At 40.7% G+C, this 72,089-nt stretch overlaps 3 protein-coding genes across 5 annotated transcripts in view; all 3 read right to left on the bottom strand.

Moving 5' to 3' along the window:
* Positions 1-36,585, bottom strand: part of myo16 (myosin XVI) — a 66,953-nt gene extending 30,368 nt beyond the window's left edge. The window contains exons 1-19 of one of the 2 annotated variants that reach the window (XM_072444639.1): positions 36,199-36,585; positions 32,408-32,677; positions 22,235-22,305; positions 21,587-21,730; positions 16,905-17,013; positions 15,064-15,188; positions 14,849-14,974; positions 12,190-12,265; positions 10,212-10,362; positions 9,972-10,122; positions 9,788-9,898; positions 8,074-8,139; positions 7,011-7,138; positions 5,410-5,515; positions 4,858-4,975; positions 4,286-4,433; positions 3,180-3,297; positions 1,849-1,966; positions 434-505 (exon numbers count right to left, since the gene is read on the bottom strand). In XM_072444639.1, the coding sequence (XP_072300740.1) occupies positions 434-505; positions 1,849-1,966; positions 3,180-3,297; positions 4,286-4,433; positions 4,858-4,975; positions 5,410-5,515; positions 7,011-7,138; positions 8,074-8,139; positions 9,788-9,898; positions 9,972-10,122; positions 10,212-10,362; positions 12,190-12,265; positions 14,849-14,974; positions 15,064-15,188; positions 16,905-17,013; positions 21,587-21,730; positions 22,235-22,305; positions 32,408-32,677; positions 36,199-36,226 (2,236 nt within the window). In that variant the 5' untranslated portion in view covers positions 36,227-36,585. The remainder of the gene's footprint in view (positions 1-433; positions 506-1,848; positions 1,967-3,179; positions 3,298-4,285; positions 4,434-4,857; positions 4,976-5,409; positions 5,516-7,010; positions 7,139-8,073; positions 8,140-9,787; positions 9,899-9,971; positions 10,123-10,211; positions 10,363-12,189; positions 12,266-14,848; positions 14,975-15,063; positions 15,189-16,904; positions 17,014-21,586; positions 21,731-22,234; positions 22,306-32,407; positions 32,678-36,198) is intronic. The other variant, XM_072444641.1, reaches the window with a different exon arrangement.
* Positions 36,586-57,522: 20,937 nt separating this feature from the next.
* tnfsf13b (TNF superfamily member 13b) lies at positions 57,523-59,607 on the bottom strand. Of its 2 annotated transcripts, none has more exons than XM_072444036.1 (6): positions 59,249-59,607; positions 58,913-59,027; positions 58,353-58,409; positions 58,123-58,247; positions 57,810-57,966; positions 57,523-57,652 (listed from the first exon to the last, which is right to left on the bottom strand). In XM_072444036.1, exons 1-6 carry the CDS (start codon positions 59,468-59,470, stop codon positions 57,540-57,542), a joined length of 789 nt encoding a protein of 262 aa, XP_072300137.1. In that variant the 5' UTR covers positions 59,471-59,607; the 3' UTR covers positions 57,523-57,539. The 2 variants fall into 2 exon arrangements, with proteins under 2 accessions (XP_072300137.1, XP_072300138.1); XM_072444037.1 differs by having other exon boundaries at positions 57,810-57,960; positions 59,249-59,603.
* A 487-nt stretch (positions 59,608-60,094) lies between these two features.
* abhd13 (abhydrolase domain containing 13) lies at positions 60,095-63,631 on the bottom strand. Its single transcript, XM_072444638.1, has 2 exons — positions 63,417-63,631; positions 60,095-63,066 (listed from the first exon to the last, which is right to left on the bottom strand). Exon 2 carries the CDS (start codon positions 63,030-63,032, stop codon positions 61,986-61,988), a length of 1,047 nt encoding a protein of 348 aa, XP_072300739.1. The 5' UTR covers positions 63,033-63,066; positions 63,417-63,631; the 3' UTR covers positions 60,095-61,985.
* Positions 63,632-72,089: the final 8,458 nt, after the last annotated feature.

Here is a 72,089-nt window from a genome sequence, read left to right as displayed (position 1 = left end):
TAGCGTCTATAAGGCAGGTTGAAATAAATATGAACATTGACAAAATATTAAATAAAAAACAATGGTGTTGTTTTCATGTTGCTTGTGGTTTACACACTACATTATGTGCTTCATATGCAAATATCTTTGTGAATGTTGAAAGATGTTCCAATTACCTTGTAATAAACTGCCAATAGACTGTAAACAACCTTTCACAATGAGACAGATCATGTTGTAATGCTCTAGTTCAAAGGGGACCTAGATTCAAAGCAGGTTAGGGTTTTCTACAATAGCTAATAATATACTAATACTATAATAACCTAGTAGTATCATCTTCATTTCATTGTCAGATAATGAATAGTGATGGAAAGCATTTCATAGCAAACAAATCAAAACAAGTGTTATGAGTGGGTGGCACCCATGGCCTTGTTACAACATGGCCACGGGAACATACCTTTGAAGTACTGAACATCAGAGGTGAGGGCTGTACTCAAGTCACTGGAGCACACCTGCAGCATTCCAGCAACTGCCACAACAACAGGTACAGTTATTACCCAAACCAAAAAGTACATTCTGAAATAAAGAACACTCTATGACCAATTTATTACTCATACTTTCCCAGCTCTTCCTAATAAACCAGGTGTTAGTGTGACTTCTGTGTCACGGACTTGTCTACTTCAAAGTCTACTTCAAAGTCGTTCAGAGGTGGTGTTTAGCAAACCAAGGTAGCGAAAAACACAGTTAACACATTTCTTTTCTGTTGAGGGGACGTGTAGGGCTAAAATACTACTTCAATGTGACTTCAATGTGATTCCATGATGCGCACATTATAGTGGATAAGCTGTTGTGACTGGGTTCAATGTTTTGGCGGACATCATTATTTCACTCTATGTCATATTGACGCTTGTTTATCAAATTGACCACTTGACAGCCCTTTCAGAAAAACAGGTTAAGCTCCTGTACACATTGTTAAAAATGGATTGATTGAAGATGGTGACTCATGGCTCCCTTTCTGAGCAGAACGCTGCACACAAACAGGTGACAGAGGCCCAGAAAAGCACTGCTGACATCACCAGCCGTGACACGGCTCTGACAATGACCATCGCTTTCCCATTCAGCCGCTGATGTCATTTGTTTACTGCCTTCCAAAGGTCAGAGGTCAGAGGGAGCACATGTAGCAAGTTGCATAATGAAGGCGAGAGAGAAAGAGAGCGAGAGAGAGAAAATTACATTGAGGGTAACGGCTGGGAAAGAGCGTGTTCCCCTCAGTGAGCTCCCGTCACCATGGTTACGTTTTCTGGGAAATATGGCTCGGTGACCAGGTGACTGTCTGGACTGAGATGTGGGCTGGCCAACTGCCCAGTCTACAGTGGAATAACAATAACAGATACAGAGGAGGCACAGTGAACCTCCGTACAACCAGACACTATTTAAACGTGTCTCTGGCTTTTGAAAACGATAACTACGTCTAAAATAATCAAAGGGTATTTTAGTCCGCACAATGACAGCAATGCAACGTTACTTTCCAATTTGAACTGTAGCGAGCAGCTGTTGAACGCCCACAATCTAATTTTAGTCATAGGCTTGTCAGTAACAGAAAAATTCTAACATTTACTGTCAATATTGGTTAAAAATACAAGGTGAATATGACAATGTGCCTTGATTCTTGTAAATTGATTGATTAGTAGTTAATTTATACTAAATTAACTACTACTAATACTACTCCTCTAAACATGAAACACACAATGCATTAAAATGTGGTTAAATGAAAGAAGAAGATGCAATATCCAGGGTGAGTCTAACGATCACAAGCCCCGTGACCAGAGCACATCAGAGGACAGAGGAGCTAATGGTGACAGCAACACTGACCCCTGTCCAGCAGCTGCAGGTCCGAAGGGAGCACTGTATCAGCGTCTGTCACAGCGCTGAAGTGCAGGTCCCCAATGTGCAGCACGGCAGACAGCAGCGAGAACACGGACTCCAGCTCCTGAGCACATGACCACGACACAACAGTTTGAATTTAAACAAACGATCATAAAGACAACATGCTAAAATAATAAATCAAATCAAGTTCTGCAAGGCTCTGTGATGGCCTCTGTTCAATTCCTGGCTTTCCATTCTTCACCCAAACTGCCATGCGCACAGGTCCAAAAAAAGTCATTATCAAATGTAAAGACTTTGTACATTAACAACATATTGTGTAACATGTTTTTACATTACACTTGCACACACATCATATCAAATCTGAAGTGCCAATACGCCCTTAACTCTGCTTTTAAACTATACTTTAATGAAATGAAAAGCTTTAAGCAAACATTTTTTCTACAATGATAACACACCTCAGCACTTTCATTCACATAATTCTCCTTACTTATCCGTCTCTTCCTTCCTGTGCCCTTGAGCAGAGGACGCCTAATGGAGTACCCTATTACACACGGCTCTGAGGGGGAGGTTCCTGGTGCGTGTGCTGGTGTGTGCGTCCCTGTGTTTGTGTGAATATGCACTTTCTCCAGGAGTGATGCTGAAGCTGATATCTGAGAGATAAACACTTGCAATAGTCTCTGTCTGACACCATCTACAGTCAGAGCTCTACCGGGCTGTGGGAATAGCGGGAAAAAGGAAACTCGGTGATAGGGGTGTTAATGAAGATTGACCTCTGGGTCTGGGCTGTGAGTCTGCTGCTGATGAGAGCTTAGACACAAACCAATGGGTGGTCTATCACTTACACTCCTCTAACATCTACACTCTTGTTCATCACTGGACTGTTAGAGGACACTAGAGCCCTCTGATCAAACCTTTATCCCTGTGTGCTTTTGCCACAGCTGGCTCCCCACATCGACTGTTGGATTAAAAGGTGAGATGATGGTCATTTACTGCTGACAGATGCCTACTGGTTATCTAAGAATAGAAAGTGATAATGGGCTGGGAACACAGCTGATGAAGTACAGGACATGCTGTGCCATTGTACACTACAGACACACAGCGTGTGGAGTGTCACCCTCAGGAAGTTAGAAGAGTCTTTACATTCATATTCAAATCATGTAATAGCAAGGTGAAGGTTAATACTGTATGAGCTACAATTAATAAAAAATGAATGGACAATATTTGATATGCTCAGCTAGACAGTGATCTATTTAAAAAGAGATTTCAGATAATTATGACCAGCATTTAAGATCCATGCACTCTACACAGTATAGTACCTGCTTGTTGAGACCTAGTGTTCGTAGGGCTTGCTTTACAGCCGAAAGACGTTCTTTGCTTTGTGTTGAGGCTAAAGCAACTGGAGGGTTTTCCCCATGTACAAATCCACTAAGATACCTGCAATTAAATCAGAAATAGTACAAACATAAGCAAGTCGGATTCAAACATAAATCACACTTCCTAGTCAAATTATTAAAACTAAAATGTGTCTTCACTTGCAAAAAAGGCAATAAGAGCAATCACAATTTGAAGTTATAAACAGTATTATTTATAAACCTTCAAACATTGAAGTTCCATGATTTGGTCGAGCTCTACACACGAAAATCATGTTTAAGATAAATAACAATCTTCTGTCAAATTGATTACAGAACAGAGATAGCCAATATGAACTTAGAAGAACAGAGATGTTTAGAAAGAAATAGAATAAATACTATGAAATATTGTCTGTTAACGGGGGGAGATCTCTGAAAGAGTTGCACAGATGAACTTAAATCATGTCCCAATCTCTTTCACTTAAAATGTATAACTCTCTGTAGATGCATGAATTCTGTGTCTTAGTTTGTAACACTAATGTACTTTGCATCTGTTATAATACGGTTTCCTTTTGCTTTTTGTAATTGTTATTACAGTGAGGTATAAATGATAAGCTTCAGCCCGCACCTTTTCAGTCTTTCTACATGTTAAGTGTTAATGTCTTTGGAATAATGTCCTGTGACCAAAGTAAACCAATAAACTAACTAACAAAATGCTTTATTATAAGACATTATTTTAATTTATAATCCAGACGCACACACTGTGCAGCAATGAGGCAACATTCAAATGTAAAGTATATTATCACTAGACCAGACCATCAATATATGGTATAATGGTATAATCAGTACATATAGACTGTAGCCAAACCTAGATAGGAGCCTATTGTACACAGAGTTTGCACCACCTCGAGCCAATGGCAGATATGGTTGAACAATACCACTACAAGGACAGGATTTATTCAGAAACCAAACAGTGGGTGCAAATGTCAAGGAGCAAAAATAAGACTGGTATGTTAGAGACTACAATGAATAGCTGAAATCACAAAACATGGCCATATTTACACAAACTGTACCTGTGAGCCAGAACGTTATTGAGGTAAAGTGAACTCTTCTCCTCAGCTGAAAGGCCCTCAGCCATCAGATGGAAAATAGTGAAATTGTGTTGTTGAGGAGGCAGATGGACCAGACGAGACTTCTCCAGCATATAAAGAAGCACCCGCGCTGTGAACACATGAGCCCATTTCAAATACTCAGGAAACAGAACCTTTAATAGAACATAATATTGTTCCTATAACAGAAAACATCTAATCCAGGGTCTGTGATTAATGAACTGCTTTCAAAGAACTCAAACGTAGAGAAGGTGAAGTAAGAGGGGAACTATAAATGATCTTTTACTGTCCTCTGCTGGTTCAGTCATGTTCTGCATCGGTGTCTTCAGTTAAGGACATTTTGAAGGTGAAGTAAGGTGAGCAGAGGGAAACGATACATGATCTTTTACTTACTAACTTATGGGGTGTGTTTTTAATGTTTTGTTTAGCTGTGCATATGACAGAAAGGAGCACAAATACCATTTTACCATTTCAATACTGCTCATTTACTTTGGAAGAAACCAAAACTAAAGTGTAATATACTGACTAATGCATACCTCTGATTATTGTCCTACTCTTTTCACAGAATTGAATGTTTAAAAGCTTAATGAAGCGACTGGAGTTGTTGTTTTGCTGTGTTTTAGCGTGACCAAAAGCTTCCAGCACTGAGTTGACCTGAAAATAGATAATAGATAAGATTAATATTTCATGATGTACATTATACATACTGTTTTTCAACAGTATGTATAAATTCATACTGTCAGATTTTAAACCAAGAAAATAATTGTTTTTACATTTCTATCCACTAGAGGTCAGTGTGTGTATATGTTTTACTATAAAACTCCTCTGAGGAATGCAGAGCAGGCTGACCTAGATATTGACTCATATTGATGACTTCATCAGAATATCATAGCGCTTACATTCACTGCTTGAGAGGAGGAATACATCTATGGCCATAGTAGCGTGTACTGTATAAAGTATGAAGATGCCATTTTTACCACCTGCCATTCAACTCTTTCACATCCATTAAGCCGTCTACGCCACACCCAGTGCCAAAGTCAACTTCTCACTTGAATGCTTCACTGGAAAGACTTTTAGCTCAGACTTACATGTTTCATCCGTGAGTCCAGTGCAAAAGCCTTGGCGCTGGAGCGAGAGCTCAGGTGTCTCACAATGTGCTTACAAACTTCTGTCTTCCCAGATCCGCTTTCTCCACTGCATTGTCAGAGCGATAAAGAGAAATTAATACTTTTTTAATCTTAAAACTGAGTCTCAACAAAGTATTTACACAAAAAAAGTGTTTATCACCTATGTCAGGAGATGATAAACACTATTCTAGCTATTCTAATGCACATATCTACAAATACAAATCTAAACCAGCAGTTTTGACATTAGGGTTATTTGACCCCAGGAGCCTGTTTTACATTCATCACAGGGTCGGTATTAATCAGACATATGGTGCCTCTGTACCAGCTAATTCACATGCACATCCCTATACACTGACCAGGGACTTGTGTACTTACAGCAAACAGATGGCTTGAGAAGGTCACAGCTTTTAGTAATAGCCGCAGTGAGAGGCGCTGCTTGTCCTGTGTATGTGCTGCTAACAGCTCCACAGAGTCAAAGGCCTCAGCTTTCAGGGAATCTCAAGGGCCTTTTGCAGTAATTCTTGATACCAATTTCAAAACCAAGATGAGAATTAAATAATGCTCTTATTTACTCTATTTAACAATAGACTGACATTTTCAACATTGAATAATAGTACTTTGTGTCTGGTCTGCTAAGCTCAAGATCATTCTGTTCTGGAAAGGGCAAATATTGTTCTCTTTATGATTATTTTTATATTTGTTTGTATTGAGGGTATTATAGGGAGGCTGAGGTTGCTGATTGCTTAAGTGTGTGGTGTGTTGATGAGAAGAGCATTTGACAGGTTGGACTACTTTTTTCACTAGACATATTTTACATCATTTTATTTATATTTTGGTGACATAATTTTGATACTTGGTCATGGTGCTCATTTATTACATACTGTAAAATGATTTTGTGAAATGAATGTTTAAACTGCCACAAAAGAATTAAACTCAATTTCATGCATGTAACTCCATTCCTTTTTCACAAACTGTAACTTGACAGGTGAAAAACTATGACGAATGCATTATCTACTTCTGTAATATATCACCAAAATAAGCAATACTTAGAAAAACCTAAAACTTCTGTATGTATTAAATGTAGCTGTTGAGTAGTGCACTGTGAACAAGAGCGCACTAAGACATTGCACACTGTGTTGTTCCTGTATCTGGTCTGACCATGTGCATTGTTGTGTGTGATTGAGTTGGAGAACAGCCTGTGGTTGAGGCACATTAAGTTGCCAGATTGGTTACAACTCAGCATGAATGTCAGGAGAGCTGGAACGGGATTTAATTGCAAACAGGGAGCAGCTCTGTCAAAGAGAGGCACAAAGACCATGACGCTGCGACGCTCAAAGCAAAACCTCCATGTTTTTGTGGACCTAAACTGTCCCGTCTCTTGACCCTCTGGTGTCCTCAGGTGAAAGCAGCAGGTGGACAACAGAGGGGTGCGACCAAACCAGGTGGCTACTGCGTATTTCAATGTTACTACTGCGATAATAACTTGTTTTTGACCTTCTTTTGACCAACCCGAGGCGGTGTGTGCTTTCTGTGGAAGTGGAAATGGGAGAACAGTAGTGTACCTCAAGATAAAACACTGAGGACGCCTCTCCTGCAGCATCATGTGATACGCTCTCTCTGCCGAGGAGAAGATGTGCGGAGGTAAAGAGGAGCACAGGCGCCCCGTCGAGCTCCGATACAGCTGACTCACCTGAAAGAAAAAGATAAATAGTCAACAATCTGAATATAGAGTTAGAATAATGTTATCTTTTTAAATGCAGTGAGTTTTTCAGTAGTTTTGTTTAAGAAGACAAACAGAGACAGCTGAAAGTATATAATATTACTCACATTTGTTCATTTACAATATTGATCAGATATTTATTTCTTTAAAAGGCCATTTGCAGTATATTCATTCGAAACACTCACTTGGTCTAAACTTTGAAATTATATTAAGATAATGCAATATAGACACTGTGATATAAACCAATACCAACAAAAAAAAACAACTTTCTAAAAATACAAACCCAGACACCAGACACAAACAAGCAAATTATGAAAAAGTAATATGAACTCGTCTGCCTCGGTGCTTAGGGACGAGCCACAACATAATGGAACAATAATATCATGCCGAATTCCCGAGATGTCGTGTTACATACAGTATAGACAACCTTTTCATGGTTTGATCGTTCTGCTGTGATGCTGTATTTCCGAGATGCGGCCTGGCTGCAGACCACCAGATCAGAGGGGGTGTCAGACAGTTGGAAGATGCGCGTGTTGTGACATATGTCCGCATTATATTGGCTTCACTACACTCTCAGTTTGATATGGCGCCTGGAGTGATTCCAGCGCTGGGCGGGACAGTCACATGTGTCTGGCTTTGCTGTTCATGAATGAAAACTGTCACGTGTATCACACAATCGCATGTTCTAGATTTGTATGTGTTTATTAAGGGAATTGGAAGTGTTTTTTGTATTGTAGTAAATCTAACATAAATTTGTTTTGTTCAGAGCTGAAAAGCTATCCTTGGTTGAACTTGCACAGTCAGCTTTTTGCTTTGCATCGCTGTCAGGAAGATTATATTATTTATCGCAGTCCGCATTGAATCTCTAAAGCAACTGTTACATTACCATTTGATACAATACTTACCAAAGTGGAATAAATAGGCAATTCTTTATTCGGGTTCACCAGTAGAAGAATGTGTCCAATATATGTCTAGAATGAAACAAAAAAACATCTTTATAATGATGCTTTCTGCTGACTATGTATGAATGGATATGTAACAGCGTGATCGATTTGCCCCACTGTCACAATAACCTTTCCCAGTCAACACAACACACACATCCGTCTCTCCAGAGTTCATTTGTCCAGACTCAGTGATAAAAATAACACTCTCAATTTCCTTCTGAATTTCTAACCCTATATTTCAGCCTGAGTCCCAGAGGTAAACAGTTAACTCTCCCTACAATGAGATAACGCAGGCGTCGCTGATATTCACCAACATGCTCTGTCCTGAGGCTGTGGCTCAAGGTTAATGACTTACACCAACCAGGCCTTCAGGAAGTCCACAAAATGCACATAGTCCATTTGAATAATTTACATCTGTGAATTAGATAATGATAAATTAGGGGCTTGCCATGTTAGAAAAAGCACACAATTAGGTTTTACTATGTTGTAAAGTGTGATTACAATTAGGGCTGCACAATGTCACAATCACTCAAGTATCAATATGAAGCAATGAATCCTGCAACTAAATATATAGCAAATACACACCAATACCAAGGTCGTCCAACTGACAGAAATGTACTGTTTTTATAAATGTGAAATGTTGAAAAATGCAGATTTTCATTCCTTCTCTCATTGATTCTTATTTAATCCCAATTAGCCTTTTTTAATCTCAGTTTTGGATGATGTTTTTAAGTAGAAGACAAAACTAATCCTAACACAAATCCGCCAATTAAATCTGATTGGATCAATAGTTCAAGACTGGGGAAGCGCACATGTTTTAATGTGCAGTTAATCTGTGCGATATTCTGTACGTAATCAAATTTAGTATAGTGGCAGTACAATCAATATCATTTCTTTTCTGCTTTTTACTGGGGAAGTGGTCTTGCGTTTCTGGCATTCGGCTCTGAAAGAAGGGACAGCGCAACCATCAAAGCCCCCCGTCCCACTCCCCCCCGCTGAGAGCATATGGCCCATTCACAGCTTTTGGCCACTCCAAGTCCACTGTGTCCTTCAAACGCTTCACTCCCATTAATATCTATTGACAATCCTTCCATAAACCACCGCTAGCATTCCATAATCCTAGCCGGAAGAACTCTGGAATTGTCAGTTTCATTTCCATCTCTCCCATTATTATCCTGCATACCCTGCTGTGGCCCTCCCTTCTGCCTGTGGCCCTCCTGGTTTCCATAATAACACACTATTACCCACAGTCCTTCATTGATCTGACTCCAGCCGTTGCACGGGATATTCCCAACAGAGACAAAGAGGCAACGCTTTAAAGAAAAGATGGAAATTACAGAAATAGAATGGGCAAACCTGTTGGGAGATGAATGGATCTTACTATTGAGTATGGTTGTGGCAGTCGATCTCATTGCTATCGATTTGGCCTTTTTCACCAGTGGAATTACACGGCTGAGCGCCACGACATTCGCCAGAGCTAAATTGAAATATTAAGTTATGACCTCAAAACGACACGGTAACACTAGCGCGAGGAAAAAGAAGGTGCTTACTAAAGGGAAAAGGTTGAATATGATATGTGATGTTATCCAGGGAGCAGCGTGTCTACTTGTTCTAATAAATATTTGATGTTGTGCATGACTTTCTGAAATGTGAAACAAGGGCAGTAAAAGCGTACATAGATTTGGTCGTTCCCGAAGCGTTTCTGCATCTCGTAGAGGAGGCTGCTGTCGGTGAGCTCACTCAGCGACGCCAGGTCATCGTTCGGGGCCGGCGGCGTCAACTTGACCTGAAAAGACATTTGGAGAATACACGTGGGGTGAAGGGTTAAAAACAAACTCGCACGCGTTGTGTGTTTGCACCTGTTCAAGTTTGCTTGTTCCGGAGCTGAACGGACTGTCGAGACCATTGTCCTGAGAGGGCTGTCGGGTCATGCCTCCGCCGGCCTCCCGGAACATGGCACACTTCTCCAGGAAACTGTCCCGCTTAGAGATGGACACGCCAAAAGGATTCCTGTAAAAACGTTAGAGCAGAAGGTGTTTATACTTAAAAGATTGAAGATGACTGGTATATATACTCCAGTTAAGCGTGCCAACACTCACAAGTTCTTAACGGGGGTGTTGAGGTCCTGCTGGGCACTTTCACACTGTTGGTCAGTTGAGGGCAGAGGAGCTGATGGGTCTTTTAGTCTCTGTAACCAGTTTTCCTCTGCATTCAGCAACATTTCCGCTATGTGCTGAGCTGCAGCAATATCTGAACAAAACAGTGAAAGTACAGATACAAGTGTTCATGTAAAAGTAGCACATGTAAAAATCTACTTATGTAAATGTTTTGAAGTACCGATTTAAAATGTACGTCATAAGTAAGTAAAAGTAGTTCACAAATTAGTGATAAAGAGTTATACATTTCTTTATTTTTCTAATTTTCTGTATATATTTTGTTCACTCAGACTTAATTAAAAATCTTTAGGCAGGAAGTCACCATGAATGTGCTAATAATAATAATAACCCCTAAAACCATATGAAAACCTGCTCTCAAATGCAGTGAAGTGAAAGTAAAAAGTAACCACAGTGAAAATGTAAAATTATAGCTATCTGTACTTTACTTCTGTGCAGTACTTTTACATATGTACTTCATTACTATCCACCACTGAAAATACAAATCGATACATTATTAGATACACAATTGACTAAATTAATATATTTAAATCCAACAAAGGTAAAGAATCTATTAAAACGTAACAGTTTCCTCTTTTATTGAATAAAGTTTTTGTTAAAGTCTTAATACTATCTTTACAAGACACGATTTCACAAGTTTCACAGGTTTACAATAGTTCTTTGCCCTCCTCCTCCTTCAGCTCCTCGAGGACGCCTGAGCACCATTGCAGCATGTGAACGCCACGGTGGATCATCCATCGGTGCTTAAGATAAGAGCGGAGCGTGGGTTCCCCCCGTCCCCCGTCTGTAATGAGCTCTAACAGGGCACAGGGGAGAGCAATGGCTTCGACCCATCTTCTTACTTCAGCCTGACTGACATCTCCCTGGACTCCCGTCTCCGGCTCGGCGTCTCTGTCGTCATGTGGCTACTAACGGTGGCATCGGGGCGTTCCAGATGAAAAAAGGGGGTTGATTGTGTGGGTCTCAGAGGGCTTGTCTCACGTCCACTCTGGGCCGACACGCTCCGAGAGAGTATTGATTAACGCCCCAGTGAGATGCGATAAAGCCGTGAGATTGACTGGTGCGAGGCAGCGATGTTGTTTGAAGTCCACTGGTAGAGGTTACGAAGTAGAAGCAAAGCCAATGATATCCTCGCTCACATTAAGTGGTATTTAGAGGGCTCGTATTTCAAGTGTAGATCTAACGACTAAAGGTGGTTTTAAGTTTGGAAGTCCTTAGACAAATTGGGTAAAACATTATGACCATGAACTTGTGGATAACAGTGTCTTGTGGATGTAAAATATTAAGCAACAAGTGGACGTTTGTCAGCTCTTGATGCATTTGAAAAGGACAAAGGATTATAAATTAATAATAAGCCAGATAGAACAGTGCACTAGAGGTATTTTCAGAGGTCACAACTATCAGAAGCAGTCCACCAGCAATAATACAATAGGAAGGTGGTCATGCATATTTGGTGTATGTTTTAATAACTGCAATGCAAGGTTCCCATATTCTAAATATGCTTGAAAAAATGTTTATAAAATATTTTTGTCCGGAACAGGATCGTAATTGAAATTCTCCATGCAGTCATTTGAGTAATGACATGTTTTCTAAATACTTGCTTTTAATTACTCGCACCAGCCCCTTCACAATTAACACCCACATTTGGTCTTTCCAATCCTGATTAACGAGCCCTCTGTTTCTGATACATGTGCAGTGATGGCATCATGCTCATTAGCACCGCGGGATACTGTGTTTGTTTTCTATTATCGCACTCATCATCATTTTGCATATTAAGAGGCTCATCTTGATGAAGTCGAGATCCATTTCCTGGCGTCTTTGCATCATTAACTTCTGTTTGCCAAAATCTGTCAGCCTCTATTCCCCGCTCTCATTTTACCCTGAGAATACTAGAATGGGTTACCTGAGGGCTTGTCTTGGTTGCAGTTTAGACGTGTAGGGTCTGCTCTGTGTTTCAACAGCCGGTTAACGATGCTTGTCTGTAACATTGAAGGGAAACAAATCATTATACTCAACAGAATCTTTAGTGAAGTTATTTTCAACTTTGTCTAGGGGGAGAAAAACTACTTCTGAATTGTATAACAAAATCAGACACGTTGAGAACTACTGGTGGTGTGCATTTCATAGACAGTATATATATTCTACAGTGCACATGCAACAGTTACAGTATAGTTGATTATTTACTCATTTTTATAATATTAGTTTTCTTTGCACTTTTGCTCGACTATAATGTGACAGTATTCGACATAACAGCAGGGAAACACGACAGCCCCATTAAAGCCTGCGACTCCGCACACTGGGTCAAACAGTGTCACTTGGGCCAACAGCTGGGAGTGTACAGTATCTCAGTACAGTAACTCAGCTGCGCTCACACCCTATAAATACTGTACACGCGTCACTAACAGCAAACATCTGAACCCCTATAGTGAGCCGGGGGTGGACGAAAGGACCAAGAAAAGGTCGTCTGAACTCCGGGTCAGTACCGTATGCATCCGATGACCACGGGACAGGCAGGGGATAGGCAGGGGACAGGCAGGGGAGAGGTAGGGGACAGGCAGGGGAGAGGTAGGGGACAGGCAGGGGAGAGGTAGGGGACAGGCAGGGGAGAGGTAGGGGACAGGCAGGGGACAGGGAAGTCAAGAATGACAATAGGGCAAAAGCAGAATGTTTCTATTTCTTTGCAGGACGATTGTGGATGTGACTATTTTGATTCTCCTACCATCCATATGAATGAATAATTTTGGTAAATCTAAATTACCTAATTCATCTAAATTGTCCCCAATTGACAAAGGTTTTTGAGGTATCAATGCAAAACACACAAACTCAACGCACTGATCAGGAGTGTTGTTGCTGTGAGCTAAAGAGCTGACCACTTTACCATAATGCTGTACCAAATACTGTAAATAGTAGAAACTGAATGAATGAATGAATGTACTGAAAAGCCAGCATTCCCTTACTCTTTTGATATGAATTCACAGCCCATAAATTAATCCCATCCCAGTAGATTTGAACTGTATTTCCTCACCAAACCAAAATTATTCAAATCTTTTCTCCAGTGAAGGCAACTTGAAAAGCTCGGAGTCAAGCTGAGTGTGCAAAAAGCCAGGGTTGAACTTATCACAAGACAGGCAGAGGAAAGCTTAATTAGCTGCAGTAATGGGGTTGTACATCTTCTTAGAGGGTCAGTCTGTAGTACTAATGCCACGCTGCAAAAAGGTCTTTGGGTCCAGTGTAGCAGGCAGTTTTCTGATTGCAATTGGAGGTTTAATTCCCAAGAAAAAACTCTTATTAGCAGAATGTGTGGTTTCCTTGGCCGGTTAGGGACATGTTGAAATGCCCTGTGTTGCTCTTGTGACACTTGCAGATGGCTAAAACACTGATGTAACAGGAAGTGAGAGGGCCAGAGAGTAGTTACTATGCAGGAAGCAGAGGCCTGGCACCACTAAAAGGCTGATGGGGATTTAGCACTTCAAGAGGAACCTAATCGATTATCCAATCCTCTCCACTGCCACTCCTATGTCCGATGCACTTACATACTGCAGTAGATCGGCACATGCAAAGCAACAGCAAATGCCAAGTGCAACCGGCAAAGAAGCCAGATTATAAAATAAGGCGGTAGAAGGTTATGTTACTTATGTTACTCTTTACTGACTTAATCATGTGCAATACCGTCATTTTCATGTGCAATTACTGTCATACTCATATGCAATAATGTCATATTAATGTGCATATAACTGATGTAAATAAGAGTGTTTATTTCACCATTATTAGTAGTATTATTTTGTCTTATGCTAGCTATTTTTATTTCATTGTATTCCTTCCCTCCATTCCTTATTAAGATATGAGAGGTTCTGTCAATACAAGTTTTGTTTATAAGAGTTCTTCTATTAAGAGTGTTTTTTAAAACTTCCTATAAGTTATCTGTTATTTTCCTCTGTATCTACTTGCGTTGCAACATCGAAATTTCCCCATGTGTGGACAAATAAAGGCATATCTTATCTTCTTATCTTATCTTATACTTAGTATGTATAAACTTACAACCTATTTGTTATTTTTGAATCATCTGCTCAACTTCGAGTGTGGGTAAAATGTTGACTTTGCTGAAGAGAACAAACACTGCACAATATGTTTTATGTGTATATATAATATATAATAGTATGGCTGTGATCTGTAAATAACACATTGAACCAAAACGATATTTTCAAGTCAATATTTAACTTTCTTGCTTTAATAATTGTCCATAAATCTTTTCTTACTTCAGACCAACTTTAAATGTATTGTTTTTTCACCCTAAAGAGGCCTTTTAACTGCTGAGCTAATATATCCTGTGGCAAAGGCAAAGATGTTTCTTGCCAGCAGCTTGACTTCCTCTAATCAATACATTCATAAAGATCAGTTTTATCACAGTCTCTACAGAGTCTCTCAGGAGTGTTTTTTTTTTTAATCAATAAAGCTCTCAACATTTAACATTTTAATTCTAATGTTGAATCAATATATGTTGAAGATTCTGAATTAGTACACTATTTGATTACAGTTTTGAGGTGCTGTATTAGCTGCATTACCTGTCCATATTTAGCGGCTAAGTGGAGAGGGGTCCAACCATGATTGTCTACAGAGTGAGGGTCCACACCACTTTCCAACAGCACTGCCACCACGTCTCTGTAACCGCTGGCACACGCTATATGGAGCTGAAGAAAGATATTTTGATCAACAATGACCGGTGTACCTGATCAGTAAACTTAAATCAAGGTCAAATGAGATATTGTGGATGACGTACCAGAGTGACCCCCTCGTCATTGGACTGGCTGAGTCCTCCTCCTGTCCCAACGAGCTGCCTGACATCTGACAACATGGTGACAGCCCTCTGCATTTTCATAGTGTGCATAGATGACACGTCCACGCCTACAGAATATACAGTTACACACAGCAGAGTCATGTTAAAAGAACACTGAAGTACTGTGCATAAATAAGACAACAACATGTGAGATGGCATTCAAGAACTACAAGTCAAATACAAGAACTATAAGTCGTTTTGAGTTGCGTCTGTGTTTCTTTGTAGTGTAGTACTTAATCAAAATTTTGAAAATTTTTGAAGTATTCTATACAATGAGAGCTGAAACAAAATAAAGTATAAGATCAACTTAAGAACTGTGTGAATAATTTAAATCAATTTGTATACAGCGATCATGTTGAAGAAATGTCTTGACTCTGAATACAGATTGTCAGTCACAGCTTTAAGTAGTTATAGATCACAGAATAGTACTATAATAAAGTATAATAATACTTTTCATGATTCCTGAGTTTAAAGTCCAGCCTCAGACATGCAGTTTTCATGGGTTTCAGCTTCATGTTTAAAGACACCATTTCGAGCACTTTTGGCCACACATAAGATAAAGTATTTTGGTTTTGTAATTGTTGAACACTAGAGCAACACTTTTTCTAGTCTTTCATCACTCTGAAACCCTGGATACGATGTGATAAATACAGTTCCTCTAGAGAGGAAAGACATTTGACAGTAGCAAAGCCCCCAAACAGGGTTGGCCTAATTTCTCTGATGTAGAAACTCTCAGACAGACTGTCTTCTTCGTCCTGCTGCACCAATCTGATGGAGACAGTGAGCACTCCGCCAAGTTACTATAGCAACAGAAGGCTGGTATGTGTGCGTGACTTTGAGTGAAGATGCTCCGAACGTGAAAGGGTTAAAGGTGAAGCAAACTGGGACCACCACAGGGACTTCTTAGTGTGGTTCTGAGGGTGGTCTTGGCATGGATTTGTCATGTGATGAGGCCAACATGAGCCTAATTACAGAGATGAAAGAAACCCCTCCATCACAACCTGCTCTAGCTAAATCAACACTCACACATTTACTCTGTGTCTGTTCCACTGTTACCTTGACCACACATGTGTCCCACGTGTGTCTTTTCCAGCGGGAAGCTCTGCTGTGGCTAGAAGCATTATTAAGCCTCAAATCACTCAAATGTCCTATCAGAGTTTTTAGGGGGGAAAAACTGAAAAAAAAAACAGATGGTCCTCAAGCTCAGACACACTTTTTCAAATCCAAAAAGGACCATTCTGCAGTAGAAAGAAGCGAATGGTCGATAAATTCCCTCCTTGCTCTGATTCATTAGACAAAGCGACTCTTAAAAGCCTTTAAACGCTCAGACACTGGCATCGCTGAAACATTTTAAAGGAACATTTTGAACATTTTATCTTTTTTAAGTAAACATGAATACATTATTCTTTACTACTCTGATACATCACTGAACTCTGAATTTACCAAGGACATTGTCCTATCACAACCACAAACATATGGTCTTTTTTGTGAAAGAGCTACACAAAGTAGCACAGAATTGTGAAGTGTACATTTTATGTATGTATTACAGAAAAATAAACTAATGAAAAGAGCAAAGTGCAAAGGTATTCAAGCCCCCAGAGTCAATACTTTGAGGAACTTTTTTTGCTGCAGTTACAGCTGAAAATCTTTTGGGCTATGCCCATTCTTCTTTGTAAAACTGCAAATGTGAACAGCAGTTTTCAGATTCTCGATTGGACTGAGCCAGTCTAGAAGATGAATAATAAATGATTTGTTTGTGACCTTGTTCATCTTCATAGTTTTACCATTTTCTTCCAGGTATTTGCGGAGGATGTAATTGGTCTCGGTGCCTTCTGAGGTGTAGTCAAGAGGAATGTTGCTGCTGACGTCCTGCAGCAGCACATTGACGCCGGCCTGGGAGACAAACAAAGAGTTTTAGCAGTGGTCATTCATCAAAGCAGAATCAATGATAAAGTGGGGCCAATTATCTCACAATCCCAGAGGCTGATACAGGACTAAATCATGGAGACTTTACCAAAAGAAGTGGTGAATTAAAGAAGTCATTGTGTAGAGGCCTCAGGGGGCGGGGCAGGGGGCGGACCTTCCGGTTGCCTGGGCTCAGGGGGAGCGTGTGCATGACAGAAGATGAATGTGTGTTTATTCAACTGTGCTCTGGTGCTTTGTGGGGACAGATAAGACTGGAGACCTGCAATCCAGCTGATTTAATGACTTTAATGACAAAGCAAGGTTGGTTACATTTTGGTTATGACTGATGACTCCTCTTTGAAGCAACTCCTACTACATTTATTAAATGCATTACGTATACACTAGTTCATTGCCACAATGCAAAGGTATTTACTTACTTTACTTCATAAAAATGTATTAAACACTTGAAAGTCTCTCAGAGATTTGTATTCTCTTCGGGAGAGAACTGTGACAAATTATAGATTTGTTCTTAATGGAAGGGAAATCTTGGCAGACACAGGAGAAACTCAAAAGCTCCACCAGGTCCAGCAATCAAACTCAGGACCTTCTTGCTCTGAGGCAGAAATGCTAATCGCTGTGTCAATGTGCCACCCAAAAATTAAACACCAACAAAAGGCTTCAAGAAGTAGTCATTAAACTCATCTGAATCCCTAAGGAACAACAACAACTGACATGTTAAACCTTAAAATGATTGATGATAAACGTTTTATTTAAATTTAAATCCCCACAACCAAAAGCCTGGTGGTGTGAAGATTGTCGATGGACCTGGTGAGAGCAGGGGCTTCGCACTAAAGAGTCTTACCGAATATTTACAGCTGATAGAATTCTAACGACTGTTTAGCACACGACAAAAGAGATTTATGACCTGGTCCTGAGGCAGACGAAGAGGGAGACAGAAGGTTTACTGGGAAAAAAACAAGGTGGGGGTGGAAATACAATGGAAACAGGGGAGCTGTTAACCTTCTTCATAGCATCAAATCAGCAAGTCTACAAGGACAACAACCTCCTTAGTGCTTACATGTGGAAAATCCTTTCTTTCTTTGGAGAATTTCCTATTTAAATCTTATTGTCCCGTTTTAAATAGCTGTGGAATAAAATCCATAGAGTTTTGGGTTATTCTCTGTGGACTTGGTTAATCGGTGCAGTTTTTTCTTGGAGAGGAGAGGTTAGTTAAGGGTTAACAACGAGAATTAATTAACATGATCACAATCAACTGCAGCTGATTATTCATGAGAACAAGAAAGATTTTCACAAGAGGAGATGATGGATGAGTCAACCCTGTAATATCAGGGCATCATCACGGCATCATCACGGCACCATCACGGCACCATCACGGCACCATCACGGCACCATCACGGCATCATCACGGCATCATCACGGCACCATCACGGCACCATCACGGCACCATCACGGCATCATCACGGCATCATCACGGCACCATCACGGCACCATCACGGCACCATCACGGCATCATCACGGCACCATCACGGCACCATCACGGCATCATCACGGCACCATCACGGCATCATCACGGCACCATCACGGCACCATCACGGCACCATCACGGCATCATCACGGCACCATCACGGCACCATCACGGCATCATCACGGCATCATCACGGCACCATCACGGCATCATCACGGCACCATCACGGCATCATCACGGCATCATCACGGCACCATCACGGCATCATCACGGCACCATCACGGCACCATCACGGCACCATCACGGCACCATCACGGCACCATCACGGCACCATCACGGTCTGTATTTCAATTCAACCAACTATATTTACTTATAAACAATAGAATAAGTGTAAATCCATAATCTGTGTGCCATAATGCCATCAGTCTGAACGCCTGTACGATAATGCATCCGTGACCATATTTACACAATCCTGAACTAATATTCATAGGCCTCGGTTCTTATTGTGTGATTGTGACGGACATAAACGGTGTGATGTTGGGGGCAGCGGCAATATTGTCCTGGAGTTTTAACACCTTGACCTTTGACCCTGTCTGGTTGCACTCTGACACATGATGAAACCGCCCTCAATCGTCCCGTGAAAGGAAATCTGTTTAGTCCAGTTCACTGTTGTCTCATAATGGCAGCTGTGCCTCTGAATCGATAAGTACTAGTAGATCTGTGCTAAAGGCTGTCCCAGGGGAGACTAGTGCTCAGAAACACAGTGGTTATGGACAAATGAAAAGATGTCATGTTACGGCTGTCAAACAATTGGATTATTGTATGGATTGAGTAGAAATATGGAGGTAATTTACATGTACTTGGTAGATATTATATCCTTCTAAATGCATGGGCCCTTTTAATGCATGTAACCGCTCTGTTGACTGTTGAGTTGCATTGGAAACATTGCAAATCATAAGCATTGAAATACTATAGCACAAACTTAAATAATTAAATAAAGACATCATAAGGATTCTGTCTTCAAAGTGCATGTGAAACATATTTGAAAGGGTCTGAAATACTGCGTGGCAAATCACTTTATGTTGTTTTCTCTTTTGTTTGAAGAATCCGTTCCAAATCCTCAGCAGAAAAAATATTTGTTTTGTGGGGTAAAGTTGAGCACAGCCACAGGCTTGTAGTTATTCTGAAGGCTTGAAGTTCAAAAGTTTCCAAATCATTGTACACAGAGCCAGAAAGTAGGTCACTGCACTTACAACTAAAATCTCCCTGAGTTTATACTTTATATTGATAACACAATTCTAAAACTGCTGCTGTAAGTAAATAGTCTAATGTAGTATGACTGGCGAGTTGTGACTAACGGAAAGTGTTTTGAAGAATAACACATTAGAATACCAAGGCAACGACATAAAGTGTAAGTGAAAGTAAAGCTAATGTGACACAAAGAGCCAGAGTACAAAGCAGTAGTTATTGCTTCTTTTGAGTACACTAGATTAAATTGAAATTATAAATATTTTTTGCTTCTAAAATTCATGAGTCACAAATCACAATTCGTTTTTAATTTAGTTCTTACAATTACGGTATATTCTGAACTGAAGAATCACTTATAATAATAATAATCAATTATCAATTAACCAAATAATATTGATATTTCTAATGATAATATTGCAATCTCTGCCTGGATTGGCCAATAGCTGTGTTGAGTAACTAATGAATGCAAATAAAATGTATAATTTTGAAAAGAGCACAAAAGTGGTGCATGGTGCAAAATTAATGTGTATTGTCTGCATAGAAAGTGAAAACAGAGACGTGGGACTGTAAAGCCTCTGTCCTGCTGTTTGGAGCCGGCAGATAAGAGCATTAACATTAGTGCCAATCCTGACTTGACAATGCACTTGGATTCTCATCCTAAACCCTCCTCCACCAACCCATAAACGACAAGTCTGCTAACGTCTCTGTCAGCAAAACACACCTTACCTCGGAGTGCAAACTGCAGGGAGGAAATTAAGGACAATGCTACAAAAGACACAGTGCAGGAAAGCGGAATAGTAATATTCAATAGCATAGGCTGCACGAACAGTTTGTGTCAATTAGAGATAATGCAGTCAGTCAAGGCACAATCTCCTCTTCTCATTAAAATGGTAAACTACCGTATTCAGGGAGAGATTTATTGCAGTAATGATAAGGAGGCCACTTTAGAACAGAGCACAGGAGAACTAGGCAGAGGCGACTGGGCTGAAAGAGACCACTGAATATGTCTGAATTAGTGACAATTATGATGTTCCTCAATAGGAACTTAGCACACCATACAAATGAGACGCACGTGGAACGGCTAGAGAAGAGAGAGCGCTCGAGAGTGGAATTAAGACTGTGGGAACAAGATGGGCTAAAATCAGGATTTTTTATAAACAAACGCTATATAGTACTGTCAGCAAACTATACCATCAATGTAAAAAACTGCAGAAAAATGTATTTTTGACAGCGTAAACCTCAACATAAGCATTGGCTCACACTCACAAATACAATGTACAGACCTAAACTATGACTTAATCTCATATTTTATCCAGGCACAACAAAGTTACCCTTGAACGTATCTTGCAATGCTTCAACATGCTAGGAACTGAAAAGCAAAAGCACACGCACAAACACACACACACACACGCACGCTCACACACGCTCACACACGCTCACACACACAAACACACACACACACACACACGCTCACACACACACACAAACACACACACACACACGCTCACACACACACACAAACACACACACACACACGCTCACACACACACTGGCAATCTGTGCTTGGCCCTACTTCAAACATAAGCCCAGTTGTCCACAGATCAGCCGGTCACCGTTCACTCAGGGCCCAATCAAACATACCATATCTTCAGCTAAACCTCCCCGGGTCCAATCAGCATCCGCCAAACACTCCCCTGCCTGATGAGTGACTGGCATTCCCGCCCCTTCAGCTGCCGACGTGCCTCTTTTGCGCCGTTTCGTGGCTACAACACTGATGTAGCCTCTGACTCTCTAGTTAGCGTGTAGTGTTTTGTGTCCTGTTCTCACCAGGAGCAACAGCAGCACCACGTCCGAGTGGTCGCACACACAGGCCACATGCAGCGCGGTCCATTGGTCCTCGTCCTGCAGGTTCACATTCAGCCCGCGCTCAATCAGGAGCTCAGCCGCAAACACGTTGTCGTGGCGAGCGCACTACAAGCAAACACACACTTTTCAATGACGGATGTGTGTGTAATAGGTAAAAAAAAATTTAAGATGTTTGTATAAATACATGGAAATGATTGTTTTACATGAGTACAATTCTCTCTTCAGCAAAAGGAATACTGTAAAATCTACGTTCCTTTAATGGGTTACACCAGTTTTAGAGCATTAAAATTAGCTCTACATTACATCACAGCATCCGTTTAAATATCTGGAATTTCCTGTTGTGTGAAAACTGTTGTGACAAATATGACTCATTATGGGCCTTTCATTCAACATTATTTTAATGTTTTATTGAGGGACATTTTGCCAGATCCAAATCTAAGCTCTTATCTTCTAAAACAGAAAAAATATATTAAAGTAAGAAGAATCTGTGGATAAAAATACATTAAATAAAACATATACAACCTATATGTGCGTGTTATCTCTTCCTTTGGTTTAAATGTTATGCCTGAAGCTTACTAGTCAAATACAGGCATACCGAGCCTTTCTTACCAGGTGTAATAGTGATCCTCCAGAAGCTGTTGCCGCGTTGATGTCACTTCCCTCCTTCAAAAGTCGCAGCACTGAAAAGGAACAATATGAATCTGTTATTAACCTTGAATAAGTCAAACCTTTGCTTTGCGGAGGTTAAGCAGCCACAAACCCGACCTCTGCAGACAGTCAGACTCCCTGATCCATGCCACTCAACATAATACCACGAGAAGTGTCCTCTAGCCGCCTTTGACTTGTCACTGATGTAAGGCAGCAGTGGGTCACACGTACTTACAGAGCAAACTTCAAGGTCTGGTGAGCATCACAAGCCACTCACACTAGACAAGAAAAATACAAGCAAGCAGATTGAGAAATAGAAAGAAGATAAAACCTGACTTGGGTTAGGGGTTTACAGAGAGCAGCCTGCAAATGCATTAGTTTGTTTGTGGCTCAACGTTGACAGTACTGGAATAGAAACAAGCATATTTGGTGGCTGAGCACTTTAACCTCACAGTAAGAAGGTCCTACTGTGTGTCTTTCTGAGTTTGCATAAGCACAATTCATACACAAGGAAATTCAAAGTGCTTCACACAACAGGAAAAAAGATGCATTAAAAGTCACAAAGACAAGAGAGAAATCACTAAACCTTAATTTCTATTCATTCAATTTGACAGTTTTGCTGGCATGAATCATATATTTTGTCCGTGCTTAGTGATCCGCCAGATGGAAAACCAAATCTATTGGACCACACTGGCAGACACTCCAGACAGTCTTTCGCATATGTATTTGACATTGCCAGAGTGACAGGTGTCTCCGGGATAGGCACATTGCTTTTAAGTAGATTCTTTCCCATGTTTGACCGTCCCTAGACGTCAGCGCGCTATCTGCCTCTGCACACGTCTGTGCTGAACGTATGTATCTTATATCAGGGCTGAACGATTTAGGCAAAATACTGTATGTACTTGTGATTTTCTGACAAACATTGCAATTGGGGAATCTGTAATCATCCCACGTTGTGCACACTGTAAACACGGCTGTGAATATTACCATTTGAGAGAAGGCAGTAATATGCACTTCAACCTTTATTGAGCTTTGGCACACTTTTCTGGTTGGAGATGATACCGTGGCACATATCCCACTGACATATTACCAAATTGAGGCCTGCTTCTTTCATTTGTAATTAATTCGGCAATGGTGGTTGTTTTGCTTCATATTTTGGTCAAGAAGTTTGCTCAGGACACTCCAAAATTCTAATTTATTCAATTAAATCCACTAGTTAACTCAAATTGGAAATTGTTTCAAGGCACACCTGGCAATACCTCAAGGTACACTGGTTAAAAATCAAGCCCTTATCTTATATTATGTAGTTTTCTATTAAAACTGTAGACATTGTACTAAACCAGAAGACTGTTTTAGTTACCATGAAGAATAAATGCTGTGCTACAGACAAGTGACAAATAGGAAACGTTAATACAGACAGGATGCTATTTGGACACAGTATTAGACACTAGAAGAGAGTTACCAGATAAATTCTGCCTGACCTTCCACCACAAACACAGCCGTCACTGTCAACACCTTCACTGACGCCGCTCTCTTTAAGCAAAACCCGGAGCTCGGCAGACAATCGCCATAGTAATTATCTTGGCGATAAGTCCATGTAATGAACTCCGATGATGACCCCCAAGAGGTCATTTCACTTACAGGGCCATAATCTCAACAGCAGCAGTAAATAAGCATCCCTAACGTCACAGGCAGCTCACGTCTTCAGGCTACAAGACAGAGGCAAAAAGCAATTCAAAAACACTGTCAGGCTGAATTTGTCTCAGCTCGTTTACACACTTCAGACGAGATCAAAATGTGCAACATGAACATATACAATACACCTACTATAGCAGCGACAAAGACACTCGCTTTCACCTCCACCCACTCTCCAGCATGTTCGGATTATTAAATGTGTTTACCACCTTTATTTATAAAAGTTTGCATGACTTTCACTTTCACACTTGCTTGTAGGGAAGTTGGTTTCACAAGTTTTTACAGGTTTTACAAGATAAGAAGAATAAAAGTGAATATCTAGCTTGAATGCTGAAGCAATGGGGACCAGAGATGGGTAGAGTAGCCAAACTATGTATCTACGCAAGAGCGATGTTACTTTAAAATAATATTACTCAAGAAGGGGCCCAAATAATTACTCAGATAAGTAAGTAAAAAGTGTTTGAAGAGACTAATACTGGTAGTTCAGTACTGAGTAAAATCGATTTAAAATATGATTTACGATTTAAGTTAATTTAAAACAAACGGTAAAACAAAACATTAAATAATGCACAGATATGGTCATTTCAAAGCATAGAAATAAAAACAGATCATATTTGACAGTAAGGTGTAGGAGTTTGAAGTGGCATATAGCTCTTTTGTCACTAAAACCCTACAGTAGGAAGAGGAACCACAACATTTAGTCAGTAAGAGTAAAAGTATGGTGCCAGAAAACTACTCTGAAAAGTATTACCCACCTCTGCTGTGGGAGGCAATGTTGATCTTACAATTATGTGGAACCAGGACAGGTCTAAATCAGGGGTAAATGTGATGTCCATTGAGCCACAAAGTACACATTGTTAGTTGGAAGGCTAAATACTGCTACCACCCGGAGTACTTGCACATAGTACACAGTTGGTTCGACATCTGGACACGCAGACTCAGCTCTCAGGTCTGCAAGCTGTCCCATTTGTTAGAACCATCTATTGACAGATCCTGTTACCTTCTCACTACACAAGACAATTGTGCCTAATGAGAGGAGGAAAGTCAGCAGAGGCCAGAAAGAACACTAAAGTGAAAGTGTGGCAAAAAATCTGAACAAGGAATCAATACAAACAGTGCCACTATTGAAATGTTCATCAGGACAGTCTGGGGCCATCTGTTCATTCCATATGCATTAGACTTCAAACCTTATAAGTTCCGTTTAAAATCATTGAATCGTTGAAACAATGCATTAGTCTGCTTTGCCATTTGCTCGTTTGCTGAGGTCTTTATGTGTTGCCGAACTGAAGATGACTTTATCTTTGTCACAATAACACATGCACTAAATGTAATTCACAGCATTCTAGACTTTGAGGTAGTAATTTCAGATGGAGATTGTTGGGGATTTGGTCCACATATTTGTGACAAAAGGGGAAGAAAAACACCTTTGTTAATTTATGATGTGGTATTTTGTGTAGTTTTGTTCCATGCGTATTGACCCAGTAATTACAGCTATGAACCATAAAGCAGCACTACATATTATCTTCAATCTGGCAATTAAACAAATTCTACCACAGAATTCTAATCTGCCCTCCAGATTTGTCTGGTCCAGCTCAATACGAAATATAGGCAGTTAAGGAAGTTATGATGTTTTATGATGATTAATTGACTAATCAAAGCTCAAAATATATAAAAATAATCATACTCATATTTTGATTATCATAATTGTCATCTAGACTATTCAAAAATACCTTTTTTAAACAAAGACAGTGACATAATTACATCAAAATGTAAAAATAGAATACATTATATTTATAGACAATTATCTTTATTTGGTTAAAAATGCATTTCAAATTCAATGTACAATGGAAATAATAATTTGACAAGTTGTCTGAAAATAATAGTATGAGGTATGAACGAAGCTGTCATTTGTGGAACATGGCAAAACAGCTGAGATATATGTGGTGTTTCCATGGCAACGTGGCACAGGTAGATGAGAGAGAAAGTTATACAGGTGTAGGGCAACAAGAAGCACTGCTAATGTGGCCCTCCTCCACTGTGGCCGTCATCACGGGAAAGGGGAGCAACTCTTTAACTCTACCACCTCCTCCTCCAATGACTAATGTTGTACTTTTAGCTGAACAAACATTTCTTAATCAGGAGGCTTTTGCCGCACTGGTACTGTACCTCTCAACTTCCCTGTTCAAACTAAATTGTTTGGATAAGCACATTATTGATTTTTTTTATTACTTTACTATTACAACTAAATTACTGAAAGTACTGATGTATTTTTATGAAAATCAGACATTGTTTCTTCTTTGAAATTTGGATTTAATAATCGCAAAATCTTTGTTACAAAATAAATTCTAGAATCTGTATAGACTAGATGACAATTACAAAGATCAATATACAACTATGATTCTTTTTATAGTCAGCTCGGGTCCTGACTAGAACCAGGAAGTATGATCACATTAGTCCTGTTCTCAGGTCTCTGCACCGGCTCCTGTGGCTCAGAGAAGAGACTTTAAAGCAGCTCTGCTTGTGTACAAGTCTCTTTATGGCCTAGCACCAAAATACATCTTGGATATGTTAGTGCCATATGAACCATCTCGGACTCTGAGGACCTCAGGGACCGGCCTCCTGCTGGTGCCCAGAGTCAGGACTAAACATGGGGAATCTGCGTTTCAGTTTTATGCAGCTAAAACCTGGAACAGTCTTCCTGAAGATGTGAGACAGGCTTCTACTCTGACAATGTTCAAATCTAAGCTAAAAACTGTTTTGTTCAGCTGCGCATATGACTGAAAGGATTTTTTCTTTGCACTCTTCTCTTTTGTTTGTGATTTTATTAGTTTAGAAAATCAGTTGGATTGATAATTTTTAATTTAGTTAATTTTATTGTATTTCTGTAATTTCTTTGTGATTTCAATGCATTTTTCCTGCTGTGTGAAGCACTTTGAATTGCCTTGTGTATGAAATGTGCTCTACAAATAAACTTGCCTTGACTTTTTATAGTCGACATGAGTAGTTGATTAATCACTGCAGCCCTATTATAACTGTAAGTTGAGTGTCGGTGTAATCCCTCATTCGTCCAGGCGTGTTCCATTGTAGAAAAAGCTTCAGTTGTAGTCATCTGGACTCAGTTAGAAAAAATAGACCTTTCGACTCTCATCCAAGAGTCATTGTCAATAAGAGAATTTAGGTCGAGAACTCCGATATTTGTACTATTCTGTGGTAAGTCCAGCCCATTGGGAGGAGCCTTCCTGAAGTGGAAGGAGTTGTTTGTTTCAACAGAAACTTACCCTCTTTGTATCTACCGAGCCTATTCAGCCCTTTAATGGGCTATTAGTCTCCCCTTTGTCTTTGTGAGACCCTGGCTCAGTTGAGTCTACGCCACTGGGCTGTGTGGCTCGATGGAATCCACAGAAACATTTATAAATAATTAAATTCTCAATTTATACTTACTAGTCCTAAAACAATGTAGTCAGTCAAATCAAATAAAAGCAAAATCCTAAAGTAGCAAATGAAATCAATTACAAAACACAGTGGACCACAGTAACTTCCACAGTGTCAAAAGCCTTGACTAGACTAAGACTGTGGCTTTAGACGAGACTTAGAACCAAGAAGAGACTTTAAACCGCCCGGTTTAAAGTCTCTTCTTGGGCCTGACGAGCTGATGGATGGAGCATTTACCCCTGAACAGACGATGCAGCCCTGGTCATTACTGGGCAGTTGCCTTGGTAGACCCCTTTTGTGTGCTCTGGATTTGATGCATTTGACACAATAAAATGCAGGTTGTATATATATGGTGCACTCCGACAAGACAAATCTTCCACTTTTACAAAGCGTCAGACTCTGACAGCCCAGTACGAGATTCTCCGCGGATCGCTCAGCCTGATGAATAGTTTGATCTGATTGGTTATCAGACATAGAGCAGAAAACGACGCGCTTCACACCACCGCTCTATGTTTCTACAATGAGCTTTGAAATTTTTCCATCGTTTCTATCATGATGAAAAATTACCCTCGCACTCTTTTACAATAAGTCATTTGCAGCTCCAAAACTCCCAAAATCTCCTTTCAGATATAAGTGCCTCTATATGTGCCAACCTCACAATATACAAGTACAATATACTATATCATAGCTGTTATTCATTACAAAATCATGACATTGTTACTTTTTACAGTATTACAGTCAAAAGTAATATATCCTGTGTTATGACCGCCATCATGTTTTATATTGCATGGATTATAGTTTTATCTTGATTTATCAATTGCTGGCATTCAATAACTTGGAGAACATATGGACTATGCTACAGCTTTTTTTTTTATTACCGGTAATTAATGTGAACGGTTAAAATAAGACAAAACATGTAATTATACATCTGTTAAGTAGACGTGGTTTGTTATTGTTGTGTTCCACTTTCCTCAAGGGCGATTGGCATATGACAGAGCATGAGTCATGGCATCAACGTAAATAACATCATTAAAGCGACGCGGCACAAAGGTTATTTCGTGTAGAGCTAAAGGATCACTCTAAACAGAGAGTTTCATGTTTATGAAATGTACTTCGTAAAATCCATTTATGACTTCTTTTTACGCTCTTTTACGACCTTTTCCTTCTGTCAAAAAGATGAACGCTTTCTGAGATGTTCAGGGCTTTCTATAGCTCTCCGTGTTCGAGCTGAGTGCACAGTGATTGTGTGTCATTAAAAACATGTTGGAAGTTTCCAAGGCTATCAGAAAAAAAGAGGAGGACAAACATCACATCAATGATTTAGGGCAGGACGGACATTATCATCAACACACGCAATGTGGAAAGAAATTATTTCTGGACTCAAAGAGAAAAAGGACAATTCGACAGACAATGAACCTCTATTTTGGACCTTCTTTTCTTTGGATGCCACTCATTCCTTATGTTATAGCTTTATTACTTATTTTGTTTCTCTTTGGTCTTTCCCAGTTTTTGATTTTGTTTTTGTCATTTTACGTTTTATTCATTCTTAAGTGACAAGTTTCCTTTATCAATACGAGCTGATGATTGACAGTACATTTGTTGCTGGTCAAGATGATTCTGGGACTAAACACAATCTGAAAATATATTTAATCCAGCATTTTAATCAGCTAAAATTAAACTACATGTAAAACCAACAACACCAATGGCAAAAAGAGCATAAAAAAAGAACATTAAGGGAGACCAAGAGGAACTCAGTTAATTCTATAAAATGCATCTTTGCCATGGTCAATAATGCAAAGTGGCTTTTCAAATGGATTGTTTGCAAACGCACACCAGTGTCGAACAATGACATGTCACCTGAATGTTTTCTGCTGAGCCCAGAGGCAACGGGCAATCCATAAGAGACTGTGACACATTATTTTGTGAGTTGCATCAACCGCTGTTCTTGCAGAAACCTTTTCCAATTACATGTGTATAATGTTAGCTATACTTTTTACAGTTATTGCTGTCCGTCTCAACTATTATTAATGCTTCCCTGTTCCATCTTAATTAAAGCCTGTCTTAAGTGAGCGGCCTGATGGAAAGATTCTGAGATATGGAGGAGAAAGAGCGTGTGCTGCTGACAGGACACAAGGCAAGACAAGGCAATATCAACTGCAACTGCAATATCAACTCTTTCCACTGAAGCAAAAAAAGGTTGAATTCTGTCAACTGAACCAATGTGTTAAGACGGAATATGTTTCCCCCAGTCGTAGCTTCTTAGCAACCAAAATGAATGAGGGTTTACACAGACATTGTCCACTACATGTATAAACAAGAAAGATAATAGGGAATTAATTAATATACTCCATATAGCACAAAGTCTTGACCTTACGTTCCAATGGTTTCAAAAATTCCAGTCCGGAACTTAACCTGTAGCCAACCATCAAAGCTCTAGTGCTGTTGTTTGAAGGGCAACAGCTGCTCTACACTTCACCTCATCTACTTTGAATCACTTGAAAAATGATTGCGAGAAAAACAACCCAACCAAATGTCACGATGCCTGAGAGTCACATAATATATCACACGTTTGTTCCATCCTGTTATATTTTTCCCGTCTTGTAATACATATTTCTGATCCCTTTCGTCATTTGCATAATATTATTTCCCACACAGTCTAACATACATTTGCACTGCCAATCCAAGTTTAGAAAATGTGTCTTTCTGTAGTGGATGTGTGTAACAGCTCTGATTGCCTTGTGTCCTGTCAGCAGCACACGCTCATATCTCAGAATCTTTCCATCAGGCCGCTCACTTAAGACAGGCTTTAATTAAGATGGAACAGGGATTCTTTTGTCGGTCTCCTCCAATCTTTTGCATATTAAGTGTTGGTGGCGTCCATTCTGATTTCGTGTATCTCGTGCTAGGGCTTATACACACTATTAAGTTGTCTCTGGGCATGGCACGAGTGAATAACACAAATATGTTGATCGATAGAACACTGGTTTCTATGTTTTCCCTGATTTATGCAGTTAAAGTACTCGCTAACCTTTTATATTCTACAATACTTTTCTTTCCTATTATATTTAGTCTGGCCTCTTTCCACAAGCACTTCCATTTTATATCACATGTAGCTACTGCCAAGACTTTTCGAAGCCGGTAAGCTGACTGCATTAACAAATGCCTATATTCTCCACCTCCACCTTATTAATCCCCAGGCAATTACCAGCATCAATGTGTATACTTACACTCTCCCACCTCCCGAAATACTTGAGGGTGAGATCCATAAATCGTTTAACAGCCAGCAAAGATTAAAGCCTACAGCAAATTCAGAGGTCAAAATAGCAACATTAACTATTACTTATTAACAAATAAATCGTCGGAAGAGGGGTAACAATACACACATGACATGGTGACTATAAATAGACTGTGTGTTGTATTATGTGATGTATTTGCCACTGAAAAAAATCCCATTAAACGATAATATTATTAAAACTGCTTTATACCACTGACTCAGTAACCTTAAAGACTGATAATCCCAGAAAATCCTGTTCTAAATGTACAATATACAATGAATAAAAAGCGTAATGAAACACTTAAATAGTAAATAAATATAAATACATCAATAAAAATCATACTAGTTATTTATTCAACTCTCCACAGCTCAAATTGCCTTATTCTTTAATAAATGAACAACAAAAATCTCCATTAATGCAAAGAAAATGTTAACACGATAAATATTGAGCCCCCAAAAAAATAGTGTTCCATCTTTCATTTAATTATTGTGACAGGCCTAACTATAAATTAGGGCAGCAAGATTTATATAATAATCAAATGGCATCTTGAATGGTCAAAATTAGAACATTTCAAAGACTGCAATTATGTAAGTCCTTTGCAAACAACAAAATATATTGTCTCATCATGTAAACAACCTGCTTGGATTTAGTTTAGATTTAGACCTCTACAAAAATTGGCTGAAGATTATGATTCTTGTATATTTTAAAAGTTCGTATTTAATTCTTCTCTCAAATGTTGATGATCTTGGACATGTTTAAAATATGAACCTCTAACAGAATCCAACTATTACAACAGAAACTGCTGATATTTTGCCAAAAGCTCCATTATAAATGATTGGCCATGTATAAGTAGCTTGGTTGCAATCAGATGACTTGCAGGAATGAAAATGCAAAAGCCAAGAAACCATGGTTTAGGGCTGTTTGCTCTGTAGCATCTGCTGCGCTCGTCCCCAGCTGAACCCCGCTTATATTCAGAGAGCAGGGATTAACACAGTGACCTGCAAAGACACAGCACTGAGACAGATCCACACAGCCAGCCAAATGTCTGCACAAACCAGCACAATACACTGTAGTTTGAACAGAGGGAGATGCCATCCAAAAAGACCTGAGGGTTACAAATGAGTTTGTAAATAACATTTGTGTGGGCGTTTTAGGGAGTCAGACGGCCATTGAGAAAAGTTTGTTGTCTATTTTTATGTGTGAATGTAAAAAGAGTAAAAAGCTCCAGTAAACAATCATGAAGAACAATTAAATATATTGCACCAAGATAAAGTCATAGGAGACGTCTCAATATGTTTTTGTAGTATGCTGATAACAGAAATGTGTTAAAACAAATGTGTTAAGGGAGATTTACTTCAAAACTTATTCACAAAAGTGCAGAAATGTCCCTTTACAACCTTCATTGAAAGTTTGCAACAACTTTTTAAAATTTTCATTTTCAATAAGCTCTTTTTGTGGCATTTTTTAACTACAAAAGATATACTGTACACTATAATCAAACGTTGCATATCTTCAAAACAGCACTCAGAATGTTATCTAAATTTTGATATATTGCCCAATAATAATCTGTCATATCAGGGTAGTTTTGCTTCTTTGAATGCCGTTATTTAAGTTTCACATTCAATTCCATTCCTGATCTAACCGTTTTTCTTTAACCTTGCTTGGAGCCGCCACAATCACAGGATCAAACGTTGGTATTTCCCAGACGACATCACATTATGGTTTTACACACCGTCTTTGTCGTCGTGGCGGATTATGGCGTCTTGCAGGATGTCAGTGAGCCCAAAGCGAACGTGGTGTTTCTTCTTGTGGTTGGGCAGTACCCGAGCCCTGCTTGGCCCCTGCTGGCGCTGTATGTTCTTCTCCCGTTCGTAGTACGCTCTGATTTGGTCACAGCGCATCCGTCTGACCAGCCGCTGCCGCTGACCGATCGGCAGCGACTCCAGCAGACACTGGTCGATCTCCATATTCTGCCGAAAGACGTTACATAGCTGGAAGCAACCTGGGATCAGAGGAGAAAAACCTAACTCAATACATGAAGTTGTATGAGGAATATACACTGGATACATTCAGAAGTAGTAGACTATGGTTATTTTAAGATGGTAAAATATGACCACCTTCCTTATCCACAACACAGAACACTAATACAATGCAAGCCCTGCTCCTTCTACAAGATATTTAGAGATCAGGAAAAGCCACTCTCTTGTGTTGTGACCAGATTCAGAAAAATATTAAACTTGCTGAATACCATAAACATTTCTTACACCGAATTGTTCCTTACTGTCATATATAACTCAGAAACAAGCTGGAACCTTTTGATGATTAGGGCTGAAGGCTGTAGATCAACTCAATAGAGTCTTAGTTTTGACAACAAGAATGTATATGGGACAAGAATGTATATGGGACAATAATGTATATGGGACAAGAATGTATATGGGACAAGAATGTATATGGGACAAGAATGTATATGGGACAACAGCAGAAAGGAGAAGGTTCATTGTGTGAGTTGGATGAGGATTTGGGCATGATGCCATTTTCCCCCAATGTAATGAATACTCTAATATACTAATACTCTAAACTGTAAACCATTTGTTCAGTTCTATTATGTACTCGAATTATGTCTGTTGTTCTGTTGTTATGACACAAATGTACAGTATGTGTTTTTTAAAAATGACAGCTATGAAGACACATTTCCCTGCAAGGTCAATAAAGTAACTAAAGATACATGTCAGATCAGATCAGAGTTAGATTTTAGAGCTTTTACCATGCTGCATTTTAGTCAACCAAGAATGTCATTAGTCGACAACAGCCCTATTGATTATGTAGTCATAATGTTATGGCTGATGTCTTTGTATTGATTCTGCTCCTCCTGTGATTTATTTACACAAATTGTGAACAACAGTGATGTGTTTATTTGTACTCAGAGGAGAAATGAGAGGTACATGACAGCATCCATGTGTAGCCTCTGCTGGAGCAAAAGACTGCAGCGGTGCTCGTTTACAACCCCAAATATTCTTCCCTCTAAGTGGATCTCAGCCAAATGGACTGGAAACAAAATACTCCATCTGTGACTTTTACTGGTATCTGCAGGTAGAGAAATGACACGCATTTTTAAAAGTATTATGCTTATGAGCTATATCATTCATATTTAAATCCTATATTGAATAATTTGACAAATTTAGGTCAGCCCTTCAACAAGCCCTTTAGCTTTCTAAAGATTTGCATGTCTCTTTATGACTCATCATGTGCCGCTTCTGTCGCTAAACATGACACAAACTTGTGCCAAATCCTGATTTAAACCTTTCTGTTATCAAAGCAGGACACATTTAAGCTAAGGAATATAAACAAATAATTGAAAAGCCATTTCTTGTGAATAAGGCACAACATTATGACCGGTAATTCTTTGGGCCGTATTTGGACCCCGGTCTCAGCGTTAACTTGGATGCTGAGGAGCTCATTTCGTCACATATTGCGTCGGCACAATTGATGACAGCATATGGAATTCCAAGCAGGAGGTGTGATTATTTGATTACCTGATTTTTCCAATTTTGGGACCAAATTGAAAAACGGAAAATCAAACTATGTTCACTTCTTTCTTTGCCTGAGGAATGACTGCAAACATCTCCTGCACAGGTGGTGCTTTTGAATGCCACAGTTATCAGACATTGGATCAAACACTATCACCATATATGGAGTGGCACCATCCCACTCCAGCCTCCAGCGGCCAGGCCCAGCCTCTTTACGCCAACGGGAAGGGAAAGTAGCAAAACAGCACCCTGGAACTGTCCCCTGGAAAAGGCTCCCGTGAACGCCAAGTCTGGGCCTTTTGTGACTTTAGTCAGGCTGATAAACATCTACTACAACACACACACACACACACATACACACACACACACACACACACAGCTCCTTGACAAAGCACAGATGCCATCTGCTCTGACAGACCACAGAAAAAGGTTCTCTTTGTGCTTCTCTGGACAGGTGTCTACTTGAACTGTATTCAGGGACTTGGCTGCAGGTTGCACAAACATACAAACCTAAAAAGCACTGTGAACCACATCCAAATTCAAATGCTAAATCTATTCAGACCACAAACTCTTTTAAGCCCACATAATGACGCATAAGCTTTATATGGTTGCCTCTCTTTTACATGAGGTGTCACCATAGAAAACCAGTGGCACAGTTATTGGGGGGATTTTGCCAAATTACAGACCGGAATGAGCAATGACTGTCATATATGGGACAAAACAGCAAGCGCTTTGAGAGGGACTCAAGCAGCGCCACTGTCACCCACACATAAAGAGGATTAAAAAGTCTATTTCCACAGCTACTAATAGTTATGTAAAACTAAGCTAAAATACAACAAGGGCGGGAGTTGTATAGCTAGGACCTCCGCTTTTTTCAGTACACAAACACATTCAATCTGTGAATGACTTTAAGCATTTAAGCAGCAAAAAATTATGCATAAACGCAGGGTCTTTTTCCATTTATAATTTTACTGTTGGCGATTGTAAAACAGGTCCACCAAGGGAGCTTGGACGTCAAGGCATTCTCCCTAAAATAATGGTTTTGAGTGCATAGGCCACATGTGGAGTCATATTTAAGACCCTCTAGTTCCTGGGTAAAAGATAAATGGGGTTTACAATGAGATTATATGTTAGATTGCAGAATCCTGAATTTCTGGATGTAGACAAAGTTCCTAGACCTATGTTCATTTATAAAATAATATATAGGATATTGTAAATGATATAGATGAAATCCTTGATGGTTGAGCTGCACACAGCTATTGAATCATTAACATTAAAGAGAGAGAGGGATAAAAGCGCTAGCATTATCTCTGTGCCATTCCATTTCCAAAGCTATCAGCTATTGATTGAACATGGAACATCCCATGCCGGCACCAGCTAATATAACCCTGACAGCATTGCAGCAGCTTGTAAATGGATGAAAAATAGTCCACAAGAGCAAATACCAGAGCACATATCAGTGTAGGAAGCAAGATTAGACTGCATGTTTGTGGGGACAGTGCCTGCTCCAATATCCAAATGCTCTTTCTGGGCTATTAAGCCATTAGTGTCAAGCAGCTCCACTTTTCCCTCATTGTGACTCCTTGCACCAATTCCTCCTGTCACTCACCCTTCTGTCTGTCTGTCCGCCTGTCTGTCACCAACACTTCTCTATTTAAATCACTATTTCCCTCCCTCTCCATCTGTGCAGTTTTCTTCTCCAAATGGACTTTATCTTCATATCAGTCTGTCATAGGCTTATTAATATGCAAGACTCTCGTGCATGTGTGCATTGAAATGTCTCAATTTTTAATCAATATTTGCCGCATACACTGGTCAACTTCCCAACATCTGCAGCGGTGAGTTCTCTCTGCGGCACACACCCACTAACACACATCGGAAGTTGCTGTCATCTCACTGTGAGCTCAAGCGCATAAGGAGCGCATCGAGCCAACTTAAAGTATGATGTTGCATACGAACACTGCACATATATAAGACATGCATTTTGGTTACTCACAGCATTTGATGAAATGATAGTGAGACATTTTCACAATCCGGTGAATGGAAAGGCGGCGTGTGTGGGTCAGTCGGCCAGCAGACAGGAGGCAGCTACAGGTTTCACTTCAAACTAACGCGGACCTCGTAAACCAAACCTGATGCATTATTCATCTGCTGGCTGCATGCGCTTCCCGGGCTGCATAATTCACCGGCCGTGGTAGTAGTAGCAGCAGAAGCAGCTCCTATGGAAGCAACGCCGGGCGGTATCTATCTTTCTCACCACCTCTCGCTCTCTTTCTCTCTGACGGGGAGTTTGCAGCTGTGCCTAACTCTCCCTTCTTGCCTGCAGTTCGAGGAGGAGAAGAGCAACCGAGTGGCGGCGGCATCTACACAGCCATGGCGGTCGCACGTGCACAGACCTGCGTCACTCATAGACAACCGGTAGCATCCCTCCTCCCCCGGATCACACACCCCCGATGACGCAATGCTCCTCCGATTTCCACACGGCAGACATGTATGTGATGTATTCTGCAGCTTCGGAGTGGAGCAGAGAGGAAGGATGGGAGTAACGGCGCAGAAAGGCAGAATATGAAGGGAAGCTTGGTACAGCAGGGGGAGCAATAGGAGAAACATTTGACTTGTAAGCCAAAGTGTAAAGGATTGCAAGAGAGGGAGAGAGGGGAATCGAGGAGAGCTGGTGCAGTGCGGTACATTTTGGTACATGACACGTCCAATTTACATCAAGTCTTTTTATATGGGTCAAAACAATGAGACAAGTGGTTTGTGCGCTTGTTAACATATTTAAAAATGAAGTGAGGTGATGCGATCTCACTAGGTCTTTAGGGCAACGTGCTTTAAAGGAGAAGGAGGGGATTACGTTATAGAAAGGCTGATACACGCATGGAAATAGCGTGATGGGAAAGAGGGGCGATAAAGCCAGATAAGTAGCCACACACTAACAGCTTGTGGCGCACGTGTGACTAAAGCGCTATCATGACACAGAATTTTGAATGTGTGCCACTGGCTTATATCCATGCAGGGTATAAATTGCTGCATGTTGTATTCTTTCTTGCAGTCAAACAAGGGCATTTGGAGATGGGGAGGGGAGCTGAGGGACAACTGAGGACTTTCTTTTAGTTGACAGGACAGATGAGGACAAGGGGAATAATACTGCGGCTAAGATTCAAGCAAACAAGTGCTGCTGTATGTATCATGCTGGATACTCGAGTATATCTTGACACATGCAATTAGGTCATTCACTAGATCACATCTGCCAGAGCAAATATAGAAACAACTACCTGGGGAAAAGATAAGACAGAGTTTTGTATGCATGCTGTGGTGTAGGATCTACAATGAATCTTAAATAAGTCTTATCTAGAACTCAACACACAAGAGCACTTTTCAAACCCAAGGAAATTTCAATTGGCATCTTTAAAGGATATAAATGAGTAACCCATTTCAAAACAAAGGGATGAACAGGGGATTACATCAATAATGCATGTGTCAAGATAGGGAATAAATCATACATAAATCATCCAATCTAATCCAACCTTATTTGTATTGTACAGTTTACCAACACAAAGTGCTGCACAGAGTACAAAACAAGCAGAAGTCAGATTAAACATTAAACAATTAAAATAAATAAATGCGTACAAACCAAAAAAACAAATTAAAAAAGATATGAAATATACAAAATAATAAAAGACAGTCAGAGGACCACACAATTCTCATGACGGGTTAAATGTCAGTGAATAAAAGTGCGATTTTAAACGAGACTTAAACGCATCGACTGAAAGATGCAGTCTTTATGTGGAGGAAGAGCGTTCCAAAGTTTTGGGCCGACAACAGAAAAGGCCCGGTCGCCCCGGCTTTTGAGCCTCATTTTTGGGACAAAAAGTTGGGACTGGCCTCAGACCTCAGTGAGCGCAGGAGTGTAGAAGTCTGAAATGTATGCGGGGCCCAGTCCGTGAAGCGCTTTAAAAACAAACAATAACATTTTAAAATCAACTCTAAAAAGGGGTAATATGTTCTCTACAACGTGTTCCAGTTAAAAGACGTGCTGGAGAATTGTACTAAGCGTGACAAGTGTGAAGGAAGCTTCAATATGGGTCTGTAATTAGAGAGGGATCGTCTAAGCTGGGCTTTTTAAAAGGGGCTCCACAACAGCTCCTTTACAAAACAGAACACCAGAAGTGATGCTTCTATTTACAATTTCCAAAACATTATGCCCAGTAGTCTCCCAGACCTTTTTGAACAGATGTGCTGGAGTCAGCTCTGTGGGACAAGATGATGTCTGTAACTGCCCAACAATTTTGGAGAGGGCTGAACATAAGACTTGCTTAAAAGTAGTAAAAGAGAGCAGCAGGATTAAGCTCCAGAATAAAAGACGTGGTCACAATATTAGACCGGACAGAACCAAATTTACCTTTAAAATATGCCAGAAAATCAGCACATACACTAGTTGAAAGCTCTATAGAATTGGGCATGATAGAGTTTAAAATGGAAGTTATAGTTTCAAAAGCACCACATTGTGAGAGATGATGCCTGATCACACGACAAGTCCATCCTTACCCCATTTTCTCTCTGCATGTCTGCACTCCACTCCGTTGCTTTGGTTACGTTATTAAGCCAAGGTTCAGCTTTACGTTTAGGACGCATGACTTTAATGATGCATACACCGAGGAGAACATTGAGAGGGAGGAAGAGTTTAACATGCAGCAATAGCGCACAAGAGCACGTGGCATGTTAAACGAAATCATCAAATAAAATACGGAAAGAGATTTCTCATTGTGATTTTTATGACAAGGATGGAAAACACGTTTATTTAAATTACAGGGTTAGCAGGTTATATACATAAGAAAAATAAAAAAATAATTTTTGATTTAAAGAAAAATATCAACAATTCAAATGCTGATTTCTATTCCCTATGCACATTCTTACAGTGAACCAATCTACATAGCATTTCCCTGGATACTCAAAGTCACTTCACAATATGGTCCATTATTCATCCATTATCTGCCTTGGAACTGATTGACAGAGAAGTCTCCCTCTGCTCCAAAGGCAATCTAGTGAAAAATTACTCAAGGAGACAAAGACAAAAGAATGGGAATCTGAACTGCCAACATTTCAAATCATTACTAATAAAGCATAACTTAAGATACACTTTATTGTCCCCATTCTGAGATTTTATCCTCTGCATTTGATCCATACTTCAACACTGCTGGGCCAGGAGCCGTGGGCGCCGGGACCAATCTCTGGGACCAATCTCCAATCTCAGTCAGGACTCCCTTAGCTGGAGGATCACCCTGGGGCTGAACTGCATGTATGTCTATAGAGGAGATTTCCACTGTTACCATGGTGACACAATGCACATAGCAAACACAGACACACAAAAGTTTATAAAAGTTTTTTTTTTAGTGTGACTTAGTGTTTGCCAATGCTGACCAGACAAATTAACTCGTCTGTTGTGTCTGAACTGTATTAGCTCTCTATGGACAGATTATGTACAAAAAAAGTTCAGAGCAATGTCTCCAGTGATCACACCCACAGCTAATTTAAACGTCACGTGAAAGGGGTCAATAGTGTTTGTTTAAGTAGAGAAAACCCACCCAGTCCCGAGAGAAACAGGCCAACTCCACACAGAAAGTCCCAACACCGCCCGGGATCTGAATATGAGACATAATTTTGACCTATGCTATGACTAAACCAGGCTGACAGTCCCATGCTACTAAGCACAGGGCTCCTTCACATTACCACCCAACGTACTAGAGGCACAGTTTGAGAACTACAGCGCACCTCCGCCACTTTCCCCTGCAGGGTGTAATTTCGGTCAAGCGTAGCACAATGTCTGGAGCATTAACATGTTCACCACAGCAGCCAGACCTCACAGCAATGGCTCTGTCAGGGAAATGTCATGCTTTCTCCTTCCAAATGTCGAGATGCATTAAGGGCTTCAGACAAATCTTTGCCATGCGCATAGACCTGTAACACGCAGTAGTGACAAGACCAGACAAGGGGACAGAGGTGAGACAAGGATTCACTGAAAAACAGAATACTTTAAGCTACACCAGTGGCCAGACGGCGTTACCATGGCTTTGTTCTGTACTGCTAAAATTAGGTCAAGCATCAAATGGAGAAGTACAAAGTGAATGAAAAACACTAAACAATTGTACAGATGATAAGTGATGGATGATTGTTCTATTTTTAAAAAGGAGCCTGCTCCAACAATCTATTATTCATCAGAACGACATTTGGTTGGTAATATTCAGCTAATGAGGCTTTATTCACAGACTGAAGAGCGTGATGTTACCAGTGACAATCTTAAAATAGGTTTAAATGTATTAATTAGTTAAACTAATTTGAAGGAAAATGCCAGACAAGATTCTTTGAAGGCATGGATTTATGTATCATATTTAATAATCCATTTTGTATTTGTATCAGTGTGTGGAGCATAGTTCTAGCAGCAGGGAAACAGACAATCATGAAAGAATGGATGACACAACCTTAACCAACAATTGAGGACTGGACCGACATAGTAATTGACATTAAAAAAATGTAAAACAGTAAAATTAAAATACATTCTGACTGAAGAAAATTGACAAATGTTACTTAATTTGGATTTCTTCTGTCGCCTTTGCTTCTATTGTGTCTTAAATTGTGTAAAAAAAAACATTTTGAGTTGGATGCACAGGATTTGTGAGACTAATTAAAGCTTTTTTAAAGAGTCAGTTGTCAAACTTCAATCTATTCCCAGAGGACTTAATATTTTTGTTCTCTGTTGCAGATGCATTATTAGACCATCATAACCTTGAGCTGTCATTCCATCTTCTGTTGGCTCCTCTCTTCACACATGCACAGGCCTTTGAACGAGTCAACTCACCAGAGCTGCTCAAACTGACAGTAATAATAAGAGGTGTCTGAATAGTTGTTACCAATTATATCATGGATCTATTCTGGTCATGTATACCACAATCTACATGCATAACCTTTAATTTGATGTTAGAAAATGGTTTGTAATGGATTATATAGTGTATGGTTGAAAAGGACATTGATTTAAAAAGAATGGTTACAACACATAACTGGAGAGCCAAGTCCACCAAGTCAAAACATGGGATTTAACTGGACAAAGTGACAAAAAATCTGGACGTGACCCTGTTTGCATCCACCAAGGCTTTATCCCTGTTCCACTCACTGAGAAGACTGCACATATTTATGCAAAACAGGCCTGTAATCAACTAAAGACAATCTGGGTAGACTAAAGACATGCATCGATTATTTGAATAAAAGTGTCGGAGACGTTGTGCTAGAAAAGGATTTCAAAACTATCCCAATGATCAGACCATGGAAAGTTTGGAACCCCTGGACCTGGCAACAGGCTGAAAGACTTTCAGGAAATTATATTAAAAGAACTATCTTGGTAGAATTGTAGAAAAAGCTTCAGTTGTAGTCATCTGGATTCAGTTAGGTCCTAAATTTAGGTCATTTAGGACCTAAATTCTTTTATTGACAATGACTCTTGGATGAGAGTCGAAACGTCTAATTTTTCTAACTGAATCCAGATGACTTCAACTGAAGCTTTTTCTACAATAGAACATGCCTGGACGAATGAGGGATTACACCGACATATCTTGGCAGAAGTAAAATAATCACACCTCCCAATAAACCATAACCAATTAGCGGCTCACCCTTATTATGCAACATCATGGCACAGACAGTGCATTAAAAATAAACAAAGCCAAATGGGAATGAAAAATACAAATTAAATCAGGATTTTCCAAATGATTTTCCACATTCCTTAAATATTCATGAAATGTTACGGCCCAGAACACTCATGTCAATCACAGTGATACATTGTAATCCAACCAGCTCCACCCAAAAGAGCAACTCACAGCAGGAGCTGTGCTATACCTGCTTATAGAAGTACACTTTAATAACATGCAGAGTCGGTGAGGGAAGTAAAGCAGCAAAACAGTTGACAAAATATGAAAAAAATGCCCGTGTACATTTTCTTTGTTTTATTATTAATATAAATAAAACAGATAATGATTTGATTTCATACCAGTGTCAAATAAATCATTCCAAACACAGTTAAAAATGGCTAATTTCCTCTTCCCATCTGTTCCATCACTAATACAAAAACCGTAATTGAGTAAAAGTCTTTAAATGTCTTTGTCTGTAGATGGTTAAGAAGGTCCAGTTTTCCCTCCAGCACAACACAAGCTCTGAGTTTAAATAATCAATAACACAAACAGAAACACACACACTCAACTAGTAACATAGAATGGCCTTTTTGTTAACTTAAATTTGTCAAAACGATTATCATAAAAAAGGAAGTCTATCCACTCGGGCCCACACTGTGTGAAACTGATACTGAATGAGTCATTTGAGCTACTAGCCCCTGATGAAGAGCTATGACAAAAGTAGGTTGACACACAAAGGCTAACTCGTTCAAACTTACTATTCGCAGTCAATAATGTCTTAATGCTGTCCCCATGAAAGCTATGTTATGCAAACTAAGTCATATGGTGTCCTCATTTGCATCAGGACACCATAAAAAAAAGCAAGTCAATAAAAGCAGAAAAAGCCTTGGGCGCACTGGTGTTTGTGAGAGTTTTCCACAGATGCTGAAATTATGCAAATGGAGAAGCAGCAAGTGCAAAGAGGCATTTGTCTGTTTGTTATAAGACCCACGGATGCAGCGACGCTTTCTATGGCAAAACATTCATCATTTGAGTTGACGTAAAGACAGAGAACTTCTATTACGGTGAAGATGATGTGCTCAGTGGTGTAGTGACACAACATTTGGTGAGAGATATGATGCAGCGGGTATACAAAACTTTTCGAGCCCTCTGAAGAACTTCTGTAATGGGTTGTGTCTGGCAATAAAGCTGTTTTGTTCTCGGCGTGGACAAAATGAAAGATTGGACTTGGCATGGCTCTTGACTACTGACCCGCTTGTGCCCCCCACTGCGGAAACTAAAGGCTGCCAGACCAACTGGCTGGCACTTTCTATTGAGGCACTTCTTACAAAGTTAAATCAATATAAAAAAAAAAACTGATGAATTAAAAGCTAAAACAATAGACAACTAGTGTTAAGGTTAAACGCCTTATAAAGTATGGCTCTGGTTAAAATCTCCAACAACATAAATGAAACGAAACAGAAATAAATATAGGCAGCATCTCTGTCTGTGTAACAAATGTCTGTAGAATTACGCTCTAGTTTGTCTCTCACCTGGTCCAGGGTCATTTTCGGTCACCACTACACAGCCAGCTGATTAGACATTTTAGAATGAAGTAACCAAGTCCATTATCACTGGATATTAAAAAAAAAAATAGTGCCGTTAGCATAGCAGTCACACTCAATAGATATGTCTTATATTTGCTGTCTAAGGGGAAAATGAAGGCTCCCACAAGACATCAAAGTGACTGGGAGCATCAACAAACGGAGTTATCTAGGAGGAGCACCAGTATGAATTTAGCCTGAAACCTGATATATAGTATGAGTGAGATAAATTATTCTTGCGCAGTCAGCTGTTTGCTGCCAAAAACACATACGTTCCCTCTCTGTGATCTTCCATGATATATTTAGTTCTCGGCAATGGCATGCCACATCTGCCTTTCCTTTCAATGCCAGAGCCACTGCACATGGCTTTAAGCTCACTATACAGTGCGTACTATATCTATAAGTCCAAATCTGCGCGATATCACATAGAAGACAAGCTACGCACTCAACAAGCAGAGAATGTTGACCTTAGGGGGGTAAAAAAAAGTGTCTTACCGGCTCAGAACACGTCCTCACGAGACTGGGATCCACACTCAAGTGCAGAGATGCCGAAAACACGTCAAGAGCCGCCTCCCGTGCCCCGACCACCAACTCGATTTTACACTCTCTCGCCTCCCTGCCGCTGTGATGTCACTCATTCATCCGTTTCCCCCGTAACCATGGCAACACTGCTGCGTGGTGGAGCTGTTTGGTCTTTTTGCATCCGCCCCTTCACGCGTTTTCAGTGTCCCTCCCCCCCAAACGCTTAACCCACCCCTCTTATCCCATCTGTGGGTACAGTTACTCCCCCATATACACAAGGACCCGCCCCCACTGTCGCCTCTGGGAAGGAGCAGGAAGGAAAGAAGGAGGCACAAAGAAGAAGGAGGTAGGACCACAGTTTGATTATGAAATGTCCTCAAAAAAGAAAATACAAGTTGTTTTAAGACTAAAATGCAAAAAAGATTTGATTAAAAGAATACAGCCTATATATTAATGCTACTATTTAATAATTAAATTCCTTAATATATACTTGATTACGGCAGCTATTTGACAGTTGAGTCATTGAGTAATTTTTATCCATGGGGAAAAAAATGTATTGCAAGTTTTATGTCTCTCACATTACCTCAGCGTCTCTTGAATTTATATATATTTAATAAAACAATACTTCAAAATTGATCCTTACCAACAGCAAACCCAATAGATCCAGAGCAAAACAAGACAGAGGGCCTTAAACGTCAATGTATGTCTGTAAATCCTGATGCTCACGCAGCATGGGAAGTCCTAACATGGGTCCAGCAGTGCAGTAAGTGAGTGATGAATACTTAATGACCTCCAAGACCATTATTCCAGCGCCTCTCTAATAATCTGTACATTGACCTTGAATGCAGCGAGACAGGCTGGTCAATGAGATAAATCAAGCAAAAAAACACAATACACCTGCATACATTTACTGTAGTGGCTCTGCTCGCTTTTATCTGTCAATACAATTCAGGCCATGCAAAATATGTGTTTCAGCTGAGCATGTTTATTTCAACAGGTTTTACGATTTTTGAATTTTGACTTTAATTATACCTGTTATACATATAGATTATAGTTTTACACCAATCGAGTGGGTACTTGTGAGAAAATGTTGAAAAATCTCAGTCAATGTGCATGCATAATTTACACAAAGAAACTACTTTTTTGACATTCTAAATATGGTATTCTATTCTATTCTATTATATTCTAAATAAAGGTGCTCTCATGTATTTTAATTTGTCAAATAAAAAAATGTGCCATTAGATGTTTGATCCTTATGTGATGTTATCAATTACAATCAGGAATTTAAATCACAAACCTAAATTGAAAAATAGCATTTCTGGGATAACATTTTTGCATTTTTTAGTAAAATTTAAATAATAACACTTAACTACATTTTAGTTCAATGAGTCATACAACCTGTCGTAGGCACTTTAAAGACTGTTGTAAAGAGCCAGGCTGCTCTGTGGTGCACGCACTAGTGGGCCTTTTCTATGCAGGCAGGGGCAGGGCACATTTATGTCATTATGCCCACCTTTAATCATCAGGTTGTGGTGGCAGTAAACAGAACAATTTCTCTGACCTTCAGACATTTCATTGTCCAACTGTTTGACATTTCGCCATTGAAGCTGTTTGCACATCATTTTTAAGACCTGTGGCTCTGAACAACATTCAGATGACTTCTGCTGCGTCCCATTTGTCCTCGGATCTCGAAGAGACGATTTCGGTGTTCCAGTTGTCACATGAGAAAAACAATCAACAGTGGATTACGTTTTATAAATGTACGTTTACAACTCAAAACAAGTAATACAGACCAGGAAAGAGTTTAAAACAGCCTACATATAAATACGGACACAATTAAATTAATTTATCAACCCCGGACAGTGGTATTACATTTGCAGTTTGTAAAGCATTATCTGAGAGTGAATTTTTGCTCCCGTGTGGACGTTAGCAACATTAGCATCACAGAGAATTTAAAACTGCAGAGGCTCAACGGCAGCACAGAAAAAAAACTATTCCTCTGAAATGTTGCCCGATATGTGAGGTTGGGAAGTTGTTCATGTGTTTATGACAATTGGCATAATCTAAAAAAGAATGTGGGCTAAAAACTTGAAACGCTAGTAAATTTTGAACCAAGCTAGGTTTGGTTTTCATAGCAAGCCAGTCTGTTTTCATAGCATTAGAGCTATTACATCTTTATATTATGTCTACTCTTTTATGATAACAGTATTTAAGTCATCAAGATGTCATCTAAGTATGACTGTTACATTGTCCCATCTTACTCCCGTCTCCTCTTCTTCTCGCTGCTGGGGCCTTTATTACGAGGTTAGCCACTGTTTTAGCTTTACCTAGCGACTGTGACAAAAGGTCAATGGCTCTCATGAAAACAATCAGACACACAATTGAATAGCCTGTCTGAGACCAGCTGAAGGACTGAGCCCACCCAACTATGAGCGAATGCAAACTCAGGGCACAGAGCAGAGCCTTCAAAGCATAGAGTGAGGAGTGATGGTTGAGCCAATGAGTCAATGATTAACTACATCTAACACGACACGACACAACACACAACAGAGCATGCTACTACTACTACTACTACTACTACTACTACTACTACTACTACACTGTAGCTGTTTCTTCCTTCATGAGTGGCAGTAGTTGCAGCAGAACATTCTCTTGTAAAGCCTTTTCCATCAGGTTTTGACCTCATTTGTTCAGGTTTGACAGATGTAGAAAAGACGTGCCACAAACATGAGATCCAGACACTCTCCTTCCTCTTACACACACACACGCACACGCGCACGCGCACGCACACGCACACGCGCGCGCACGCGCACACGCGCGCGCACGCGCACACGCACACACTCACGCACGCGCACGCACACGCACACGCACACGCACACACACGCACACGCACACACACACGCACACACACACGCACGCGCACACGCACACGCACACGCACACACTCACGCACGCGCACGCACACGCACACACACACGCACACGCACACACACACGCACACGCACACGCACACACACGCACACGCACACACACACGCACACGCACACGCACACACACACACGCACACACACACACTGCTCTGAAACTTGATCAAAGCACCTTTCTTAAAGAGAATTCTTAACCAGTGCTGTTTAAAATTAGCCTGCTTCTGACACCAGTGTCTTCCTGCAGGCTTATACTTATACTTATACTTATACTACTGTATGGGAGATGCTTTAGGGTTTGGGGCATATACTGTATGGGAGATGCTTTAGACTTTGGGGATAGAATGTGTAATGAGAGTGAAACAGTGAACATCTGTGCACCTGCTCATTTAGAGCTGACTTTTTCAGTGTAGTTGGTTATGGTTATGTTTCTTATTCCATTCTTGATGCCAAATCACCTCCTTAACAAATGCATAATCATGTATTCCCCGTACAATATTATAAGAAAACAGGAGTCCTTTTTATTCCCATTTTTCTTGCTAAGCTGGAGTTGTACAAACATCCTATATGTACATATCATTCCTGTGTCAGTCTATATTTCAGTCTTCGCTCAAATCTCTTGGAGATGTTCAAATATACAGTATGAACTTCAGTCTTGATTTTAAATTCAATAGCAGAACTTGTCAGAAAAATTGTCTATTGCATTGTCTAGATTCACAAGCAGGTGATTCATGGACACAGACATACAGCTGAGGGGCAGGTCCTGACTCACTCTGTACCCCTCCTGATTAGTCCTACTGGCACACGCTCCAGTAATAGAGCTTCTGACACACACTCCAGTAATAGAGCTTCTGACACACACTCCAGTAATAGAGCTTCTGACACACACTCCAGTAATAGAGCTTCTGACACACACTCCAGTAATAGAGCTTCTGACACACACTCCAGTAATAGAGCTTCTGACACACACTCCAGTAATAGAGCTTCTGACACACACTCCAGTAATAGAGCTTCTGGCACACGCTCCAGTAATAGAGCTTCTGACACACACTCCAGTAATAGAGCTTCTGACACACACTCCAGTAATAGAGCTTCTGACACACACTCCAGTAATAGAGCTTCTGGCACACACTCCAGTAATAGAGCTTCTGACACACACTCCAGTAATAGAGCTTCTGACACACACTCCAGTAATAGAGCTTCTGGCACACACTCCAGTAATAGAGCTTCTGACACACACTCCAGTAATAGAGCTTCTGACACACACTCCAGTAATAGAGCTTCTGGCACACACTCCAGTAATAGAGCTTCTGACACACACTCCAGTAATAGAGCTTCTGACACACACTCCAGTAATAGAGCTTCTGACACACACTCCAGTAATAGAGCTTCTGACACACACTCCAGTAATAGAGCTTCTGGCACACACTCCAGTAATAGAGCTTCTGACACACACTCCAGTAATAGAGCTTCTGACACACACTCCAGTAATAGAGCTTCTGACACACACTCCAGTAATAGAGCTTCTGACACACACTAATAGAGCTTCTGACACACGCTCCAGTAATAGAGCTTCTTGCACACGCTCCAGTAATAGAGCTTCTGGCACACACTCCAGTAATAGAGCTTCTGACACACACTCCAGTAATAGAGCTTCTTGCACACGCTCCAGTAATAGAGCTTCTGACACACACTCCAGTAATAGAGCTTCTTGCACACGCTCCAGTAATAGAGCTTCTTGCACACGCTCCAGTAATAGAGCTTCTGACACACACTCCAGTAATAGAGCTTCTAACACACACTCCAGTAATAGAGCTTCTGACACACACTCCAGTAATAGAGCTTCTGACACACACTCCAGTAATAGAGCTTCTTGCACACGCTCCAGTAATAGAGCTTCTGGCACACACTCCAGTAATAGAGCTTCTTGCACACGCTCCAGTAATAGAGCTTCTGACACACACTCCAGTAATAGAGCTTCTGGCACACACTCCAGTAATAGAGCTTCTGGCACACACTCCAGTAATAGAGCTTCTGACACACACTCCAGTAATAGAGCTTCTGACACACACTAATAGAGCTTCTGACACACACTCCAGTAATAGAGCTTCTGACACACACTCCAGTAATAGAGCTTCTGACACACACTCCAGTAATAGAGCTTCTGACACACACTCCAGTAATAGAGCTTCTTGCACACGCTCCAGTAATAGAGCTTCTTGCACACGCTCCAGTAATAGAGCTTCTTGCACACGCTCCAGTAATAGAGCTTCTGACACACACTCCAGTAATAGAGCTTCTGACACACACTCCAGTAATAGAGCTTCTTGCACACGCTCCAGTAATAGAGCTTCTGGCACACACTCCAGTAATAGAGCTTCTGGCACACACTCCAGTAATAGAGCTTCTTGCACACGCTCCAGTAATAGAGCTTCTGGCACACACTCCAGTAATAGAGCTTCTGGCACACACTCCAGTAATAGAGCTTCTTGCACACGCTCCAGTAATAGAGCTTCTGGCACACACTCCAGTAATAGAGCTTCTGACACACACTCCAGTAATAGAGCTTCTGACACACACTCCAGTAATAGAGCTTCTTGCACACACTCCAGTAATAGAGCTTCTGGCACACACTCCAGTAATAGAGCTTCTTGCACAGACTGAAAGAGGGTTGAAGGCTGCAGGCCTCATGTCTCGGCACATGCCAACATTAACATGAGGAAGTCTTCTATCACATGGGCACCAGCCTTGTCCCTCCACCTACAGAGCTGGGCTTGGTCTGTTTGTCTTAAGCTTTGCACCTGTTGTGGTTGAATCTATGCACACAGTTCTGCTTTGATTGTATTGTTTAAGGCAAAGGACGTCGACTAAAGCATTTGATTCCATGATCCTGGAAGTGTGCCATCCCTATAACATGTTGCTGGCGCAGCTAGCAGGATTCCCCAGCACCTGTCATCAGCTCAGTTCAGTTAAACTGGGACATCTGCCCTGTCTCACTAGCCTCTCTTCAACAGAGGTGTTTGCCTATTATCTTGAAAACCAAACCATAATCCTAATATATATATATTTTTAAATACTGTAAATGAGCAGAACATCAGACCAGTTTTGCTGACACACCACAACATTTGAGTAGGGTTTTTAAATGTTCTCTCCTGACAGCATGGTACAATGTTCCATATGTGCAATCCATGTGCCGTCGTGACACATATTCATGTGCAATTACTGATCACATGCAATGGTATTTATTATTATTTATTTATTTTTATCTTTATTATTTTTCCCCTCCATCCCTTGTTGGAAAATGGGAGGTTTTGTCTATGGGAGTTTTTATTTATAGGAGATCTTCTACTGAAAGTGTTTTTCAAACTTCCTATAAGTGATCTGTTCTTCTGTATCTACCTCTGTATCTACCTGCGTTGCATCAATGAAATTTCCCCATGTGGGACAATAAAGGAATATCTTATCTTATCTTATCTTATATAAAATGTTTTGTATTTAATTTGATTCTTATTACATTAAAGGAGAGCAGATCACTGGTTTCATTCGGGTGTCTCCTTCCTGCCAGCTATAAAACTACACTGTATTATGTGCCTCTTTTCCTCTGCAGGGACCTTTGTATACGGTGATGCACATGGCTGGTAGCAAGATGACTAAGTTATAAATAGATACATGGGGATAGGATTAGTCATAAAACATGACATCTGACCAGCATGAGGCCTTTTTAAAGGGAGTTTGAAAACAGAAATCAAGGTAACATTTAGTTTGATTCAGTTGAACACAATGACACAAGTCATTACTGTCAGAGCCACACTGCACTCGCCCAATCATGCATAAAAGCTGAAGCTACGTCGTGCTGCAGCCACAGGGACTGAGAGGGAGCAGAACACTTTACATGAGTCAAACAGTGGGAGGCTGAACCTTGCAAGAACACCTCCAGAGCAGTGACAGTGACAAAGCATCAGAAAAACCTCACTCAGCATTCCCATTTCCTCATATCCATAACTTCTGTGCATCGCAGATCCAGACATGTCATTGCAGGTCGTGAGTTTGTGGCTCGACACGTGCGGCTCAACAGCTGATCTCGGCCAGAGGCAGCGTCCTTCAGTCAGACAGAATACAGCTTTTCAATTCTATCTTTGGAACAAGTTTCACTACTTCACCTATGAGCACTGAGTAATAGCCACATATTGTATATTATAGTTCTGTAGCTTTTAGAGCTGCAACTAATAAGTATTTTAGTAGTTGATGATTCCTTTTTCAATTCATCGAATAGTCAAACAATTATTTTTAATGTACAATGAGCCTTTTTAAAAGTATTATCATCCAAATAATAAATAATAAAGAAATATACTTACAATTGTTAAAAAATATGAAACATTCTCTAATTCTCTTTTGGACATTTTAATTTTATATAAACCTTTGTTCCAAAAGGTTGTTTTGTATACAGTTTTAGAGTCTGCATATTCCAGATAATGAATACGACGATCAATATAACCATGATTATTGTTTTATATTTGACTAGTCATGATTAGCCGAATACTCGCTGCAGCAACACAACTACTTGCACATTGCTCTATATCATTTTTTACGCCATTTTGTATCTAAATTTCATTAAAACGTATGTTCTATTCTTATGGCTAAACCGTTTGATTTAAGTCGTTATTGATCTTGATTTTTGACTATCTTTATTCTTTCACTGACCTTGTACTGAGTTAAAGTCTGTGTCCAGTTTGAGTTGAGTTGCAGAGCGTAGCGGACACCGGTGTGTCTGGGTAAAGCGCACAGACCATTTCACACACTGTGACCTGGTTGTCTTTGGCACAACAGTTAAAAATATGATTGATTCTGCACAGTCACAACACAACGTACAGTTACCCAAGTATCAAACAGCCACGTCCTAGAGCTGCCCCTCTCTCCGTACAGACGGGCCCCCTGAATAAGCCCATCTGTGCACGGTGCTGAAACAAAAGCTGAAATTTGTGGGCTGACACTAAAGTTGCCTCTGTCTGCTTCTCTGAGACATTTAGTCAAACCAGGCAGAAAAGACGTTCACACACCCGGACATCTGCTCCTCCTGTCGCGCCACTGTACTTGTGTTCTGCAACAGCATTTCTACTCTTTTTCTATTCCCTTCAATTGCAGTTTTTACAGCTCAACCACCAGCACGAGGCTCCTCCAGACTCTGTGAGACTGAAGTGATTCCCAGCTGACGCTACATGTTTGAGAAGTTGATTACTGAAGAGCTCTGGAAGTCAATGAACAATCTCCACCAACAATGCAGCATCTCAATTCAATCAACAGGCACAACAACATAAGGCAAGGAATTTAAACCTAATTTCCTTTTCCTAATTATCTTCCCACTCCAATTACCAGTATTTCAGCACGTTTTACATCTCCCCTTTCTATGCATTTATTCAGACTTGGGACTGACATGAACTGTAAATGGCTGCACTAGATTTAAGATATTTACAACTAATTAAAAGATCGTGTAAGAATGCCTCACTATCCCTTACCTTACAGTGCCAGTGGTCTATTTTTGCTGCTGAAAAGTACCATCCAGAAGCATCCAGGTCTCAGCTGCAAAAAAAAGGGAAACTCAGGGTATGAGAGAGTGAGATAGAGAGCCCCTGCTGCTCTTACACCCATAGGCCAAAATCCTCCTCTGACATCCCACCAGAGAGGGAGGGGCAGAGGCAGAGGCGCGTGCCAATATCACTGAACTGATGGATGAGAAAGTGAGTCGGTGGATAGAATGAGATAAAGGAGTTAAGTAGTTGTTACATATTTAAAAAAACAAAAACAACTATACATGTGTTTAAAATCTGTAATTGCGGAGTGTTGCATGGCGAGCCCAGGAGCAGCTGGTGAGTGGTGCAGAGGAGCAGTCTGAAGTGTGTGTGGGAAGGAGGGGAGCGTGAACAATGGAGGGAAACTGAAACCACAGAATGAAAACAGACAGATAAAAAAGCCGCGTGGAGCAGATGCGACAAGCCAAAGGACACTTCTCAACTTCACACCGCGATGAACGTGAGGACGTTTTTAGACCATGTTGTTCATATTCCAAATAAGTGAGGATTCTGTTTGCAGATGTGCAGGAATACAGACCGTAGGGGATTAAATGTTAAAAGAATGTGCTGTTGATTAATCGAGCAAATATATACATATATAACATAAGGTGCACAATCCAACTTGTCCGTTACCTACTTGTCTCCATGGTGATGCTGATTGATGATTGATTGATTGATTGATTGATTGATTTGGCTAGATTGTTTTTCACAGTGTGGCATTAAACTTAGTCTTTCTATTTAACATATTGCACATGAATACCTTATAAACTACCACACTGTCTCCATGGAGATAGAGAAGTTTAATGCCATACTGCAGTGCAGGCATGTCCAAACTGCGGCCCGCGGGCTAAATGCAGCCCTCAGACCAATTTTTGTTGGCCCTTCTGGCTTCTTACAAAGTTAATCCTAACAACAAAAAGAAATCAAGCATTTTGATGTTATACCAACCTAATATTAATGTCCCAAGTCTTACTCTAGGTGTGGAGGATCATCCAAACAATGTTAAATCAAATGTTTTGAATGATTCGACTAATTCAACATTGTCGGGTTGTTTGTGGCCCTCTGCTCCGTATGAGTTTCAAAATGTGGCCCTCTGTGAAAGAAGTTTTGGACGCCACTGCTGTAGTGGAACACTCGAGACAAAACATCTCCATGGAGACGAGCAGGTGACGTACCCTTTACCAGAAAAGGTTACATAGAGCACCTTTAATGTATTGAAACTTTACACGGTTTAAAATTTGAGAATAGTTCAACTTGAATCTTTCTTGAACAGTTTTTACCAACATGAACTTTATTAGGTTTTTGTGTTTTGGTTTGTGCTTCAAAGAGGACCAACTGTTGAATGTCTTATTGACTGTAAACAAAGAGGTTGCTGAGTTCAGCATCAATATGAAAGGGAGGCATTCTATGTAAACAGACCTGCTCTGACTCTCTTTTGGAAGCAACAAACGTGTGCGCGGCGGGTTTGGTTGTGGCAATCCAAAACATTTCTCTCCGTTTGTGTCCCATCCCTCATGTCCATAAAGTCCACCGTTCAGCCCCTGACCTTGACAAACCCTTCAAAATTATAAGCTTAAATACTTACTGCTTTCATTTTCCTCCCAGAGCTGCAGCCTTTTAAGTCAAAATGAATTTCAACCCTATCAAACTGTAACATTTTCATGCGTAATTATCCCCGCTTCTGCCTCAGACTTCGCATTATCACATTTTCCAGATCACCGGCAATTTGTGTCTTCTCGAGCTGAGGAGATTTAAAAATTACACAAACCACAGAACACAGTGTTGGGAATTTAGAGGCGCGGATGGGCAAAATCCAGTTTGTTGATAGACCAAATCCTCGCCTAAATGAGAAATCCGTGAGGTAGCGGCTGCCAGTTCAGCTGCTGCAGGGTTCAGGATCAGCCTGATTACTCTGGGTTGACTGCTGCAGATCAAAGTAATCCTCAAAAACGACACAAATAGAAAATGTTGGAGAGGAACTGCCAAAATTTGACAAGGGCAATGCACGCAATTTGTTGTCGTTGACATTTAGTGAATATACAGACGCTCAAGTAGAGAATGCGCCGAGTATAAACAGAATATCATCTCCAAGAAGAGAGTTTCAAGGTCTTTTTTCATGACTTTGCTGACGATACACACTTTCTAATGGCCTGGAGTATGTTCAAAGTTACCATCATATTCTAATGCACTGTCTTTTCTGTGGTTTAGGAAGAAGACCTGCTGAGTTTGGGGATCAGGATTGTGCATCACCTTTAGCCCCTGTCATCAGTCAGACCTGTCCCAGAGCGAAAGGACAGACAAAGTGGAGGCAGGGGCAGCACAGATGGGACATGCACAACAGATGAGGCGACTGACAAAGAAAACACACACAGTTTCATAATCGAATCTAAAATTATTATTGTTGTTGTATTATTTTTTGTGTCCATATTTTGTTAAGGATTTTTACAATATATTACATTTACAATTTAATTTTATCCGTTTTATAAAAGTAAGGGTTTTTATTTAAACCATTGATATTAACTCAAATATTGTGTATTGTGCTAAGATCTTATGTAGTGTTTCCAATCCAATCCAACTTTTTTTGTAGTGCACATTTTACCAACACAAACTCTCCAAAGTTCTGCACAGAGTACGAAACAAGCGCAAGTAAAATAGGTTAAAAATAAAATAAAAAATAAATACAATAAAAAATAAAGAAATATGTACAAACTGAATAAAAACTAATTAAAAACAACATAAAATATATAAAATGATGAAAGACAGTGTTTGTGTCAAGTTTTCATTTTAAGGAGTAATTGCTTCGTTGCAATTAGAGGTGGGCAATATATGCAAATTAGATAATATTGTGAATGCTGTTTTGAAGAGATGCAAAAGTTGAATAAATCATTTATAGTAAAAAATTATGCAAAAAAGCTGCTGAAAAATCCAAATTTAAAAAGCGATGCTGTAGTTTTGTGTAATTTGTAGTTTATTTTTTGGTTGACATTTCACATTTGTCTGATAATTAAACCTCATCTAATACATTTAAATACATGTTTTAACACAATCTAGATATACATTTTTGTCAATATCGCTCACCCCAAGTTGAGGCATGAAACTTATCTCACAACGGTGGGAAAAAAGCTATGCCTTATAAAAAACGATCATGCCAGTGACATTTATAGGTTTCAAACTCTTTAGATTCACTCGTAATATCACGATTTGTATAACTTCCTCTGAGTTTTGTTCTTCGCAGACAACAATAGGCCTGGTGCCCCCCCGTCCTGCGTGTGAGCCCGGACCATAAACACTGCCAGCGTGTGTACACAGCAGGTCTCATTTCCTGCTTCTCGGTTTGTCTTCGGAGCCGAGCCCACAATGACATCAGCTTCTGCCAACACGCCACCCGTCGCCATGGCACCGCACAAAGACATCTCTGGCTCGGAGGAAGGAGGAGGCCATCACGCCTGTCACATTTTACCCATTATGGTGAGATTGGTGCTGCGTCCTCTCCTTCTGTTGCTCTTTTTTTTTTTTCAAAGCCGATTGGTGTTTGAACAGCCGCTTGCACTGTTTACCAGCGCTTCAAAGAGCCACTCTGACCGACCCCGGTGACTGGTGCCCCCCTATAGCCCTGTGTTCTCCACTATCACCACTGCCTTACTCTCACTACACACTAATAGTTCTCCATTATAGCGAAATGTCCCACCTCAGGCATCCACTTCAGAGCTTTTCCCTGCTCCTTCCCCCTCGCTCTGTCTCACTGTGGGTCCTTGTCAAATGGGGCCATGGCTCTTTGGACAAAATACTCCCCAAAAGAAATGACCACCCACCGGGAGTCTGCCCCACCGGACGTAAGGGCCGAGTGTGAGAAAGTGAATACCACAATATCAACGACAATGAACAATGTCAATGTTACTTTTTACAATTTAAAAGAACCTTCTTTTACACAAGCATCCACGCTTCTGGGGGAAATGATTATTTCTGTCCTGTGGTTTAATACATTTCATAATACCAGTGTAGCCAGCATTTTGTTAGATATCAAGGCTTCCAAAAGAGATCAATAATTTATTCATTTTAGTGGCTTCTTGAGATTTCAAGACCTTGTGGTTGGATTGATAGAACCCTTGGTGTAGGTCCAGGGCAGAGTTCTGGACCTGTAGGTGTACAGTCAATACATTTTCTTTCTTACTGCTTGGTATTATTGTTTCCCAACCAGAGGTACATGGACTCTTGGAGGTACATTATTTGTTAAAAGGTGGCATTTTAATTATTTTAATAGGTTCTTTATTATACATATTACAACTTCAGTAATGTTTTTGTGGGACAAGTTTGGACATCAATATCATTAAAACAAGAAGATATAACAGTAATAATTGGCAAAATACTAGTTATCAGATATATGATGGCTTTGAATTTCCTTCAGGATCAATACAAAATTAGTCGTCTATCCATCCATCTATCTAGAGAAGGAAAAACTAGTACAGAGTACAATTATTTGTAAATCTTTCTAATATATTCTTGCACTGTTGCTGGCATCTTAAAAAGAAATAATACTTCACAGATTCAGAATATATACAAGCTTTGTTTTACTGCTGACTATGCAGGGGATTTCTTCAAACAAATGTGTCTTTATGTATAAATCTTTTCTCTGAGCATACTGTATTTGGAGAAATGCATTGACATAAAATCCCACTTGTGTCTCCTGCCGAACATAATGCAAATTCCTCCCGCCCTCAGGTACTCCGGTGTCCTCGGGCTGTCTCTTCACAGTCAGCAGCTCCTCTCATCACGTTATCACACACACAGCATCAGTAACAGTAAGTTTAGACCGGTTTATAGCTTCATCTCTCTCCGCCTCCATTCCTCCTCCTCTTCGCCCCCTCCAGTGGTTAGAGCAGCAACCAATCCACACCAGATGATGTCATCGCTTGTCCAGAGGTCATTTATATGGGAAATATTTAGAAAGAATAGTTTCTAAACTTGGTGATGATATCATGAGGTCATATTGGATTTGGAAGACATAATACTACTGATATAAGACATGGATGTGTGTACAAAATACACACTAATGCAGAGTAAGATGTCACACTAGTTTGATTGCGCCCATAAAGGTGCCCTCTCCAATCAGGGAGATGTTGGCTGAGGCCTTAGGAATCAGCAGCTCCAAGTGGTCCCCATGTTCCAGCTTTGCAATACCTAAAGGTAAAGGTCAATTTGTGTTTATTTATGTTTTTCCCTAAGAAATGATAGAAAGCCATGCAAATTGTCAAAATGCATGACTAAACACAAAACCATGAAACATTTTATACGTGCAGCTGACCTTTGCTTCACATAAACAATAACATGTGCTCACCTCCAGTGTAGCATGTGTTATAGGAGTGTTCCTGTCTCATGTTTTTGATGCAGCGGAACAGAACCACATGAGGAGCCTCGTTCCCCACCACACTGGCCTTCCACCTGATGACCACGTGGCCCATAATGAGTCGGGTGTCAAAGTAGTAGACCTGTGTCTCCAGGTAAAAAAGTACACGTTAATGTTTATTGTCTATCCTGACAGAGATGTACTAGATTAAATAGGGACTTCCTAAAGTGGGAAGAGTGCACCCTTTCCCTGCCACAGCTTAGCAGCACCCTCTTGTGTTACGTCCATGAAATGAGTAACTAACCTGGCTGTAAACGTAGTAGTAGCCCTCCTGTTGGATCAGTATTCTGTCCTGGTCCTCCTCCAGGGCAGAACCTCGCCTCAGGCCTGTTTTCCAGGGGATACCAGTGTTCTCTTCAAAGTCAAATTCTGGTTGATAACAAAATAAAATATGAATGAAATACTGCTGGTGTTCAGTCTACAAACAAACATTGGTAACAATTATGTGGATAAGAAAACCACTAATGGGTGTACCTTTTTTGAAGGTTTGCCTGTTGCCATTTGCCATAAACTGCAAACAAGACTGAGATACTAGGAACAAAGGAAACAGAAATGTGAAACAATCACATGAAGTTTGGACTTTTTACGCCACTGTTTGTCTAATGTTATGTCAAGGTCATATTTGACAAAAAACATTATGATACAAGAATAAAAGAACAATTGAGCATCGTTTTTTGTCTCTGGTCACTGCATTATTTAACATTTCTGGTGGGCAGTCCACTACGTGCTTGTCTCCATGGAGATATTATAGCTTTGCCTGGAATGTTTCACAGTATGTCATTGAATTATTGGTGTTTTTATTACTCTAAATGTTTCAAAACATGCTAGTGAGCAGTGTCACTTTTCCACCTTCTCCAGAAAAGTGACATTCAATGTGAGAATCCACATCATTGTGGAGGTCTTCAGTGCATGTGTTGTACTTGGTTATAACACCATAGTGTTAACTCTAAAAATACTGTATTCATTAGTTTGGATTATCCACACTGTATATAAACAACATTATATAGTACTTAAGGTGTATATTTTTGCATTACCTAATATCTGTTTATCATTGGTCGTTCTCTTTTTCCTTTTCAGCATGGAAGTTTGTTCTGACTTGAGGCTTTGCAGGGTCTCTGGGCTGCTTCTCTTGTCACAAATATTGTCCATCTGAAGAGCACATAGTCGACAAAATAATAACTAAAAGGAATATTGTTTTGAATATTGTTTTAAAGAAGATAAAGAAAAATTAGGACAATTGCAATAGCGATTAACAATCTTTTGTACTGTGAACATTTTCTGAAAATGTTGCCTGCAACAGGAAGCTGAAACCCAAAAATATAGAAATGCTGCAAAAATGAAAATGCAACACATGGGCACACGACCCTTACCTGCCCTCTGTGCCCACCCTCCTGTCCCTCCTGTCTCCTGCGGCAGACCTCAGACTTGAGTCCCTCCACCTCTGTGCGGAGTACCACCAGCTGGTAGAGCGACAGAGCGGAGAGAGAGGAGGTGACAGCTGCCAGTGTGAGCAGGAGCACCAGCCAGGACAGCCTCCTCCCCGGCTCGCTCCCCGGCTCGCTCCCCGGGTTCACATCTGCCAGCGACGCCATCGCACACGCTCACAACATAGCACTTGAGCCCCTCCTCACTGACCTAAACGCACACTCCTGCTTAGTAAACGTCCGATCCAATCATATTCTCTGAAGCCTGCCTGTTTGGACGTAAACGTCAGTCTCCTGTACTTTCGTTTCTGATGCATTCTCTTCTCGTGCAGAGAGCAGAGCCAGGGCACATAACTTCCTTCATTTCCTTTATTATGCAATTAATCAAACCCTGCTTCCTGAAATAAAATTTACTTTTTTGGTAACCAACTTGGTTAGGCTATTTTTCTGGCAGCTAGTGACCTCACATTTTGCATAGGTTGCTATTGTTTTTATGCACATTTTTGAGTATGATGGAAGCATTGCAGCTAACATTCAATGATTTTCAGACTTTGTTTTCAACATGCTTAATTCTTGTGACTATTACTAGTTTTATAGAAGTAGTAGTGCTTTGTACTTCTGCTCTGGTCTTAGGAGGCTGAATATTTAAGTCCATACCATATAAGTTTGGCAACTGTGAACTGAAAAAGGGAAGTGCTCTCAACTAACAAAATGCAAATAACCTACATTTAAAAAGTGCCAGTTGTGGTCAAAACAGTCAAAACAAGACATGGCCTCGCTAAAAAAGATAAACATCTTAATGTATCAATTTATTGCATGTACAGTACAGAAAATAGAAAGTGAAGGTGTGCTTACAAAATAAGTCTGATGTTTTGAAATAGAAAAATGGAAAAGAGCTCAAATATTATGAATGTAAAATAATGGTTCATTCACATGTCATTCATGTGGTGTAAAGATGTTCACTAAACACTGTGTTGCCTCAGTACATTATACTCTGTCCCAACACTTCACACAAACTGCTCAAGCTCAACACAACTGTCCCACAGACGCATTTAAGCACAAGACATTCACGTGAATAATTTCATTCAACAACGGTATGTTATGTGGCCCAAAAAAAGTATGAATTCAAAATTAAATTAACACAAAATCAATTAAATAATAATTAGGAATATATTTTTCGTTCATAAACTAATCACAAAAATCCCCTGAATTTACTATACAAGAATTGTAATAATTTAATGTTAAACAAGATGTTTTGCTGTCCATTACACAAAAGAAAGGGGGAAATAATAGTGATATAATGTTAAGTTCACAGGCGAAGGAGACATCAGTTTCTGTCCCTGCACCTTTACTGCAGTATTCCAGTTTCCTCTAGGTTTTGAGCATGTCACATTAACTTTGCCTGTCTTTTGAATTGGAAAACCCAATCCAGATATTGGAAAATGATAATGATCATTTTCTAATATCTGGATTGGGTTTTAAAATCCATCCAGATTGACTCAACAGTTTAGCCGTGATTACTTTAACATTGTGACAGACATTCAGTGTCCCATGGGCATGGGTTCAGTACACTGTGTACAACAAGTTTAAAATATGGCTGAAGAAATGTGTACTCAAATGGCTTTGTTACTCTGTTGTGCTCTGCAGTGTGCTTCATTTCATAAGCCCAAGCAGATAACAGTGTCAGACTCTGCTCCACCCATGGAAGACATGCACTAAAAGGTTTTAATTAGCTCATTAAAAGCCCCCCAACAGACAAAAAGCAGTGCCAGATAATCATGGGCTGCCACCATAACCCACAATCAAATGTCTTTGAAATATTGCAAACAGTAACACACAAAGAATAAAGGGCTTGATACCAAAGTTATTTGTGATTAAGGAGACTGAGCCTGATGGTGTATAGCCAATGGCTAATGTCTGCCTTGAAACACACACTGAAAGTGTTTTTTTTAGATACAGATCAGGTAAATGCAGTATAAACAAAATGTACAGAGGAGAAGGTGTTAACTGACTCAAATGTAACTTAATGGTTGAATGGACGATTTTTTGACCCAAATCTGAGTCTCATTTCCTCGTGGCATGGACTGCCGATTAGTCTTGCCACGTATCAATCATAAAACGCACCTACCGCTCACCTGCAGCCGCGTCAGGCTTGTCCCCACGAGTAGCATGTTTCCGCATGTCTAAGCGCAGTGATCTATCATAATATAGTTCCCTCAGTGTACAGGACCAAATTAAGACGGAGAAAGACAGTTCGATCTGACTCAGAAGAAGATGGAAATCTACGGAAGACGAGAGATGCGATGCGATCCGTCGCGCTAATAAACAAACGTACGTGTGTGTTGTATCAGTCCGCACAGGGGAGTGCGCATGCGCACTTCCGCCTGCGTTCTCAAATTGAAGAAAAATCGTCCATTGCGCCTTTAAGTTGCTGCCCATTCTTTAGATTACGGTCTGGTCTACTCATGTGTTCATGAGAAAAGGTCAGAAGTTTTACATGCGGTCATCACTGCAACACAAGACACCTATAAAGAGGCAGAACCATCCCCTCAAAAACCTTTTATAACAATTACATGTACAAACAGAAGAGGGTCAAATAAAATAATGTTGCAGACAAATGCATACAAATTTACATTCTTTGTGAAAATTAAATTTTTGCTTTAATTTGTAGTTTTAAACCGTTTTAAATAATAGTTACGCTTGCAGACGGCTGGTCACTTTCTTCACTGGCATGGCTTTTGAGCAAGTCTTTTGTGAACTGCTCCAGAGCAGCAAAGTAGCCCTGACACTGCCACGTGTCGTTGTGTGTGCCCTCTGGAAAAATAGCCAGGCGTTTAGTCCGTGCTGGAGACAACTCATAGAGCTGTTTCATCATGACGGGCGGAATGAGCTGGTCAGAAAGACCAGACACAAACAGAGATGGCATGCGGCACAGGAGCACCTGCCGATAGGACAGGAACTGATTCCTGTAACACCACAAAGGCAAGAGGCGCATGGGCAGAAAGGAAAAGAGGGTAGACGCCATATGAGGAATGCTTAGGAAGGTGTTCTCCACGATAACGGCAGCTACGCGATGAGGGTTAGCAGAAGCCAAGCGCACAGCCACAGCACCTCCAAGTGAGCGGCCAAACAACACCACTTTAGTCTTGTCCAGATCAGATCGAGTCATGACGTAGTCCAGCGTGGCTTCTGCATCCAAGTAGAGCCCTTCCTCACTTGGCTCACCCTCACTCTTCCCATAGCCTCTGTAGTCCATCAGCACTACATTGGCCTTCAGATTGACCAGCATGAGCAGGGCATTTGGTACTCTGTGGCCAATGTTGCCAGCGTTGCCATGGAAATAAAGAAGAGTGGGTGGAGAAGAGGTGCTTTGATTGCCAGTTGTGACTCCAGGAGCGGCGTCCCCTCCGGTGTACCGAAGCAGAATGAGGTTAAGTTTGACACCATCTTTGGTACGGATGTAGACATTCTCATGAGGAATTCCTGTAGGCATCGGGACGTAGAGTCGCGATGAAGAGGGCTGGTCAGGGAAGTAGAGGAGCACATCCTGGAATTTGTAAAGTATGGCAGCAACAGAGGCCAGGATGAGAGCTAAGAGCATGAAGCCTCCGTAGAGGTGAAACGTGAGGATGAGAGCCAGAAGAGAGACGCGACATGCGCCCCAGGACCATGAGACCAGAGAGAGGGTGCAGCGCTCAAGAGCACCCCACAATCTCCACGGCTTCTCCATAACAGGGTCACAGTAGAGTCACGCAACACTTGATCTGCAAAGGAAGAAAGACACACATATAGTGACATGTTGTAAGAACACAGTAACAACGATGTTCATGCCACCTGAGATAATTTAACAGATTACAGATATAATTATTAACTCACGTTACTTTACGTTTAAGATGACTGTTGTCGACTAAATATTTAACGCTAGTCACACACAAGGACGAGTTAGCGAGTTAAAACCACGTCATTTATTTAACGATACACATTGTTTTCAATCTAAACATTTTAGCTTTATTTAGGATGACGTACAACGTAATCAACACATAGCTTCACAACCGTTTGCACCACATGAGGTGAGTAAGAGCTTTAGCAAAGGTTAGCTTTGAAGATAACTCACCCTTTCTCCATTTTCAGCGCCACGAGAACGATGTGCTTTTTGGTACAAGCCTGCGCAAAACACCCTAAACCATAGCATTAATTTGTGTTAAATTCAGAACGCTAATAGAATCCAGATGAAAATATAAAACATTTCCCAATAGCTGTAGAAACCGGTTTAGCTAGCATTACTCGCACAGCTGGTTAGCATTGGGTGTGTTGCTCAAATCCTTCCGTGTTGTGCCGACAGTGCGTGACGAACAGTTCCCTCCATACACGTTTTGCCCCTGCGCAATAGTTATTTTAAAATGTAATCTTGGACTTTTTCACAGTTGATGCAATACGTAACGATAAACACATCTTCTGAACTGTAATCGTACTTTTCTTCCTGAATTGTAGGTTAATGTTTTGTAATGTATTTTGATATTCAGATTTTGTCCGCCAGGTGCTGCTCTTGAACGTGTTATAACTTCAAGATGAAGAAGGTAAACAATCCCACCAATTGCAACCAAGGAAATCCCAATTTAATTAACGATGCATCATCGTGAATAATGCACATTGATTGATTGAAAATTACTGGTTTATGTGATGGATCAAGGTAATGTTAGAACAGCTAGCAATATAATTTTGTCATGCTTTCATCTTAACACTACACCTGCAGCATATCTCTCAAAGTACACAAAAGCCTAGCGCAAGCTGACGTACACATTGTTTATTCATCTTATGAACAGAATACCCCTAAAACTATGACTGTCGTTAATTCCCCTCCACCTCACTTACTTGTGTATTGATTGTATCTCTATTTTACATCTTGATCTCTCAGAGTGTATGACCTTGGAGGAAGCAGACAGACATATTCTATGCAGTGTAACAGCTGTTTGTGGTTCAGCACTGTCCTTGAGGCGCGTTGATTTGGTTTCTTGTGGTGTGCAGACATTCTATATTGGAAAAGCATTAAATAACCATAAGCTCCATTGTTGCGAATCAAGACAAATAATGTAGGCATCATACTATGATACAAATGATTGGACTCTTTCCTCAGTCACATACATTTCTCTGCTCCCAACAACTACACCAAAACATATTTAGCTATAGTCACTGCAGGGCTTCAACTCTGTAATACAGTCAGCAAGAAAGTGGTATGAGTACTGAAAACTGGAAACATGGGCCCAAAAGACACTTATTATCTCTCACCTCACGCAATTCCTCCACCGAGACAGATGGACTGGTTGAGTATAATTATGACTCTCAAAAATGACTATTATCACAGATGTTAAGCCATTGCTGGCCATTGATTTTCCTGTTCGTCAGCATGTTTTAACAGCTGTAGTGGCTTTATCTTCTCTCTCAATACTCTCACTGTCAGCCAATTACCTATATTTTAATTACCTCTGTTTGACATGTTTGTCATGTAAAACCATAGCTGAACTTGTCTGACATCACGTGACCATGAGTTATGTGTGTTTTATTTGCAAGAGACTGCCCCATGCGAGGTGAGAGAAGCGCTGGTGTCCATGGCTACGATGTAAATGTGTTGTCACCGTGGAGACCGAGCATCTCTGGGATGAAGAATATAGCTACAGAATAGTAAAATACAGCTACAGAAGAATACAGCCACAGAATAGAATAGTAAGATTTGACCTACTGTTTGGACCACCCGCCATATATATGTGCTTTTTACATAAAGTATTCGGATCCATCCTACATCAGAAGTCATAATCCAATAAATGCATTAGTTGGAGGCAAATACTTTTTCTGCTTAATTACCTTGACGTATACTACCCTATTGGCCTATACAACATACATACAGTTGTGAGTGGTTGCATATGCCAAGGGTAAATTAGATTGTTTGAGAAATTGTTTTATGTCTCAGGGAGTAATTAAGAGGACTATAATCAAGACTATATTATTAGCCTCATTTGTAGTAATAACCCACAAACCTATGCAGATCTATAAGTTAGCTATGACATAGGGAACATATACAATATAATAAATGTATGCATATATGGCATTGTCTACATAGCAACAAACTCCTTAAATCTCAAAGTATTTACTAAGGCAATACAGTATTGTTTGGATCTCATTATCTGTCTTGTCGTATGTACAGCATTGCTGGTATAACTTGGTGAATATTAGCATAGAAAATTAACAATATTTTGCTGTTCTTGTACTTTGCTGTTATCTTATGTCTTATCTTATCTAAGCCCTGTCAATGAATTAGAAAAATATCTGCATTTTGTATTTTTCCACTAGATCAAAGACCGATTGACTGCGACTGACACATGTTTTAAACCACCAGCCTGATCATTCTGTCCAGTATTGATCCTGAACAAGGTAAATAGCCATAGGCTTGCGTCAAAAGCTGCTGGTGCAGGCTCTATATTGTACTCATTAACACAGCTGTGTGATGATTGTTATGTTGGGAAAAGCACACAAATGAAGGTACATTTCAGGAGTAATGATTATGCAGGTTATAATTTCTTGACCAGTCATCAACACTTCGTGGAGTCATTTATGGTTGCCTAGGAGCCTCATTAGAGTTTATGGGCGGGTCATTTAAAATGCAAGGTTGTTGTCTATTTATCTGATTGAGCATTTGAACAAAAAATATATTTTGTGTTCTGGGCTTGAGGACGTTCTGAGACAGACATAGGACATGCTTTTTCTCCCTGTTGCCTGGAAATGCTTCAGGATCCCCCTGGAAGAGCTGGAGGGATAGTGTAAAAATGAAGGTTTAGCCATCATCACGGCTTACACAGCTGCTTCTGCAACATGGCCTTGGATGAGCAGTAGAAAATAGATGATGTAATGTGTGTCAGTGACAAGTAGATATTGAGGAAGATTTAGTATCAAGGGCAATTCAAACGACGTGTTCAATTTTAGACAGTGAAGCAGACTTTTAAATACAACACATATTCACTGTGTAAAAACAAGAACAACATTCCTGCATAGAAAAAGAGTACTCTACTGTCAACTGCTTGGCCACATGTGAGTGAGGCTGTTTGGATTAATTGACAGAATAGGCAAATGCAGCAGCAGCACTGTTCCTTTCTCATTTAAACTGGGAGTCTACAATAGGCCTAGTCTGTTTTTACTTCTTTATCAATTCAAAACTAACTTGGACTCGAGTGTCGCCCCTCTCTCTCTCCATATTTGAGATGCAGAGAGATCAGGGGCACAGTTGAGAACAGTTTTGATCCACATACGTATTCTACGAACTATAAGGATCAAAACGGTCTTTAGATAGTGAAAATTGGCCTCATGGCCACCATGAAAAAGAGAGAATGACACAAAACGTTCGATGCGTCGAGCTGGTGCGGAGAACTGCAGAGCTGACATCGCGGCAGGAGTTCAACGTAAATAGTTTTCAGCCTGTAGTGTTTTCTATAGCCTCGATCTGTTCAGAAGAGCTGGAGCAGGGCTTCAGGTGACGCTGGAGCAGAGCAGGGACATTTAGGGACTGTGATGGCCCTCATAATAGAGTAATGAGTTTCTAATAATATTGCATCTAAAATGCACCAAAATACAGAAAAACAAATTATTATTTTTTGAAAGCGTCTTGCTTGAGAGCCCCCAGAGCTTGACCCGTGCTTTAAAATCATTCAAATGATTTAATTTAAAAAGTCTCTGTGTTTTGTTCCACAGGAGCAAAGTTGTTGAAAGCTTTTATTCCTGTCTCTGTTGACACGATGTGTCTGTAAGACAAAAATGTCTCGAGACCTCAAACGGTGAATACCTGAACTGATGCGCAATAAAGTGGATAAATAATCAGGCAAAATGCAAACTAGAGCCTTAAACACAAACAAAAGGCAGCGCTGTTCTCTTCCTGCATCCAATGATCACATTCTACTTACACTTATATATTCTAGAATATAATTCACAGTGGTTAGTTCTGTTTCCTTCTCATGTAATGAACCTTAGAGCTGAACCTTAGAGCTGAACCTTAGAGCTGAACCTTAGAGCTGAACCTCAGCGCTGAACCTATGAGCTGAACCTTAGAGCTGAACCTTAGAGCTGAACCTTAGAGCTGAACCTTAGAGCTGAACCTTAGAGCTGAACCTTAGAGCTGAACCTTAGAGCTGAACCATAGAGCTGAACCTTAGAGATGAACCATAGAGCTGAACCTTAGAGCTGAACCTTAGAGCTGAACCATAGAGCTGAACCATAGAGCTGAACCTTAGAGCTGAACCTTAGAGCTGAACCTTAGAGCTGAACCTCAGAGCTGAACCTTAGCGCTGAACCTTAGAGCTGAACCTTAGAGCTGAACCTTAGAGCTGAACCTTAGCGCTGAACCTTAGAGCTGAACCTTAGAGCTGAACCTTAGAGCTGAACCATAGAGCTGAACCTTAGAGCTGAACCTTAGCGCTGAACCTCAGAGCTGAACCTTAGAGCTGAACCATAGAGCTGAACCTCAGAGCTGAACCTCAGAGCTGCACCTTAGAGCTGAACCCCAGAGCTGAACCTCAGAGCTGAACCTTAGAGCTGAACCATAGAGCTGAACCTTAGAGCTGAACCTTGGAGCTGAACCTCAGAGCTGAACCTCAGAGCTGAACCTTAGAGCTGAACCTCAGAGCTGAAGCTCGGAGCTGAACCTTAGAGCTGAACCTTAGAGCTGAACCTTAGAGCTGAATCTTAGAGCTGAACCTTAGAGCTGAACCTCAGAGCTGAACCTTAGAGCTGAACCTTAGAGCTGAACCATAGAGCTGAACCTTAGAGCTGAACCTTAGAGCTGAACCATAGAGCTGAACCTCCGAGCTGAACCTCAGAGCTGCACCTTAGAGCTGAACCCCAGAGCTGAACCTTAGAGCTGAACCTCAGAGCTGAACCTTAGAGCTGAACCTCAGAGCTGAACCTTGGAGCTGAGCCTCAGAGCTGAACCTCAGAGCTGAACCTTAGAGCTGAACCTCAGAGCTGAAGCTCGGAGCTGAACCTTAGAGCTGAACCTTAGAGCTGAACCTTAGAGCTGAACCTTAGAGCTGAACCTCAGAGCTGAACCTTAGAGCTGAACCTCAGAGCTGAACCTTAGAGCTGAACCCCAGAGCTGCACCTTAGAGCTGAACCCCAGAGCTGAACCTTAGAGCTGAACCTTAGAGCTGAACCTTAGAGCTGAACCTTAGAGCTGAACCTCAGAGCTGAACCTTAGAGCTGAACCTTAGAGCTGAACCTCAGAGCTGAACCTCAGAGCTGCACCTTAGAGCTGAACCCCAGAGCTGAACCTTAGAGCTGAACCTTAGAGCTGAACCATAGAGCTGAACATTAGAGCTGAACCTCAGAGCTGAACCTTAGAGCTGAACCTTAGAGCTGAACCTTAGAGCTGAACCTTGGAGCTGAACCTCAGAGCTGAACCTCAGAGCTGAACCTTAGAGCTGAACCTCAGAGGTGAAGCTCGGAGCTGAACCTTAGAGCTGAACCTTAGAGCTGAACCTCAGAGCTGAACCTTAGAGTTGAACCTCAGAGCTGAACCTTAGAGCTGAACCTGAGAGCTGAACCTTAGAGCTGAACCTTAGAGCTGAACCATAGAGCTGAACCTCAGAGCTGAACCTCAGAGCTGCACCTTAGAGCTGAACCCCAGAGCTGAACCTTAGAGCTGAACCTCAGAGCTGAACCTTAGAGCTGAACCTCAGAGCTGAACCTTGGAGCTGAGCCTCAGAGCTGAACCTCAGAGCTGAACCTTAGAGCTGAACCTTAGAGCTGAACCTCAGAGCTGAACCTTAGAGCTGAACCTTAGAGCTGAACCTTGGAGCTGAACCTCAGAGCTGAACCTCAGAGCTGAACCTTAGAGCTAAACCTCAGAGCTGAAGCTCGGAGCTGAACCTTAGAGCTGAACTTTAGAGCTGAACCTCAGAGCTGAACCTTAGAGCTGAACCTCAGAGCTGAACCTCAGAATCTAGAACTGAGAGAAATGTAGCCTTTTCTACAATTAAAAGGAAAACACATTTTATTTCTTAAGAAGAATGATAATCTGTCTTTGTCAGCTCTTGTATGTGTTTGTGAAGGAGAGTTTATCAAGTATTTGTAATGAGGTACTTGTTCGATCATATTACCATCAAGCATAAGAAGATATATATACATTTTTGGGTCACTAGAATGTCTTTTGGAGACCAGCATACATTTATTTAATAATCATTTTAAATTAACACAGTTTTGTTGGATGGAGTGGAAATCCTCTTGAATCTTTTGCACCCTTAGCATACAGAATTGCATCATCTGCACACAAGTGGATGCTACTGTGTTTTAGATTATGCCCAATTAAGTTTATCTAAATTGTAAATAACAGTGGTCCAAGGACAGAGCCTTGAGGAACTTTATTAACGGAAGAAAATTCAGATTGAAAGCCATCAGCAAAAACTAAAGAATTTGTATTGAACTCAATAGCATCCAGACGATCCAAAAGAATACAGTGATCCACTGAATCTTTGACAAATCAACAGTGGAAGGCCATTTTCTCTGGGAGCCCCTGTGATTTAACTCCAAACACTTGAGACCTCTGGAATAGTAGGCGATACATCACCGCCCCTTCTGCCTGTCTTCCCCGCTTCTCGCCACACTTGGCTTTTGGATCTTGTGTTTTAAGCCGTTTCCACCTTGTCTTCTCATTCCCTGTTGCACTCCATCTCTCTGGCAGACACACAAACAGGGGCCGACGTGCCTCTTGTCACCTCTTCTCCAAGGCCCACACACTAAGAGCTTAATGAATAGGTATTGTACACTAGTGCAGAGTACTCAAGGGACACAGCTCTAAATGTCAATGTTAATGGCGGGAATTAACAGAGAGTGAGGCGTTCTGATCTAATATATGCATTCCGGTGATAGCCCCTGACACAGGTCTGTGCCCTCTTCAGTGTATATTGTGGCCAGGTATGATATGAGCAGCTCCACGCCCCAGTGGAGCTGCCAGTGGAAGGTTTCACTTGAGCCGCAGCCATGACCCCTGAGCGACCCCTATGAATTAACCACGAGGGGCTCGCAAATATTCCAACAATCTTTCCAAGTTTATTGATTTAATGACTGCCATCGTCTCAGCATATCATTTATTCTCTGCTGCTCTCGTTTGCAGTAAATGGACCATCTCAATGGTGCAATGCATCATGGGCCCAGCAAACCTATAGAGAGTCACACAAAAAGGGATTGATGTTTGTCTGTGGATCATCTGGGATAGGTGTGCGCAGTGGCTGTTTACATGCTTGTTCTTTTTGAAAACCTTGTGAACCTAATCAGAATCAGAAAAAGTTCACAAACTAGTGGGAATTTTTTGCTGAACTAGACAAAGAATCTAAAGACTCTGCTTTTACACATTGTAACTTTTCTAACTGGTGTGTGGGTTGACATTTACTGATAAAATACCACACATAAATGTTTAAATTAACTCAGCTTCAGATGACTTTATTTATCCCTCCAGGGCAATCCAGTCATTCAGTGCAGTGAGCGAAATCCTTAACATGCGCACACTGAGCAGAGTCCAGGTTCACTGTCTCTACAGCAGCTGCGCTGAGAGAAGGAGAGTGCGTTGTGCAGTGAGAGGCTGAGACTCACACGTGGCTCCCAGACTGCAGGATGTGTCTGCAAAGTCATCTGAGGTCGGCCGCTCTGTGATGAGGGATGAGGCAAAATAAGTATGGGCCCATGTCACACAGACAGCTCTGAATTCAGGACATCTGTTACAAAGCATGATTGACTTGGCTGGGGCTCAGCATTAAGCAAACGTGACGGATTGGCACTTTTAAGGCACTTTTTCTATGAAAGCCCTTCCAACACTCATTGCATCTCCAATCATGCAACAAGACAGCAATGACATGAGTGAGGATGAGACTGAAGAAAGCGGATGTGCTGTGACTATAGCCCTGTGAGCTGTGTGGAAACAGTGGCGGGCAGAATCATCACAGTAACACTCCCGTCTGTGCAGGGAGCGGAGGAGACTGGCGCCGCTCCAGACCCGTCCCCAGCACAATCTGTGTCTGCCCTATGTCCACCGCTCTAAACGCACACCTCTTACAGCCGAGAGGGGACTGCAGCCTGAGCACCATGATAGCCCGGATTTGACTTCAATCCCACTCCTTCAAAGAGTGCAAGTTTTTTTTTTTTAGACTACTGTTGGATCCAGGGAAGACGTATCCCTTTCATCTGGAGGTGCTTTTCTCTGACAGCAGATTAGCAGGAGCCAAATGCATTTAGAACCGCCAGGCTCATTTTCTGCTTACACGCTGAGCCTTTATGTTTTGCATTAATAAATAGTTCATTCAAGGTCTTCTACAGGTTTCCTCCTGGAGCATTTAAACATTTGGTGAGAGTGAATGAATTATGGGTAGTAGCACCTACGTGTGTGCTGATTGTTAGATCAAGACGCTATGTTCACAATGAAAATAACATTGATGTTTATATAATATATCAGGGTTTGAAATGTAGATGTTTTGTAAATGTGTTGCCTGCCATAAATGGAAAAACAATAATTTTCATATATTTTATTCTTCCTTGATCAGAATGGGTTTCAGTGTCCAGTCTGGCGTCACCCTGCTTCCTGTCCACTCGACTCCAGGGCAGAGTGTTGTTCACACAGGGTTGTTTGGTGACACTAGCCTTGGAGCAGTTGCACAGATCTCGGCTGGAGTGTGCGCCTCGCTCTCAGCCTGGAGTTCCTGTAAAGCCAGCCTTCTGCTGTTTGCACGACAACTCATGCTGATATATGCAGGCATAACCT

Source organism: Eucyclogobius newberryi, unplaced genomic scaffold (genome assembly GCF_026437365.1).
Source record: "Eucyclogobius newberryi isolate DKJ021-1_F unplaced genomic scaffold, fEucNew1.0.hap1 SCAF_14, whole genome shotgun sequence".
NCBI classification, from domain to species: domain Eukaryota; kingdom Metazoa; phylum Chordata; class Actinopteri; order Gobiiformes; family Gobiidae; genus Eucyclogobius; species Eucyclogobius newberryi.
The sequence above is the reverse complement of the archived record's forward strand: the minus strand, read 5'-3'. Positions and strand labels throughout refer to the sequence as shown.

Excerpts from the sequence above, each read along its gene's own strand:
- tnfsf13b (XM_072444036.1), bottom strand. The coding sequence starts at position 59,470 with ATGGCGTCGCTGGCAGATGTGAACCCGGGGAGCGAGCCGGGGAGCGAG. Across the intron at positions 59,028-59,248 it reads AGGGTGGGCACAGAGGGCAG|ATGGACAATATTTGTGACAA; the intron begins GTAAGGGTCGTG and ends TGTGCTCTTCAG. Across the intron at positions 58,248-58,352 it reads CAGGCAAACCTTCAAAAAAG|AATTTGACTTTGAAGAGAAC; the intron begins GTACACCCATTA and ends GTTATCAACCAG.
- abhd13 (XM_072444638.1), bottom strand. The coding sequence starts at position 63,032 with ATGGAGAAGCCGTGGAGATTGTGGGGTGCTCTTGAGCGCTGCACCCTC.